This window comes from Lontra canadensis, unplaced genomic scaffold (genome assembly GCF_010015895.1).
Source record: "Lontra canadensis isolate GAN:19392208 unplaced genomic scaffold, GSC_riverotter_1.0 scaffold25, whole genome shotgun sequence".
NCBI classification, from domain to species: Eukaryota; Metazoa; Chordata; class Mammalia; order Carnivora; family Mustelidae; genus Lontra; species Lontra canadensis.
This window is the reverse complement of record NW_022631019.1, coordinates 227707-296423: the sequence shown is the minus strand read 5'-3', so window position 1 is coordinate 296423 and position 68717 is coordinate 227707. Positions and strand designations below refer to the sequence as shown.

Here is a 68717-nt window from a genome sequence, read left to right as displayed (position 1 = left end):
TCTATCCAGGCTCTGGGGGATGGAACTGTGGGTGAGCGATGGGGGGGAGCAGTGCCTGGGACAGTGGGGGAAGGGTGGGGGACTAGCGCTGAGGTAAGGGCTGCTGAGAGGCTCCTGTCCCCCTCCTACTCAGCCCAGCTTCCTGGAGTGGGGGCAGGTAGGTGCCCGGGCAGACCACCTGTCCTCCTGGGTCACTGATCCCAAGAGGGACCCCACCATAAGACTCTGCCCAGGCCAGCTCCTGGCCCCGCTCTGCTTCTCCTGAAAACCCCCACCGCCCAGGACCCACTCTCCAGCTGTTCCGGAAAACCACAGCTCCTCCCCCGGGGGTAGCAGTCCACGGTGTGTTCAACCTCAGATAAGGGCCTGAAGGCCGCCTTTGGTTCCCAGAAGAGCTTCCGGCCACGGCAGCTCCCACGCAGTCCCCAACCCTCACCTTGGTGGGAAAGGCTCCTGCCTCTCCCTTTACTAAGATCTGGACTCAGGCCATGTGGGACCCCCTCAGCAGGACAGAGGGTGGGGACAATGCGAGTTACAACTGCGACAGTCCTGGGGCAGCATCGGGGAGCCGTCCAGAGGCGGGTGGTCCCCGGCTAACCACCAGGCGCTGGGATGTGCACCCATTGGTAAAACATGTCAATGATGCCAGGCCTGGGCACGCAAGGGCTTTGACCAGGATGCGGGGCCATCACTCTTAGGCCCCCACCTCGTGGTTTCCAGAACATTCTGGAGCGAGCCACTCTTCCTCCAGTGGGGCTGAGCTCGGAGGTCTGAGAGGGACTGGCTCCTGGAGGTGCTAGGCCTGTGTTCCAGTAGGAGGCTGCACTGGGGCGGGCAGACAGCAGCCACGGCCTCCGCCCCCACCTGGCTCAGGGTTCCAGGAAGCTTTGGGAGCTGAGGTGCTTTCCAGAGATGCAGATTCAGGCCCGGGGTGCTCCAGACCCCTTTCTCAGACACACATTCTCTGCAGGAGACAGGCTTCGGGGGTGTTGTGGGGGGGATGTCCTCAGAGACCTTGGGACTCTGTGGGATCTTTGGCGGAAACAGCCCCACAGCTGCTGGGAGGTGGTCAGCTGACCCCGTGGTGTGTCTGCTAGGGGCTGAAGGAAGCCCCAGTGGGCGCCAGGGGTAGGGCCCGCGCTGGGCGGTCCTCTGGGTGGAGGATGCAGGGATGGTGGGGGTCATCTGAATGCTGGGATCTACTGCGCACCTCCAGACGCTCCTCCACAGCACCCCAAACTCCATCTCTGGCCTTCCTTTCCCCGGCGGTCCTTCTGGCTTTGGCTAGCGAGGGCCCTTTGGGGCCATGAGCGAGGTGGAGCTGGGAGGTCCAGACAGGGGGCAGGGGGGTGGCCATCCCCTCTGGGGCTTTGGATGAACAGCAGTGGTTCTTGGGAAACTTCGTTTATTGACATTTGGGCTCTCAAGGGGGTGCCAGGGACCCCAGAGCAGCAGACAGGCCTTTGAGGGAGCCCTAGGAGGGCCGGGCAGGCCATCCCACCACCGGACACTCCTCCCCACACTGCACCCACCCAGCAGGGAGAGCGAGCCTGTCACTGGGGCATCAGGCCGCTCTGTGAGCGCCAGCCACGTTGATGCTCTGGGGACGGCACCATTGGGCCACATCAGGAGCCATGACTGTGTGTGGGGCAGTGGCCCATGGGGCTTGCAGGGCTGATGGCATGTCAGGAAGGGGTGAGTGAGGCATGTGAGCTGGGACATGGGGCACAGAGGCCCCAGGGGGTGTGTCAGGAAATGAGGAGTGGCCTGGATGCCAGCAGAGAATGTAGCCTGGACCCCAAAGGTGCAGGTGTGCATTTCACAAGGGCCTGGGTGCCCTTGGCTTGCCCAGGAGGTCCCTGCACCCCCACCCCATGGAGGCTGGTCCTCTTCCCTCCCTGGCTTTCAGAGCACAGAGCCAACAGACCCAGCTGCACAGCGGCCCATGGCTGAACTCGGCCAGTCCCAAGGATTGACCACAAGACATGCTGGGAGGGAGCTTAGGGTTCCTGGACCCCAGGCCCATGGTGATGTGTGCTTCTTGACTTTGGTCTGGGGACCCCATATCCTAGGGTGCAACAAAGTGCATTGGTGTGGCAGGGGTCCGGCAGGTGGTCTGGGAGTGAGGGGAGAGGCCAGTCCCTGCTCCAGGCCTGCCTTCAGGACTTTCCTCTGCTGGGGTGGGGGAGGGGGGGAGCAGGCTCTGATACATGGTGGTGCACAGTGCCCCCTAGTGGTGCCCCCCAGCAGTGGCTGAACCGCAGACCCCTGCGGACCCCAGGTCCCACCAGCTGTCCAGGCAGAACAGAGAGCCGGTTCCAGCAGCCCCTGACCCAGTGGGTCAGGAGGAGGGCATCTGTGACTCGGTGGTAACCATCTGCTGGGGTGAGGGATGGGAGCATAAGACGGAGCGGAGGAGGAGGTGTACAAGCTGGTGGGAGTATGGGGTGGTGCCTGGGGGTTGGGCTGACTGGACCCCAGCATCTGGACTGGGAAGGTGTGGGTGGCTGGGGGGACAAGGGAGAGGGGATTATTGGTGGCTCCGGACATCTAGTGGTAGCAGGGGGCCTGGACACATCCGAGGCCCTAAATCTCCCTCAACTACAGGGCTGGGCCTATGAGGAACGGGAACACCGAAGCCATGCACGGCTTGGCCTGGGTGGGGCCAGTGCTGGCCCAGCACGTCCCTCAGGGCTGCCCTGCGGTCGCCATGTGCCCCTCACCAGCGGCCTAGATGCTCAGCCTCTGTCGCAGGGTCTGTGGGATCTTAGGGGCCATGGGAGGCAGAGGGGGTGCAGAGCCCGGTCCTGGGCTCTGAAGGCCCAGAAAGGGGCTGGGCCCGGGCAGGGTGAGGGCAGCCCCCTCTGCTGAGTGTGAGGGAGCCCTCCTTTCCATGGGGACCCCAGAGTCAGGCAGCAGGGGCCGCGTGGGTTGTGGGGCTGCGGGAGCTGTTCCTGTCAGTCCCAGAGGAACTCAGGGTGATAGGAGCCCAGGGCCTAGCGGGCTTCCCCCTGACGGAGGGCGCCGCAGGAGGGCAGGGGGGAAGGCTGTGGGGAGCTCCTCCCCTCCCAGTAGGACAGACTCCCCAGCCCGCTCCCCTATTCCCCCCACCCCAGCCCCCAAGGACAGATCCTAGCAGTGGACCAGGGGCCTGTGGGGCAGAGGCAAGGGCGTTGCGAAGGAGCGACAGGGGGGCACCCCGGGGCTGGGGCCGCCGGATCCGCAGCCGAGGCGTTTGTAACAAAGTAGCCTTTATAGGTCCCGCGGGGGCGCGGGCGGCCCGCCCGCTAGGAGCCGCGGAGCCCCGCGTTCTTGCGCTCCGTCGCCAGCCCCGGGGAGGACTCTCGCGCCGGGTCCCCAGCGCCCGCGCGCGGCCGTTCGGCCCCGGGCTCCCCGCTCTGGGCGCCGTCGGGGCCAGGGCCGGGCGGTCGGGGCCGCCTCTGCGCCGAGGGCGGCCGCCTGTGCGCGCCTCCGGGGCTCCGGGGCAGCGCGGGCCTGCGCGCGCCCGGCCTGTCGACGGCGCTGGGCTGAGGTGGCGCCGAGCAGTCGGCCTCGCCCGCTGGCCGTGGCGGCGGCGGGCGGAGGGCGCTGCGGGGGCCCCCCAGGCGCGGCCACAGGTCCGCCTCGCCGTTGTGCAGGAGCGCGAAGCGGCGCTGGGAGAGCAGAGGCAGCATCTTCTGGTTGCGCAAGCTCTTCTGAAAGGTCTCGATTGCCAGGTCTGGGGGCGGCGGGGGACGGGGTGAGAGAGGCGAGGGGCGGGACCCAGATGGGGACGGGAGGTGTGGCCGGCACCAAGGTGGTGGGGGGGGGGGGCAGGGACGCCCTTCTTCCGCGGGGCCTGAGCAGAGGGTGCGGTGTCCACGTAGGTGTTGGAGAACTAGGTTTGCAGGCGTGTGAATTTGGGGAGAGGGTGGACTGGCGCGCCCACAGCTGGGCAAGCAGGGAGGGGCCTGTTTGAGGGTCTGGGGGTTGCAAAGGGCCTCACCCAGCGTCTCCATGACCACGCCTGGTATCACCTCCTTCAGGACTTCACAGTTGGTGTGCAGGGCGGGGTTGGAGTTCATCTCCAGCAGCCATACCTGGGCCCAACACTGGTTAGCATCGTCCCCACACATCACTTGGCCCAGGGAAGGCTGAAGCCTTGGTCCCCATTAAGGCGAGTGATCCTGGGGAGCCCCTTTTCTGTGGCCTCACTCCTCCTATTTGCCCAAGGAGCCAAGGGTCTGAGGATCTGGCTCTGGGGGGGCACTGCTCCAGCTGCAGGAGCTCTGCATGGGTGGCGGAATCTGACTGCGACCCCCGCGCATGGGCTTGCCTGTGGGCTCAGGATAGGCACTGGTGGCCCCTGCGTACCAAACCCCACTGGTCCCAGGAAACTGCAGAAGTACCTTGAAGTTCTCATCGATCAAGAAGTCACAGCCGATGAGGTCAAAGTAGCCCAGCTTGCGGTGCAGCTTGGACTTGACAGCCTGGAAGCAGTGCGCCATGATCTGCTGCATCCGCTTCTGGGGGGCAGGGAGGGGTGACATCCAGTCACCCCCCTGGTTGCATCTCCCAGGCCTGAGCAGCTACAACCACAGCCCTCACCTGCACTCCCACCTGTGTCCTGCCCAGCTCTCTCCTGTGCCCTCACCTGTGCTCCCACCTGCTCGGCTACACACCTGCTCACACTCTCACACTGAGTCACAGGCTCACAGCAAGAAACTCATTCACTCTTGTTTTATTCTCTCAGCAAACATGTGGAGCTGCTCCTTCGCGGCAGGGACTGGGGTACCAGAGTGAAGAGAACTTTGAGCAGCTCACTCACAGCAGGAGAGAGAGAAAACAAAGGCGACATGTAAATACACAAATACGCATGTATATTTTGTGCAGCGGATCAAGAAGTGCTGATAAAGAAAACGAAGCCGGGTTGGGGGCTTCTAGGGTGGTGGTTGCAAAAAAGGGTGTGGGTGTTGGGCCTCAGTGAGGAAATAGTGAGCGGACTTTGGACTGAATGGAAGGTCTGTGGGATAGGGGTGGGGAGTTTGGGGAAAGGGCAGCAGCTGTAAGTGCGAGCGTGGAGGTGTTGGGGGAAGAGAGCGAGGCTGCCACTGGCTGCAGCAAGCCGGAGGGCAGCAGGAAGTGAGTGCCTCCTGGCTGCTCTGCTGAGAGAAATGGAGGGCGATGAGAGAGTTGCTGGGCAGGTGGAGGTACTAGGCTGGGTTCTGAATGTATTTTGATGTAGAGCTGACCTGACTGGTTTATGAATGGGTTATGAGTTGTGAAAGAGCTATCCCTAAGTCTTTGGTCTAAAACTCTGCAGGGATGAAGCCCCCATCACTGAGAAGAGGAGGAGAACAATGGAGTCTGAGATGTTTAAGAGCTTGCAGATGGGTGTTGATAAGCTCTGGGATATAAGGCATCTGGTCAGGGCCAGATGTTTAACTGTGAATCCAGGAGACTTTCATTACCAATGGTGCAGATAAAGAGCAGAGCCCTGGGACTCCAGAGAGCAGCAGTTGGGATGTGGGGGGCCCAGAACAGGGTGCCAAGAGGGAGTGGGCAAGGCCCTGGAAGCCAGAGGGAGAAAACACCAGGGAATGAACAGCTAGTCCAAACTGGCTGACAGATCAGGGAAAAAGGAGACTGGGAACCGACCCCTGGGTCTGGCAACAGGGAGGTCACTGGTGACCACAGCGAGTGTCTCAGTGGCAAAAGAAGCCCACTGGAGTGGGTCATGGATTCAGCACAGTGGCAGAGAGAGGACATCTGAAAATAAGTCACTCCATAAAAGCCACCAAACAAAACAACCTGGCAAAAATAATCAGAATCAACTTTCTCAGAACCCCGGAAACTAACCCAAGGCTTGCAGCAACTTGAGGAGTGTTTGTGAAAGAAAAATCTTGAATCTTGGTAAGAAGACCAAGCTTTGTAGCATTTTAACTTGCCTTGGTTTTATCCCTACTTCCCACCTTGGTGCCAGACTTGAAAAAAGTCTGCATTCTCAGTACTGGGGATAGCAGAATGGATTTGACTTGCAAAAAAGTCGTAAAAAATAGTAGCTACTTGTGATCTCTCTGCTGGCCTCCCCAGAAGACCTCACTTGAAAGGAACTAAAGGAAAATATGAGCATGATATCCTACCAAATAGAGAATATCAGTGAAGGGATGGGTGTTATAAAAGGAAACCACACAGAAATTCTGGATTTGAAAAGTATAGTAAATAAAAAATGAAATTCGAGGAGCTTAACAGTTGTTTGAAGATAGGTCAATCGAGATTATCCAGTCAGAGGAACATTAAAAAGGGAATGAAGAAAAAAGAAACAAAGCTACAGAGGCTGGTGAGACACCATCAAGCAGACCAACATATGTAATGGGAGTCCCAGAAGGAGAAGGGAGTAAGAGGCAGGAAGAATAGTTGAAGAAATAATGATACAAAACTTCCCAAATTTGATTAAAAAAAAAAGTCTACACACCCAAGAAGGTCACCAATTAGGATAAACTCAAAGAGATCCAGCGTATCATAAGCGAACTTTCAAAAGACAAAGAGAGAATGTTGAAATCAAGAGATAAGTGATGAGTCATAAGGGGTCCTTGATAGGATTCACAGCCAAATTCTCATCAGAAACCATGGATTCCAGAAGACAGTGGAATGACATATTCAAATGCTGAAAGGAAAAACTGTCAACCAAGAATTCTCTATCTGACAGGCACACAATGTATGCAGCTGTAATCTGTGAAAATAACAGCATAAAGGGAGGGAAAGAACTATCTAGGAACAAGGGTTTTTGTGTTTTTTTTTTAATACTATGGAAATCAACTTGGTATTGATCCAAACTAAATTGTTATAGATTAAGAGGTTAATGGTAATCCTCAGGGCAACAGCAAAGAAAATAATTCAAAAACATATAATAAAAGAAATGACACTAGATATGATACACTAGGAAGTATGTGTTTAATACAAAAGGAGGCAGTAATGGAGGAATTGAGAAGCAAAATAGATACGACATGTAGAAAACAAATAGAAAAGTAGAAGATGTAAGTCCTACCTACCAGTAACTGTATCAAATGTAAATGGATTAAACTTTATAATTACACAACAGAGATGGGCAGAATGCATTAAAAAACACAACCCTTGATATCCTGTCTATAAGAGACTCACTTTTGATTCAAAGACACAGGCTGAAAATGAAAGGACGGAAAGAGGGTATATCATGCAAACAGTATCAAAAGAGCCAGAATGACTATACTGATATAGATTTTAAGACAAAATAAGAAAATAAATTTTAAGACAAAAATTTTTTCTAGAGAAGGAAAAGGACTCTGTATAATAGATCCAGAAGATGTAATAATTTAAACACCTGTGCACCTAACAACAGATCCTCAACATATATGAAAGGAAAACAGAACTGAAGGGCAAAACAGACAATTTAACAGCAGCAGTTGGAGACTTCAATACCACACTTTCAACGTTGGGTAGAATAATTAGACCAAAGATCAACAAGGAAACAGAAGACTCAAACGACACTATAACGCAAGCAGACTCCAGACCTCCGCAAAGCAGAGTGTGCGCTGTGTGTGCTCTTCTCAAGTGAACATGGAACATTCTCCAGGGCAGACAAAATGTTAGGACAGAAAGCAAGTTTCCATAATTATGAAAAGGTTCAAAACATACAAAGTATGTTCTCCGACCACAGTGAAATGAAATTAAAAATCTGCGAGAAGGAAAATTGGAAAATTCACAAGTTTGTGGAAATTAAACAGCACACCCCTTAGCAACAAATGAAATGAAGGTAGAACATAGAGTCTTATGCACTGTGGTAAAATCAGTGCTTGGGGGAAATTTATGGTGGTAAACACCTATAAAAAAACAGGAAGAAAGACCTCAGATCGATAACCTAGACTTAAACCTTAATAAACTAGAAAAAGAAGAGAAAATCCAAAGGAAGAAAAATTATGGGTATAAATGGATGAGAGAATAGAGAACAATAAAGAAAATAAATGAAACCAAAAGCTGGTTCATTGAAAAGATTGACAAAATGGACAAACTCATAGCTAGATTGACTGAGAAAATGGAGAAAAGACTCAAGAAATAAAGGAAGACCTCACGTAGAGATGAAAATAATTATAAAAAGAACTAGGACTCATAGAACTCTATGAGCAGTTTTATTCCCAATCAAATTAGACAACTTGAAAGAAACGCACAAACTAACAGCTCGACCCAATAAGAAACAGAAAATCTGAATCACCTATGAAAAGCACAAGTCGAGTCGGTCACTAAACTAAAAACCTTCCCACAAAGAAAAGGCCAGGATCAGGTGGCTTCACTGGAGAAGTCTTCCAAATATTTAGAGAATTAACACAAACTCTTCACAAACTTTCCAAAAAAGAAGAGAAAGAAACACATCCCAAGCACGCAAGAGAGTGCTACAGACTAGTATGGCTGGTGTGTGTAGACACAGACACAATTGTTGAAGTGCCAGCAAACCACATCCAGCAGCGTGCTCGCACGTTAGCAGATCACATCTGAGTGTGATTTACGCCAAAATGCAGGAGCGATTCTGTGCATGAAAACCAGTCGGTGTAACACACCACACTCGCAGAGTGAAGGAAGTAGCAGCTGTCACAACAGCGTACCCTGGCTCGCACATCGATGGAATGGAATTGATAGAAATTCTAGAGAAGGGGCACCTGGGTGGCTCAGGGGGTTAAAGCCTCTGACTTCGGCTCAGGTCATGATCCCAGGGTCTTGGGATCGAGCCCTGCATTGGGCTCTCTGCTCAGCAGGGAGCCTGCTTCCTTCTCTCTCTGCCAGCCTCTCTGCCTACTTGTGATCTCTGTCTGTCAGATAAATAAATAAAATCTAAAAAAAAAAAAAAAGAAATTCTAGAGAAACCCAGACCTATCTGACCAGTGTCGGTTGTCAGCAGTGTGCCAAGAACAGTGTCCTTGACCACGGCGCTAAGAAAGCTGCACATCCACACACAGAAGAATGAGGGTGGACCCCTCCCATCGTACACAAAAATTAACTCAAAAGGGAGCAGTGGCCTCACTGTAAGAGCCAAGGTGATAAAACTGAGAAGAAAACACAGGTACAAATCTGTGACTTTGGATTTGGAAATGGATCCTTAGATATGACATTGAAGGCATGAGTAACAAAGAAAAAATAGATGAATTGGATTCCCTCAAAATCAAAAACTTTGGTGCAAGAAAGAGGACATTATCAAAAAAGTGAAAAGACAATTCACAGAACAGGGGAAAATACGCGCAAGTCACGTTATTTGATAAGGGTCTAGTATCCAGAACACGCAAAAACTCTTAGACCCACAGATGGCCAATAAGCGCGTGAGAGGATGCCCAACGTTACTCATCATTAAGGAAATGTAAATCAAAACCACAATGAGATACCACTTCACACCCACTGGATGACTTAAAAAAAAAAAAAAAAAAGAAAGAAAAGGAACAGTGTTTGTGAGAATATGGAGAAATTGGACCCTTCTGCATTGCTGGTGGGAGTGCGGAATGTTGCAGCCCCTGTGGAGCACAGTGGGCAGTTCCTCAACAAGTTCAACGTACGTTACCGCACGACGCACACGGCATTCCAACTGCACACCTGAGAGAACTGGAAATGTGTTCGTGCAGAACCTTGCGCATGAGTATTCACAGCAGCATTACTCATAACAGACAAAAAGTGGGAATAACCCACATCCATTGCTGACAAATGTTTATCCAAAGAAACTGTGTAACCCTACAGTGAGATCTTCCTGAGTCACAGACAGGAATGAGGGATGCCACATGCAGGAAAGGCCATATTGTAGGATTCCATTATTATGAAATGTTCAGAATTAGTAATCTGTGGGGACAGGCATGGTCACCAAGAGCCAGGGGACGTGATGAGGAGTGACTGTTGATGGGTGTGGCTGTTTCTGTTTGAAGAACCAGGTGGTGATCATTGCACAACTTTATGAATAAACTAAAACCCCCTGAACTGTACACCTTAAAGTGGAGAACTCTGTGTGAGGTGAACCATTAAAGAGTGAGAGAGGGAGGGAGAGACAGGGAGAGGGGGAGGGAGGGAGAGGGAAGGGGAGGGTAGGGAGAGAGGGAGAGAGAGAGGGAAGGGGAGGGAGGGAGGGAGAGAGAGAGAGAAGAGAGAGGGAAGGGAGGGAGAGGTGAGGGAAGGGAGGGAGGGAGGGAGAGGAAGGGAGAGGGCGTGAGGGAGAGATTGGGAGGAGAGAGGGAGAGGGAAGGGGAGGCAGAGAGGGAGGAGATAACTAGCCCCCCTCCCAGTGGCCAGCTGCCACACTCACTGCTTAGATGCACACGCACGTGACACACACTTTAGTGCGGACACACTCCCCAGGAACGTGTGAGCACCTTGCGCCCAGCGCCCCCCACCACTGTGAGGGGTCTTGACCCTTAGCCCCTGCCCCACAGGCTGGTGTCGGGAGGGGCGCACAGACCGTGAAGGTGGTGAAGACCCAGTCTCTGGGGAGCCCCTTGGTCTTCCTGAATCTGTCGTTGATGTGGCGGTTGAGCCGGTCCATGCTCCATACCGTGTCCTCCTTGAGCAGCACATACAGGGGGCTCTTCTTCTGCATGAACTGGGGGCAGTGCGGTACCTGCAGACCACCACTCCCGAACACCCCGAGGCTCTGCCCCCGCTGAGGGCCCCCACAGAGAGCCCCCCCACCGCCGCTACCCCAGCTACCCGGCAAGCCCTGCTGAGCCCCTCTCAACCGTCAAGTGTCCCCCGGATCCTCGTGGAAGGCCCCCACGCAGACCCTGTCACGGAGACCTCTGCGCACAGGGTCTCTCCACCGAGGTCCTCACGGAGACCCCTCCCCACGGATTTCCCGCGCCCGCCAGCCGTGGCCCCGCCCCTATCAGGCTCCGCCTCCACCTGTCGCCCTTGACCTTCCACCCTTCCCCTTTGTGGCCACGGGCCCACCTCGACCTCCCCAGGTCCAGCCCTGCCCTAATCGTGCCCAGGGCCGTGCTCCATCCATGAACCCATCTCCCCAGAGCGGGGCTGGCATCCAGTGGCCTCTCCCCATCAAAGCGAATGGGCCGCCTCCAGGCCTGAGTGTCAGTCCACAGCTGAACTCCCTTCTGTGTGCTGAGCAGCGATCTTATACCAAGGCTGCAGAGGGGACCCTCATCTGTGGGGTCCCCTTACCTGGTTGGTCAGGTGGCCGCTGAGGTCGCTGGAATGAGGGTCATACAGGCTGAGGGTGAGGCGGGCGTAGCCGTGGCCGAAGAAGACCATGTAGGGCATGGCACAGGCGATGAGCAGGTAGGAGCGCACGTCGAACTTCTTCCCATCGAGCAGCAGTGGGTTCTGGATGTACCTGGGGACACATGGGGGCTGAGGGCATGGCCCGCCTAGTCTGTGTCCCCTGGTCCCCTCCTGGGCCCAGACCAGTTCCTCAGCACCACTTGTCCCAGGTGTCTGTGGGCTCTCTCTTCTGTGGGGACATTTCTGAGCCTGGCCCCAACCCTCAGCCCACGCACGTGTCTGGGGTGCCCCGCCCCTCCCAAGGCAGTCCCCCCACCCCCCCGGGGCAGTTTTCACTAGGATCCCTGAGCGTGGCCCCTGTGGGCAGGGAAGACTTCCTGGAGGAGGGAGGGCCGACACTGGGCCTTCAAGGGCGGATGGCCCGGAGGAGACATCCCGAGTGGAAGGAACGGTAGGTCTAAAGGCCCCGAGGGCCGAAGGGGGGCGCGGACCGCAGCTGTGGCAGAGTCACACTGACATGTGGGGAGCTCCAAAGGGACCGTGGGAGGCCAGATTGCTGCTCCTCCACCTCCCGCGGTGAGGCTGAGGGTCTGGATCCCGTCCAGAGGCAGAGGAGCCAGGGAGGGGTGGTCAGCTCTGCTCCAGGCCTGAAGGCTGGGGCTGGCTGCGCTGGGGATGGGAGACTGGCCGGCCTTGCTGCAGGACAGGGCAGAGGGGCAGTGCCTAGGCTGGGCAACGAACAGACCAAGGCTTCCCTGTCTCTACCCCCACGTGCAGGAGCCTCCGTGTGTGGGGTTGGGGTGGAGGGCATCTCCTCTGCAGCCCAGACAAGCTGTGACCACCCCACCTCTGCCAGCTACACAGGGGCCCAGCTGAGGGCACCACAGCTTTCCATGACCGAGGACTCCTCTATGGGCCCCGGGAGCCCCACCACCTCTCCCAGGCCCCAGCGGGGCCCACAGCCAGCCCCACTGTGAACTATGCCCAACACCTCTGCACGACCCGCGCCTGAGGCGCCCTGAACGGCATCTTGCGGTAGATGGGGTCGTCCTCGATGCTCTGGGTCTTGACTTGCAGGGCAGCGACTTCCTCCTGGTTCCTGAGCAGGAAGATGCCTTTGCCCTGGTTGCAGGCAGTGGGCTTGCAGATCCAGATGTGATTTCCTGTGGGAAGAGCCCCGAACTCCGGGCTAGCCCCGCCCCGCCCCGCCCCGACCACGCCCAGTCAGGCCTGGCCGCGCCCAGGAGTGGCCACGCCCACGCCCCAACCGCCCGCCCGGCCATGGTCCCGCCCCTTACCAGGCTCCGCCTCCACAAGGCCCAGCCTTGACCCTCCACCCATCGCCCACCTGGCTCCACCCCTTCACCCCTCTATGGCCACGCCCCCCTCGCCTTTAAAGGCCCGGCCCTGCCCCAAGCGTGCCGGGTTCTTGGTCCATCCCTGAACCCATCTCCCAGAGCAGGCCGGGCGTCCGGTGGCCTCTCACCGTCAAAGAGAGTGAAGAAAGCCTCTCTCTCGTCCCTGATGTCCAGACGGTATGTCTCTGGGAAAAATTCTTCCATTTTCAGGACCCTGGGGGAGCAGGGAGGTGGGGAGGACACAGGGAGGGCTGTCCCCTCCCCCCAGGCTAGGCCAGCGAGCCTTTCTAGGGGACTGACCTGGGGGCAGCTGGAGGACAGTGTCCACTGGAAAGCTGGTTGCCTCTGTCCCCCAGCACCAGCTGTTCCTTCTGCACCTTCTGTCCCCTTGCCAGGAGCACTCTTTTCTGGGTCCTGGCACACCTGGCTTCTTTGCAGGCTGCGTCACCCATGCCCTGCTCCCTCTCCCACCGCACCACTGTGCGCCAACGGTTCTGAGCTGTGTCCCCAGGCATGCACTGAGTGGTCTGTACGGGTCCCTGGACACTCCGGCCTAGTCCACCCGTCTTCCCCTGGCTGGGGGCTGCCCTCTAACCCCTCTTTGTCAACCACCAGGCCTTCGATTTAGGGTGGAATGGCTCCTTCCAGCAGGGCTGCAGGAGGCCCCTGGGCTGGGCCTCGTGAGCTCCTCAAGGGCAGATGCTGTGACCTCTCTAGATCTGTACCCCAGAGGGAGGGCCTGGCCTGAGCGGCTGCCCAGTAGTGCGCGGAGAACGGATGGTGGGTGTTTGGAGAAGAGAAGAGGTGGGGTGTGGATCGGTATGTGGTTGCATAAACGGATTTTGGGTGGAAGTAGGTGCATGGGCAGGTGGCCCCGTGCAGAGACGGACACTGGAAGGGAGTGGATTAGAGTTGCTGACACGGGTAGGGTCGGGGTGGAAGGCTGGACACGCGGATGTGAAGGGGATGTCCCAGGTGAGCGGGTGGGCTGCCTGCCTGGTTGGGGGGGGGCGTGGGTGGGAAGGCAGATGGCGCACAGCTTGGGGGGCGGACGGGCAGGTGAGGGGAGGGCGGCAGGGTGAGTGCGCTGAGTGGCGCAGGCTCTGGGGCGCGGTGGGTGGGAGGGAGCAGATGGACAGCGGTGTGGGAGGGTCTGGGGAACGGGGTGTGGGTGGCTGGGTGGCGGTGGCGTGTGTGTAGATCGCTGGCTGGTCCATGAGGGTAGGTGCGTGGAGTGGGTGACGCGTGTGGGGGCGCATGGATTTAGGTCAACAGACGGAATGGTGAGGGGCCGGGCTCCAGGGAGGGCGGTCGGGACCGGCGATGGACACGCTGGGGGGGCGGGAGTGGGACCTGGGAGAGGGCAGCCGGTGGGATGGGGCATGCGGGTGGCGTCCCGCTCCCCTGAAGCACACACAGCCGTGCGCTGGGTTGACGGCGGGCGCCCGGGCGGGGGTGGGGTGGGCTTACTCGGCCTGGGCACACAGCGGGGTCTTGTGGGCCGTCTTCGCAGCCCTCGCGTACTCCCTCAGGGCACTGAGCAGCCCGATCTTGGTGGTGAGGAGCTTGTTGTTGGGAATCTGGTACAGTAGCTGCTCACCTGGGAGGGGCAGAGTCCCGGCTGGCACATGGGGCTGGGGGCCAGGGCTTCCCAGGCCGCCGCAGCCGCCCAGAGCGGAGGCCTGGGGCATCATGCCACCTCTGGCTCTGCACCGGGAGGCTCTTGCAGGCTGCAGGCCAGAGGCGGGGGGCCCTCCCCTGCTACCTTCTCGGAAGCTGTAGTAGTTGTCTCTGCACTTGACCTCACACCACTTCAGCTTGTAGTCCTCACGCCGGCTGTCCTGGATACGCTGCCAGCCCTTGCCCTTGCAGTAGGAGCTGATTCTGTGGGGGCACAGAGGCAGGGGTGACCCTGGGGGCCTTGGGGACCCAGGAGTGGGTGGGCACATGGGTGCGGGGGGACGTGGAGGCGGCAGGCAGCAGGGCCAAGCTTGAGCCCCCCACTCACATGGAGGCCCCATTGTTCCCTCCGATATAGAAGTAGGGCCCCTGCCCGCTGCTGTGCGGCTGCTTCTCCCCCTCCAGCAGGTGCTTTTCCAGGAGAGCCGCGCGAGGCCTGACACCGTCAGTGTCGTCTGAGAGGTCTGTGGGCAGGCGGGGGGTCAGAGGCTCTGGCCTGGCCAGGGCCTTTCCTGTCCCTTGGCCCTGCTCCAAGCGCACCTGCGTCTTGTTCCAGCTGGCTTAGCACGTGCAGAAGCTGCTCCTCTTGTTTGCTCCCCATTGGCCTCTCATGGGCCCAGCCTGTGGACAGGGTGGGGTCTGAGGGGTCCGGGGGAGGTGTCCATCCTGAATCTGGCCATCCTGCCCATTTCTAGCAGGCCCTGGGCTGTTCCCTCAGCCACCTGGGCCCATCGCAGCCCAGGCTGAGTCCTGACCGGTGGGCCTGAACCTATCTTGGGCAAGAGGGGAGAGTCATCACCATTTAGGGCCAGACTTGGAGCGGGCAGGGTCCCTGCTTACCGACAGGGCAGGGGCTCTGTGCAGAGGAGGGCTAGGGTGTGAAGCTGGAGCTGGGGGGAGACATGTGCAGGGATGTCCCCAGGAGAGAGGGGTCACAATGTCTATCGTGATGTCATGGGTGACCTGTATCAGGCAGGGGAGACAGCACCAGGGCTGTCCTGCACAGGGGCTGGGTTCTGGGACAGGCAGGGGCAGTGCCCAGACTGTGGAGAGCAGCTGTGTCCCCTCTCTGTGCCTTTTCAGACCCCGGCTCTGCTGTCCTCTGTACTGTTCCACTGGCCCGAACCCCACACCCTAGGCACGGCCTTCTCCTGGCCTCTCTCCTAGGGACTGGCTATGTGTGGTTGGCCCATGGGAATGCCTTCCTCAGGGTGGGATGCCCTCCCCAGGGAGGCACTGGCCTGGGCTGGGAGTAGAGCCGGTCCCAGGGCTGCATTCACCTGGCACCTGGGTGTGGCTCCCCCGGAGCCCGGCAGTCCTGGACCGCTTGCCTCTTTTGCCACTGATGTGGGTCCTGTTAGGTGGTCCCCGACGGTGGAGGAAGTGGGTGGGGCTGCGGGCTGTGGGTGCAGGAGCGCCAGGGCGGGGGCACCTCTGGGAAGACACCACCCCCAGCCCTCTGTGGGCCCTCTGGGCAGCCCATGGTCCTAGCCCCAGGGAGGGGCGCCTCCTGGGATCCTGGGCTTGGGCTTCTGCTTTCGGCTGGCTCCTGTCTCTGTGATGACCGTGGGGCCTGGAGCCCCGTGGACGCAGGGCCATCTGTGCATCCTGTTTATCCCTGGCGAGGCTTTCCCTGCGGGGACCGTCTGTCTGGCATTGCCATGCTTGGCCTTGGTGGTGCCGGCTGTAAGGAGGGTCGCTGTCAGGTCTCTGGGGGACTGGAGGGGCCCCCTGGCCCCAAGTGGGTGCCTCCTCGGAGTTGAGGGTGGCACTGTGACATGGGGCTCGGCAGGAAGATGTCTGGCAACGTCCCCTCTGCTGCTCCGGGCCCCGCCCCAAGGATCATGTCTCCTTTGGAGCATCCTTTCCCATGTGGTCAACTTGGGAACACTTCAGGGAATTTTAGCCATTCTCGGATGGGTCGCTCCCAATTTGGGAGCTGCTTGGGAGGTGAGGACTTTCTAGAGGTCTGGAAAAAGATAAGTGGCCAGCACTCTGTGGAGTTGGCAGGACAGAGAAAGACAAACCAGGTGTTGGCAGATCACTTTCCAGAGAGGACAGTTACTTTGCAGACAAACCAGCTGGTCACCCGAGAAACGCTTTAGTCCCCCCTTAGGCCAGAGGAGGAATAAACTGGGTAGTGGTCAGCATGAGTATGGGAGCTGGGCCGGTGGCTGGGGCAGGGCTGAGGGTGGGCAGAGTGTGGACCACCCAGGGGCCCTCACCCATGCCCTGTCCCACCCAGAATGGGAGGGTTCCTGTCCGGGCGCAGCTGGGGGATAGCAGCCTGCAGGAGACAGGGTGAAGGCCTGCCTGTGCATGCGTGGACTGGAAGACCTCGGTCCCCTCCCACTAGGTTCCCAGAACCCAGCAGCAAGTCCCAGGAGTCCTGCTGGGGTATGGACCGCCCCCAAGGTCCAGACCCTCAGAACCATTCCTCCGGACTCTTGAGTGGCCCCAAGGTCACCGACCCCCCCCCAGGTGTGAGTGAGATACCCCCCTACAGATGCGCACAGACACAGACACCGTCACACACATGTGCACAAGAAGTGGAAGACGGGGAGAGAGGAAGCCAGGCCCTAGAAGGTGCTGGCCTGAGAGTAGGAGACTGGTCGCTCCTGAGAGCAGGTGGGCTGCGGTCAGAGCAAGGGGACACGGAGTACGACAGGGCTACAGGTCCAGCGGGAGTTCAGAGAGACGGTGCAGGAAGGACACAAAGATGGGAGCAGGAAGGACCTGGAGTTCAGCGGGCAGCTGCTGGGGACCCTGGCACGGGGCTGGCCCGAGCCCTGAGAGCAGAGGGGCTGGTCAGGGTGCAGCCCAGCTAGTCCCTCTGTGCCTCAGTTTCTTTGCCTGTAACTCGAGCAGGAGCAGCATAAAGAGAATTAAATAAGAGAATTAAATAAGGTGTGAGTTCCCGCTTCTTGTCATTCAAGTAACAAAGATTAAGGGGAAAAAAAGAGGGCGCTGGGTGTGCCTGCGGGTAGTGACTGGCTGGCTGGCAGGAGGGGCGTGTGGCTGGGGTCAGGCCTCAGGGCCCTGGCCACCTTCTGATCTGGCGCCTGCGCGTTTTGGAGCTCCTCTGAGGGACGGAATTCTAACACGGAAACACAGCTTTCTGCTCACAGATGTTCATGGTACGCGCTCATTGCGGGGGTCACGGGATGGGCGCCCCTGACCATGAGGGACTGCCCCCAGACCTTCCAGAAGGGCTGTGGAAATGGGGACAGCATGGCCAGGGCAGGGGACAGCTCGAGTTTACAGTAAATTTTGAAATAAACATTTTACCTGGTCAGGTAGAAAGACCGGCAGGAAATGGCACCCCAGGCTGGTGAGAGGAAGACCCAGGTGAACCTGAAGAAAATGTCCAAGAGAAGGAGGAGATGTTGGTGTCCCGCTGTGCGTCTTCCCCAGAACACACGCTTGTCGTCTTGGGGTGCTGAGGAGATGCTGACATTGCTTGATGGGCTGGGGCCCCTGGCGGGGTTGGGGCTGTCTGGAAGGATGCCCTCTGTGGGGTGGGTCTGGGAGACAGACCTCGTCCTGGGCAAAGGGGCTTGTCCAGAGGAGCCGCCACCCCCAGGAGGCGCGTCCCTCTTGGCCTGGCCTGGGGGTCTATGACCCTCATGCTGTGGCACTGGGGATGTGGGCCCTCCACAGAGGGGGCTCATCTCAGCCACGATGCCCTTTTCCTGACCCTCCTTCGTCTCCCTTCTGCTCCTGGCGGAGTCCTGACAGAATGCACGGGGTCCCTGGTCTCCAGGCTGTGGGGGAGGCACAGGATGGTGGCCACAGCCCTCACATCCAGATAGGACTCACGCAGGCGGCCTGCCTGTCCCTCTTACCTGCCCAGCAAGGTGGTGTGAGCCCTCTGCCAGGGAAACAACAGTGGTGGCCTGGCAACCGTCTCTGGGCAACAGCAGCCCAGCAGCACGGCCGGGAGACCAGGAGGGGCAGGAGGCCAGGATCCTTGGGGAGCTGGGAGGAGGGGCTGGGGCTGGTGCTGGAGCAGGGGGACCCATGCATGGTTCCCATCAGGGCCCATCCTCTGAGTATCCCTGAGTCTTCTGAAGACCCCCAACCCATGCCAGGACCCCCAGGACCTGACCCTATCTCAGATTTCACGTCTCCTAAGCGTTATCTGCTCTAGTTCAACTCCCTGTACCACAGCCTCTCCCGTGGCGTCGCCTTCCAGTCCCGCGGCCTTGCTGCCCTCCAGAGTCTTGTGTGGGTCTCTCACTGAGGTGCCTTAATTTGCTTCTTGTTGGGCTGGACGGTGGCCCCCAAATGAACCCATGTCTGAAGCCCCAGAAGCTGCAGGTGCGACCTTACTTGGAAAAAGGGGATTTGCAGATGTGATTAAGGATCTTGAGATGAGATCCTCCCGGATTATCTGGGGGGGGCCCTAAATCCAGCGACCAGCGTCCTCCCAAGAGGGAGCAGAGAGAGGAGACCCCGGAGAAGCCCCATGAAGACAGGGCCAAGTGGCGTGGTCACCAGCCCAGGGACGCCTAGAGCCACTGGGGGCGGGAAGTTCCCTCCCCTAGAGACTCGGGAGGGAGTGCCCCCCCAGCCCCCACCTTGACTTCTGCCTTCTGGCCTCCTGGACTGTGAGAGAGTACATTTCTGTCGTTTCAAGCCCCAGCCTGTGATCATCGTTACGGGGGCCCTGGGGGACTGACGTAGCCCGTAAGTCACTCCTTCCTTCTGAGTGCCCTGTGGGTGACTTCACCATGGGGAGGCCTTCCTGACCCCACACAGAGGCTGACCTACTCCCAGGCTCCTTGCCTGCCTGTGCCGGAGCTGGGAGCTTCAGGGGTCAGTCTTGCTGGACTGTGGTCTCTGACTCTCTGCCCTGAAGTGGCCATGGGTCAGCCTGGAGGGCAGAGAGCTCCTCTAGCCAAGCCTTGGACTGAGCAACTGGGGCTGGTGACTGCCCGCCTCCACCCCCACCTCCCCGGCCTGGGCCTGCTAGGGCAGCAGCCAGTGTGGGAGGTGGGGCCCCTGATCTTCCCCTTGGTCTGAGCACAGGGCCCCCAATCCTGTCTTCCCTCAGGAACGTGTGCTCCCCTCCCTATATCCCTTCTGGGGGCCCAGAATCCTGGGAGGCGTCCAGGCTCCACTCTGGGTCCCTGTGGGTTCTGGGGAGGCGGCCCCGGCCTGGGCTGACACAAGAGCTCAAACTCCAAAACCCTGCATCGTAACCCGTCCGACTGGATGGTGTGGTGCCGCCCCAGCCTTTCCCACGGTGGAAATGGCCTGCGGCTGGGCGCGTCCCTGCGCATTGGCAGCCTGGGGTGAAGCAGGGGAGTCATTAACCTCCTGGGGGGCAGGTGGGCTGTGGAGGGCCTCCGAGCGGAGGTGTGCTGGGGCCGGGGCAGTGGGGGAAAGGCCCAGTACCCCTCCTGCGGCTTGGGGCCTTTGCTGAGACCCGGCCGTGCTGCCTAAACACGGGGCCGGATGTCCTGCCGTCCTGACGGCACGTAGACCCTGGCCTCTGCCGCCTCTGCTTGGCTCTGGCGGGTGTCCCATGGTCCCCACTTGGTTGTCTCCTCCCAGAGGTCTTCCTGGGCCACCCTTACCCCCTCCTCCCCCACCAACCCCCACGTTCTCGACTGCTCTGGCCTTCTCCACACGGCAGCTCTCCTGGTTCACGTGTTCTGCTCCCCTCATCACTACCTGCGCTCCTGCCAGGGACGGTCCTCTCCCTGATGTCTGGCACGGGGTGAGTTTGCAGGAGGGGCTCAGGAGAGACTTGGTAATGGAAGGAGGGAAGGTGGGGAGGAGCCCCCCAGAACTCCAGAGGTCCCCTTCTCCCTGACACAGGCCACAGAGCACCTGGGCGGAGGCAGAACCTAGGACCCACTTGGAATTCACAGGGAAGGAGGTGGGTTCTAGGGGGCAGCCAGGAGGCTGAAGGTGGCATCAGCATCCAGAAGTCTGGTTTGGGGACAGCTTGAGATAGAGGACATCTGCATGAAGTAGAGAAGAGGGGAGCAAGGAGGGAGCTGCAGGGTGGGGGCCTGAGGGCAGCCCAAGATTAAGGGCTCTCTGACTCTTAGTCCCCGTGGCGATGGTCTGGCACCTGGAGGGCCCTCCCTGACTGAGTGCCTAAGCCCTGGAGATGGGCCTGTGGGGAAGTGGGGGCCTGAGGCCCATGGAGGGGAAGCAAAGGCGGCCTGCACACACCCCCACCCCCTCCCCTGAGCTTTTTGCTCTAGGCTGAGGGCGGGGTCTCACCTATGATGGGGCCTGGTGTTGCCCGGGTCGGGGAGAGAGTGGCCCAGGGAGGTTTCTGGGTGCTCTGCTGGCCATGCCCTGGGTTGGAGGTTTGGGGGTGCGGGCGTGTAGGGGTGAGGGATGAGGTCGCTTCCCTGGAGAGGGTTCTAGGTGGGGCTTTCTTTTGGCTCCGTGGCAGGGCCAACAGCATGGTGTCCGCCTCAGATGCTTGCTGACCTCTGTGCCTGCCAGCCCTGTCAGCCATGCCCCTGCGAGGAACAGAAGCCAGCCCCTGAGGCATCTCTCACCCTTTATTGCGCAGATGGTCCATTAGGGCCCAGATAGGTCATGGGGGCTGGGGAGGTCCTGGCAGGCCCAGGACCCGTGGGCCTCGCCCTCCCCCCGGTGTCCCTCCAGGGACTCCTCGTCTGGCGGTGGTCAGGCCATGGATGAACGGCATTACCAGACAGTATTAGACAACAGAACCCAGATCTAACCGTGTCTGGTAAGACGCCCATCGGCAGGCGACGGTGCGGGCGGCCCCAAGTGGGGGGCACTCCTAGGACGGGGGGCACTGCCCGTCCTGCAGCTCGCTGAGGCAGTGGGAAGATCCCTGCAAGACCCTTGACCCTCCTGAGTCTGCAGGGTGGCCCCTGTCACCTGGTGTTGGTGCGGGGCGGCTCTGAGGAGGGCTCTGCTGCAGACCCTAACCCGGCACACAGGCCCCAGGCGCCTGTGCTGTGGGTGTAGCTGGGGAGTGGGCCATCCGGTTTCCCTGCACTTGACCCTGACTGTGTTCACCCGGGCACCCTTGCCGGTCTCCTGAACGGCTCTTGGCTGGTTAATGAGTAACAGGGAGGCCAGGGACAGACGCCCCCCCCCACCCGCCCAAGAGGCCAGCTGGGACCCAGGGCAGGGTGGGGTTCCGGGGGACCCAGAAAGGCCACCCCTGTGCAGGTCAGCTGGGCAGGTCTGGGACCGGCATCCTGGCTTCAGATCAAAAAGATAAAACAAAGGGCCATCCTGGCCTCACCGATTTAGGACAATGTTCCCATTCTTAACTGCGACACTGTGGGGGCTGGAGCGGGGAGAGGGAGACTCTGTCCTCACTGGGACACAGCACAGAATGTCTACTGCACTCGCCTGTGGGTTTGGGCCGGGGCACCCAGACACACCCTGTCCTTCCTGCGTCCCTGGCTGACCAGTGGAGTGAGTTCTCCTTTGTAGAGTAAGAGCCCTGGTGTGAGAAAAGGGGTCACTGCCCATGGCTGGCCCCACCGGACTGGGGTGTCTAAGGGCAGGGCCCGTTCCCAAAGGACCGGCCAGGGTGCCCTAGGACAGCCACGGTGGACATCTGAGGTTGGGTGGTGGACAGGAGGGGCTGAAAAGGGACAGTGGGGCTGCCTGCTGCCTGCTCCACACCAGCCAGGAAATGCATCTCCCCACGCGGGTGCTGAGCAGGGCCCGACATCCGTTTCTGCCCTCAGAGTCTGGCCACAGCAGACACTTTGGAGCCAAGCAGGTGGGGCTGGGGTGTGCGCTGGGGGGTGTGGGCCAGGCCCCCAGGATGGTGTCGACGGCCAGGACAGGACTGGTGGCCCTCTTCTGCCTAATGTCCTAATCCTGATGGTCTCTCCTGGGGATCAGAGCACCCTGAGAACGTCACTCGGGAGGGAGCCAGGGGCCCCCAGCCTGGGCTTGGTGGGGCAGCAGAGGGGCGCCCCCCTGCTGGTGGGGGCCGTCCTGATGGGTTGGGCTGCAGAGCCGAGACAGGCTGTCTGCCAATCCCTAAGTGAGCCCTGGGCCCTGGCCCGTCTTTGGCGTCCAGGAGTTCAGGACCGTGTGTCCTCGGGCCACTTCCTGGCAGGCAGGCGGTGGGTCACCTTTGAACATCGTTACCAGACAGTGTTAGAGTCAAGCCAAGAAATCCAGCACTGTCCGGTAAGATGCCCACAGAGGCCCAGGTGCAGCTCAGCCCGAGGACAGGGACAGATACCTGGTGCCCACCCCGGGCAGGCAGGGTCCAGTGGAAGTGAGTTAGGATCCCTGGGAGGGGAGGCCTGAGTGCTCCTCCCTGCTCTCCCCAGAGCAAGGAGACCTGGGGTTGAAGACCCAAGACCGAGGCTAGAGATGCTGCCAGTCTGCAAGGTGGTCTGCCCATCCTGGGGCCACCTGGAGGCCTAGGCTGGGCCTGACCACCCCCGGCTGGGCCTTTGCCCTCTGGAGCCCTTGTTGTCACCTGCTCAGCCCACACCTGCCAAGTGTGGTGGCAGCACCTGCTTGGGTGCTGTGGGCAGGGCCCAATACCTGAGTGTCCTAATCCAGGATCAGTCTGGGGAGGGGGGTGCTCAGTGCGGCTGCAAGATGGCTTCCATTCTGGGGGGCTGAGAAGGGGTACATCTGGGCCTGGGGGGAGGGGTCACATTTCTGCCCTAGAGCCCCCCTGGCAGGATGGGCTGATGCTGCAGGTATCTGCACGGGCCCTGTGTAGGGAAGGGAGGGGCCGGGGGCTGGCTTGGGGGAGGGCGGCCCCATCGCTGCACCTGGGGCCCCGCCGTCATCATTACCAGGCAGTATTAGAGACCTGACACCATCCAATGCTGCCCAGTAAGATGGCGATGGCCGCCCCCAATGGGGTCTGGGGGCCGCCCAGCTGGGGACTCCACGCGGTGATCAGCACGGAGAACCCTGTCCTCTCAGGGCACAGGGGTGGGGAGGGGTCCACGAGGGACAGAGCCTCAACTCTAGGGGCCCAGCCTGGAGAAGGCTGGACTGCGGCACCAGGATGCCCCCCAAAGGCCAGGACCACAAGGAGGCCTCCTGCCCAGCCAGCGCTGGCCAGCTCTGTGGGGCCATCAGCTCGGGGCCTGGGGTGGATGCCCAAGGAGGGCCAGGATGCCCTGCCCACAGGAGGCAAGGACAGAGTGGGATCCTCCCTCTGGGTGGTCCCAGGGAGAGGCTTGGACACGTGGCCCTGCCCCCTCGGGGCCAGGCTGCATGTGCATGTGAGTGTGTCCAAGACCAGAAGGGCTGCCTAGGCCGGACAATGAGCCTCTGTCTCCCGGACGCCGCCCCAACGGCTGTCTCCAGCCCAGCCCCCTCCTGCCCTTGTCAAGGGCGTGGAAGGGTGTTGGGACAAGGATGGAGTGGGACGTGGCTCTCCAGGCAGGACAGCACTGGGAGACCTCCTCAGCCCAGCCCCCCAACCCTCCCACCCCACCAAGCCCAGGCCCTCTACCTCGCTCACCAGCCAGGTCTCAGATAGATCTGTCTGCCTGCCCCTTGGCTCCGTGGCCCTTGGGTGCTGGCCGCTGTTGGCCGTGAGGTCCGAGGGTGAGCCGGTGCTGGGCCTGGAGGGGGTGTGAGAGGGCAGCCCTTCCCGCCTGTATCCGGCAGTCACTCCTGCCCCAGAGCAAAGAACACAGGAGGCCAACCAGCTCCCCCACCCCTGCCTGACTCCCCCACGCCTGTGGGGGCCAAGCAGGTCCTTGGACGTCAGAGCGGGGTCAAGGAAGTCGGCGGCTCTGTGCCCACACCTGGGGCCTGCATGGAGCCGAGCGACCCCGGCCCCTGTCCTTGGAAGATGGAGGGGTCCCGCCCTCCCTCTCATCTCTTCTCTGCCACACATGACCCCTGGACCTGGGGAATGGGCCAGGGCAGCTCCTCAAGCCTTCTGGCACCTTCTACCCACAGAGGCTGTAGGGAGAGGGTGTGGGCCCCGTGCCGATTCCCCCCCAGGCCACCTGACTGACCGCAACAAAGGCTGTGTCCATTTGTTTGGCCAAGTCTGGGTTCACCTGGTTCTGTAACTTTGTCCTCGGGAATGGCCGACATTTCTCAGAGGACCTGACCCTAACTTAGGCCCAGCGTAGGGGGGCAGGGGAGATGCCTGTCCATCATCTGGGAAGGAGGCTTCACAGGAGCCTGGACCCCCCAGGTGACTGTGTCCAGGCTCAAAGGGCAAATCCCACAGTCGTCACCACCTCCTGACCCTCCTGGCTCTGTAGCTCACCCTTCAAGGTCTGTCCCACAAGCCCTGCAGAATCAGAGTGCCTTAGGAACGCAGTCCCACCTCTCTCTGAGCTCAGTGAAGCTGTCTCATCTTTCTTTCTTAGCTGAGTTAAAGTTCAGCTCTGCTTTCAGCTGCCAGGCCATGGGGGAGGCAGCCGGGGCCTGGTGCCTGGTGTCTCTCCCTTGTAGCCAGCCCGCTGTGCATAGACTGGCTTCCCACTGTGTGGCCTCTGGAGCCCGAGCCCGGTGTCCCTAGTGTCCCTGGCCACTGAGGGCCAGCCCTACTTTGGAAGCTCTGAAGGCCCTGGAGACCCGGCAGGCCTGAGATGGCTGACAGGGAGCCGGGAGCCACCCCAGCTATGTGCAGCCCTCCTTGCCAGCCCTTCCCTTCTCCCCGAGGAGGTGAAGAGGTGTGGGGTCAGACACACGGACAGATGCGTGGACAGAGCCAGGGCCGACAGTGGGCAGCACAGTGCTCTCCCTCCTAAGGTCCAGGACAGAATCCCACCCTCTTCCTGAACTCAGAACAGGGCCTCGGCCCTGAGTGCCGCTCAGCGTGGGGTCAGGAGTCCGACACCAGGCGCCCAGGGCAGGGAGGAGGAGTGGCAGGGTTTGGGGGTTGATACGAAGAGTGAAAATATGGTGCTTTTCTCGGCCTTTTGTCGGCGGGGTGGGAGGCCAGCCTCACGGTGACAGCCAGATTGGGGTCTGGTTAATCATCACCTTCCCAAGCAGGCTCCTCTTGGGAAGAATGGAGGAACGGGTTGAGAGGCCCAGAACAGCACCTACAGGCTCCTCTTGGCAGAGCAAACGCCCTAGCTGCCCTTGTGGGTCCCACCTGCGCAGGCACGGGCGGGGTGGGGAACGCGATCCCAGCGGAACTTGCAGGCTAACCTGCCTGGCGGGCCTTAATCAATGTTGAGGCCGCAGAGAACAAAGCGTTGAAACCCAAGCCTTGCAGCACCGCGGGACCCACCAGCCTGGCCCAGAGGCTGCGGGCGGGGCGGCGGCGGAGGCCTGGCCTGTCCACACGCAGGGCACCTCCTGGGCCCCCGCGGAGGCCGGGCCGCCATTTCCCCCACGAGGCGGGCACAGCCTCTCGGCCCTTCCTCGGGGCATGCCCGCCCCTGAGAACCAGCTGGACTCCTCGGGCGGTGGGGGATCTCGGCTCTCGGGTTCACCAGGGACATTGTCACGCGCTGGTTTTGCATAGAGGGTATTTGCAAGATGACCAAAATGTCGGAACGTGGGCCGTGGCCGTGTCCCTGCTTTGCAGCCGTGGGCACTTTCGTAAGCGGGACGCCCCGCGCTCATTTTGGCCAATTTGATGTGCCGCCAGTCACTCTGGCCTGCAAGCATTTCATCCGGGCTACTAGAAAAAAGCCAAACCAAACCAAACCAACCTATTTTTTCAGATGTTCTGCCTAAAAAGGCTTGCAATGCTCCCACTGGATTCGTTAAAACATAGGATCCCTGTGCCCTGGAGGTCGCGGTCACCGGAGCAGTGACTCTGTTTTTTGCTGCAGAGCGAGTTTGCTTCAATTCACAGCAACGTCGTCCCCGCCCAGACGTAGGGCTGCCTGCAGCGCGGGGATTTGGGGAGAAAGTTGCCCGTGGGCGGCCGCGCGGCAAGTTCACGGCCGGCGGTGCACGGCCCAGCTGTGCGGGCCACACTGGCCAGAATGCAGAGTCCGCGTGCCGTGATCACCCCTTCTAAGCGCCTGCGACCTGACCCCGAGCCGCGGGGCTGGCGAGGGCCGGCCTACACCTCCCGCAAGGAGGTTCCGGCTTTGTTGGCGTCTTGGACACAGGCGGGTGAGGGAGAGCCCGAATCCAGGCCAGCCCGGCTCCGGGCCACGCTCCCACCGTCCCCACTGCCGCCTCTCGCGGGTCCGAGCCCTTGCCTTCCAGAGCAAACTCCGGAAACCCAGCACCCGGGCCGCGGGCACTTCCCCGCACCCAGCTCTGAGGGAGCAGGGTCCCCAGGAGCCGTCACGTCAGGGGCTGATGGGGGAGATTTCCAGAAGTGTTTGCTGCCAGGCAGGGGGGACGCGGGGACCCTCCCAGCTACTGACCCCGAGCTGGCCCCACCAGGGTGGCCTGGAGGACGCCCGCGGCCTGGCTGCTCCTGCCTGCTGACCCTCAGCGGCCCCGGCCGGCCCCGGCACCCAGCACCCTTGGCCTGCGGGACCCCGTCCTCTGAGGGCGAGGACCCCCAGCCCGCGTCGGAGCCCCCGTGCCGCTGTTGCTCTGTCCTCTCTGGGCAGCTCCTCCAGGGACTCTCCCCGCACAGCGGCCTGCTCAGCCCCTCCACCTCCCGCGCGTACCTGCCCAGACAGGTTCTGCGCCTGCAGGAGGAGGGTGGGAGGCCACTCCGACCCCAGCCCGGAGGCCGAACCGTGCAGCTCTGACCCCGCACCCAGGACCCCCCAGGCCTCAGAACAGACGTCAGAGAAGCTTTGGCACCAGTCGCCCCAAATACCTGTCAGCCCGCGGTGAGCAGCCCGGTGCCCGGGTTTCGCTTCCGCCCCACCTGCCCCCAACCAAGATCCGAACTTGGAGCCGCGTGGAGGCCAGCGAGGGCTGCCGCCTCCTGGAAGACACCACTTCCTGCCCCCTCGGCTGAGTCTCCTCACAAAGGAAGGCCTGAAGCTCGCACGCGAGCCAGTGGGCAGCGGGCCTGGTCCTTCAGGGAAGTGTGGAGATCGCTGGGGAACAATGGAGGCCCAGCGGGTCCTTGTGCAGCAGTGAGGGGCAGGGCAGGGAAGAGACGGTGGCCCCGGGCTCGCCTTACATGTAGGGCCTCACCCCGCCCCATGCAGGTGCCTGCTCACGGCCGACCAATCTCTGCTTCTGGCCTCCAACAGGTGTGTCCCCCGGGCTCCCATAGGCCAGGAGGGAGGCAGCGACGTGACGCAGGGCGGGCGGCAGGCCCCGCACACATTCCTGCCCCCGCCTCGCCCAGCTCGCCCGCCGCGCCCGCCGGCTGCTGGCGGGGCCCAGCTCGAACAAAAACCAGGGAGGAAAGCTTCTGCAGAGGCTGCTGTGGACCGTGCAAGCCAGCAGCTGGAATGGTCAGGCCGGCACCGCCTTGCCAATGAGGAGGGGGCCAGGTCACACCCTGCGCCCTCCGCTCTGCCCCAGGCCAGGCCCCAGCAGTGCCCCCTGCCCCCTGGGGCTGAGGTTCCCATTGGCAGAGGGCCGAGCCTGGACCTGCTCTCATCTCCAGCCCCCAGCCCCCAGCTGTGGCAGCCGTGGAGGGTCTCCTCTGCCCCAATCTGTCAGACTCCCTCCCTTGTGGGCCCCCAGTCACACCCCTAGGGCAGGAGGCCTCCAACAGGGCGGGCGTGTCACAGGGACCCACACGCGGTGGGGACGGGAAGGGGGGCACAGGCTGCCTGGAAGAAGGGCCCTCCTGCAGGGTAGGGGGCTGGTCTGGGGGCCGAGGCCATGGCAACCCCTGGAACACCCCCATTTTGGAACTGCTGGGCTAAGGGACAGAAGACGGCACACTGGGGTTTGGAAGGGTCTGGGAGCCATGGCTGCAGGGTGGGGAGGAACAGGGCCCCAGGCAAGACTGGGGAAGTGACTCGGGGACACTCCTGGTGGAAGGTCCCCTAATGAAACACAGCTATGCCGGTAATTAGTGCCACCAGCAGAGATCCCAAAGGGCCCAACTATTTTCCACTGTAAACTCCCAGTGACAAGGGCCTGTCCCCCTGGGCTGCTGGCTCTGGCTGGCTCCACCCCAGGACCCCAGCTGTGTGGAGCTGCATCTTTCCGTCCAGAGCCTGGTCTTCAGCCCAAGCTTGTCCTCTAGGGGTAGACGTGGCCAGAAGAGGCAGCGGCTGCCACGGAGGGCCCCCTGAGGGCTGCACCACTCCAGGGGGCACTGTCCCTCTGATGCCACTCTGTTGCCTCCTGTCCCCACTGCACAGGGGTTCCCAGAGGAGGGCACAGTACCCCCTACCCTCTGCCCAGGAGTACCTGTGGGCCTGATCACTGGGGTCCTGGTGGAGGACCCTGAAACCCTTTGGGGGGGGCTCTGAGTCCACTCCCCAGCCCAGCTCAGCCTGGCCTCCTGCCCCAAAGGGCTGTGGGGCTCCTCCCTCCCCTCCAGAAGGGGCAGCCGGGAGTTGGTCTGGTTCCCCTGGCCCCCAGCAGAGCATTTGGAAACCAGTCCTTGGGGTGTCAGTGACCTCTGACCCTCCAAACTTCCAGTCTCCAGCCCCTGGGGCATGCTGATGAGGGTGACCCACCAGGCACACCCCTCCTCAGGGTTGTCAGGACACCCACCCACTCCTGATGCTCACTCAAGGTGTCCGTGTTGGTGTGGGGGTGGGGTTGGGACGCACTTGGTCAGTGGTACCCGTGTTTTGGGGAGACTGAGGCTTTGCTCACTCACAAAGCCAGAGGTGTTGGCCTTCGGATGGGGGCAGGAGGAACGGCTGCTCGCTGCTGACCTGCGTCTCAGGCTCACTCCCTGTCCTCTGCTCGCGGGTGTGGTGATGCCAGACTCCAGGAGCACGAGGGGTGTCTGGAGGGGGCCCTGGCCAGTGTTCCCTAAGCCCCAAGCACCGGGATGTAGGGAGGACTAGGTGGGTCCCCACTGAGTTTTGGTGTCTGGGACTGCCAGGGAAGGAGCCTGGGCCAAGTTCGGGGACAGGGACAGCCACCTGCTGGGAAGAGGGCGCCCAGAGTGAGGCAGAAGTGAGCCTCCACCGAGTGGCAGGCCCAGGTGGTGGCTGCCTTTTGCCTCTCCAGCTACTTCGGCGGAGTCTGGCCAGGTCTGACTGCTCCCACCCTCCTGTCGGCTGGGCCAGGGGGTCCCTGCCCCCTTCCCACCCGTTCTAATGCTCACACACACTCAGAAACTCCTGGATCCCGGTGAGCTCTGACTCAAACCACCACACAGGTTTCTGCAGGAGGCTGGACAAAGAGCCAGACGGTGCTGTGACCGGCCCTCGACCTCGTGTGCACTCCTCTCCCACTCCGGGCAAGGGCGACGCGGACTCACTGTCCTGCTGACAGGCGACCCCCGCCGGCCGAAGCGGGGCTGCTGAGGGACGCTCCGTCCAGAGCCCAAAGGCCAGGGAGCAGCTGAGCTTTGCCGAGTGGAGGCTCCTCCCTCCCCTGAGCTGCAGGGGGGCCGAGGTGCGGGCGCTGGGCCTCCGTGGGTTCTGCTGCCGGACCAGGGGGCCCCTGGCTGACACAGTCTATGTCGACTGTCTCCAGGGCTCATCACTGTGAAGAGGGAGGTGGTTCTGGTTGGGCTGAGCACCTGCTCGTGGACCCCGCCCTGCCCTCTCACTCCCCTCCTTATTCCGTTCTGCTGGAGTCCCGAAGAGAGTAAAAATGACCCAAAGTCAGACGCTGGGACCCAAACTGTCTGCCCTCTTGTGCTGGCAAAGGGGGCCCACAAGCCGCATTCCCACTCTCTGTGTCCCTTGGCTTCAGACAAATGGTCAGTTGGGACGTCCCCTTTGCTCTTATGGTTGTCACACGCAGCCGCGACCCATTCTTTGTGCCGCAGGATCCCAGCTCCTGCCCCGTGCAGGGGCGCCTGGAGGGGTCTCTCTGGTGGGGGGGGCAGCACACCCCCGTCTCTCAAGGGTATATGTGAGCAGGCGGGGCTGGGCCCAGAGCTTCTGGCCTCCTACAGGGGGAGAACCATGGGGGCCATGCCAGCTGGTGTGAACCAGGTGTCCGAGCCCTGAATGATCAGCCTGGGGCCACCCCACACAGCACATCAGGCCCATGTCGTCCTGGCCCGGGGGGAGGCAGCTGCACTGGGTGCTAGGATCATTGGAGACCCCAGTGGCCGCCAGACAAAAGTTCCAGCCCGGCCCACCTGCTGGGTGTAGATGTTGCCATGGCAGCGTGAATGGGGTGGGACAGGAGAGCCAGGCTTCCCAGGGACAGGGTCCTGGGAGGGTGATGGAGGCCACCCCCAAGCTTGGGGACACAAGCTGGTGGCAGAGCTGACCTGAGGGGGGCCCGTCTCCAGCCTTCCAGACCTGGGTGCTGCCAGCGCCTGCCTGGGTGGGGCAGACAGGACAAAGGGCCACTGGGCTGTGGCTCCTGGCAACTTCCTGCCTGGCAGCCAGCCACAGAGGGCCTCAGGCTCTCTGCACCCCTATGGCCCAGCTTTGGCCTGGAAACTAGGCTGACGGGGAGGTCCCGCCTCAGTGCTGGGGGACTGCCATCCCACAAGGACTGTGCTGGGGCAGGGGGAGGGCCCTGGAGCCTCCAGAGCCTCGGACTCAGGGGACAGGGGGGCTCTCTGAGCATTTAGCAAGCTCTGGGCTCCAAGATGCCTGCGTGGGGCCCTCCATTTCTGGTTGGGGACAGGCCGTTGTCCTCTGCACAGGCTGGGTGTCTTCCCGCAGCTCCGGGCCCCTCGGTCTGACTCACCTCCTGGCCACAGGAGAGCAAACACCTGGGGCAGGTGTAGGTGGACGAGGAACGCCGCCTGCCAGCTCCCGCACGTTCCGCTTGGGCAGCTGTCCCTGCGGTCAGTGCCCCTGTGGGAGGAGAGGGGGCCAAGGCTGTCACCCACCTCTCTCTCAGGGGTGCCGCCCTCTCAAGCCCTGCCCTAGAACATGTGGAGAAACTGGGAAGGAGGCCAAGTGTCAGACCCAGCGCAGCTAGACCCTAGTGGTGGGGCTCACACTCGGAGGCTCTGCCTCCTCCTGGCCCCCCAGGGGTGTCTTTCCCAGCAACCTGGCCACCCCCTTCCCACTCGGAGCTGTCTGGTGCGGCAGAGATCCCTTCCCTACCCTGCCCCGGCAGAAGGCTCTTCGGGGGCCACTGTGCTCTGGCGAGGATGGGGCTGTGACAGCTGGGCCCCTAGACCTGCCCAGCAGCCCAGGTCCCTGCTCCGGAGCCAAGGGCTCTCTCCTGTCATGCTGACAGGGAAGCAGAGCCTGGTCTAAGCAGGTGGGCCCTGCCCTACTTAGATGCTACACGGAGGGGGGCCCTTCCTCACCTGCCTTTTGATCTACTTCCACCCCCTTAGTCGATGCAAGGGCCCAGAGACCTGCTTGCTACTCCGAGCTCAGAGGACAAGGGCTGCAGCCAGAAAGCTCCTCTCTCACCCTGCCCAGCCAAGCTGGAGGCCTGGTCATCACAGGAGGCCTCACACGAGCCCACAGATGGGGGAAGAGTTGCCTCCGCGCCGCTCCTAATCTCCTGAATGCGTCCCGGCCCTTCACCCCCGCCCCGTCCTGCTCCGAGCCACCGTCTCAGGCCCCAGTGTGCAGGCAGGGCCTTGCAGTGACACCCACAGTCCTCCCCAGCTCTGAAGCCTAGTCCAGCAATCTGACTCAGCCTTGACCTTGACCCCTTCTGCGTGAGACCCTGAAGCACCTGGTGTTGTCCCTGTGTCCATCTTCCTGAAGGCCACACTTGGTCAGGGCTTCTGGATAACATCACGAGTCTGAGAACCTGTGTCCACTGTTCCTGCACACAGCCTTCTGCCGGGTCGCCATTTTCCTCACCCCGATTGTCCCTTTACTTCTTGAGTGCTCATCACGAACCCATCCCAGTCCTCTACAGCCACTGTCACGGAGGTCCCTGCAGGCCTCTGGGGTGTCAAGTCCATGGGTCAGTCCTCAGACCCCTTTGACTCAGCCTGTCACTGTGTGTTCTCAGAGCCTCTGCTCCACGAGGCCACTAGAGTGCAAGGCACTCTGGGTCAGGGTGCTAGCGCCGTGGGAGGGGAGTGGGTGCAGGTGGAGGCCAGGAACCTGAGGACAGAGCTCTTGGCATCCCAACATCTGGAGGTTGGGGAGGACTCAGAACATTCTTCCCCAGTGCCCAGTGGTTTCAGCTCAGACACCCTGCTGTTTCTGATGGGGTGGGTGGAACTGAAGTGGGAGTTTTCCAAGTAGAGAGCCCATGCTGGCTGTTGGAAGTCATCTGAGAACCTGGGCAGGAGATACACCTGGTGTCTCCTGCTGATGGTGGGAATGGAGGCCACGGTCAGGGTCCACTGTGCTGGGAGGAGTCCCAGGATTCCTGGGAAGCAACTGACAGACCCACGGTGGAGACAGAGGAGCAAGAAGGAGTGTGAGGGCCCCCAAACCAAGGGAGAGAGAGCCCTGTGAAGGAGAATGTGGCCAGTACTGGGCTGCCTCTTGGCGATAGTGGAAGGCAGAGACTCTCAGGCCAAACCATTCACTGAAGACAATTAAAACACTAAGCTATCTTATTAAAGCTTTGGTGAGCCATGGGATTGGTAAGGGCATCTCAGGAAGCAATCAAAGGAAAACTGTCACCTTGAGAGGCAAATGTGCACAAAGACCACTGTTCTGTGGGGTCAGATGTGAGTTTTGTTCTCACGGTCTTGAGGAGCTGAGGGAAAGAAATGAAAGCTCAGGGTCTCCACTAAGTGAGGGTGTGGGTTTAACAGGACACCCTCCCCACAGAGAGCTGGGAGCTTTCCACTCCCAGGGTTTCCACTGAAGAAGAAGTGTAAGTATAGCCCAATTCCAGTGCTGGGATCTTTCTCAAGTCAAGGTGGTCCTAGAGCAGGCAGGGCCCCTGGCAGAAGAAAAGAGAATTGAGATGGCGCCTTCACCGAGGTATCAAATGATTCCTACAAATAATTGCTCGAGTACGATGACTGACATGTGGTCAAAGACAACCTGGTGTGCGAGAAGAGAAGACGCCGCGAGTGAGAGCCGGCTGAAACGACAGAAAGACTTGCAAGGACCTCGGATTTTGGAATTATCGGCACAGACTGAAAAAAAAATTACTGTATTGAAAAAGAAAAGTTTAGTATCTGCAGGCAGCTGGAACTTATAAAAATCATATAGCCAATTAAAAATGAACATTTAGAAATGAAAAGTTATAATAAGCACGATTTAAACTTCAATGGATAGGCGTAACATCAGGTTAAAATCAGCTGAAAAGAAGGGACGTCTAGCTGGCTCAGTCAGTGGCTCTTGTCTTTGGGGTTCCGAGTTCAAGCCCCACTTGTGGCATAGAGATTACTTAAAAATCTTTGAAAAAACTTTTTTTAAAAAAGGATTTATTTATTTCTTTGAGAGAGAGAGTGAGACCAGGGGGAGGGGCAGAGGGAAAGGGAGAGAGAGAGTCCTCCAGCAGACTCGCCACTGAGTGTGGGGTCTGAAGCGAGGCTCCGTCCCACCATCCTGACATCATGACATGAGCCAAAATCAGGAGTCAGCCCCTTTACCGACGGAATCACCCAGGTGCTCCCAAAATAAATAAGATCTTTTTTTAAAAAGTAGCTGAGGGGCGCCTGGGTGCCCCAGTTGGTTAATCATCATCTGCCTTCAGCCAGCTCAGGTCATGGTCCCAAGGTGCTGGGATCGAGTCCTGCATTGGCTCCTTGCTCAGCAGGGATCCTGCTTCTCCCTCTGCTGGCCCTCCCCCTGCTTGTGTGCACGCGCTCTCTCTCTTTCTCTCTTTCTGACAAGTAAATAAAATATTTTAAAAATTTAACAAAGTAGCTGAAAAAAATTGGGGATCGGAAGGTAGATAAGAAGAAATCCAGAGGCTGGAAATGGGAAAAAAAAAAAGACCCACAAAATACAGAAGGGAGGGCAAGATTTACAGGTGCACATAAAACATGCGGAATTAGAAGTGGAGAGAATGGAAGACATTAACAGTTGAAAGGATACTGTCTGCAAATTTTCTAGAACCGCTGAAGGACATCAAAACACAGATTCAAGGAGCCCACTGAACCTCCAGTGGGATAAAGAAACATAAACCCACACCTTGCCATTGACATGAACCCTCCAGAAAACCAGGACAGACGTTAAAAGCAGCCAGAGAAAAACAAGTTCAGGTCAGCAGTGGGAGTTCTTGCTGACGTCTGGACGGTGATGATGGGGACAGAGGACAGTGGAACGAGAGCTCAAGGGAGCCTCCAACCAGAATGTCTTTTCTCAGAACAAAGGCGGAAGATAGCAGGACAACCAAAGCCAAGAGAGAACTGGGAAGATTGGCCGCCAGCAGGCTTCTCTGAAGGACCCACGAAGCACACACATCCGCAGAAGGAGAAGGATTCTAGGTAGAAGGTGGGAGGTGTAAAAACTCACTCTGAATTAATTTTGACTTCACACAACAATGATAATAACAACGAGCTCAGAACTCAAAGGTCACTGAAGTTAAATGCAAGACAGTAAAAAAACGTCCCACTGGTGGGAAAACCTTAGTTGGGTAGATCAGAGTCACAGGCACCCCTGACCTGACCCCATGAGGGCACCGCACCTCTGTGGGGCTCCCCAAAACCTACAACCTGGTCTCCCACGAGAAAACATCGGAGCAGCCCAAACTGAGGCAGGTTCCACAAAACGCCTGGCCAGTACTCCTCAGAACTATCCAGGTCCATGAAAACAAGGGAGAGACCGTCACAGCCCAAAGGGACCCAAGGAGATGAGACAACGAAATGTCACGTGAGAACCTGAATCGGATCCTGGGACAGAAAGAGGATATTTCAGAAAAACAGGAAATCTGAATGAGGGGTGGAGTTTAGATACTAGTAACCAATCGACCCCGGCTCCTTGTGGCGGCTACTTCACGCTAAGGTAGGACACGAACCACGGGGGACACGGGGGTGAAGTCTACAGGAACTTGGTACTGTCTCTGCAACGTCTCTGGAGAGCTGAACATTTTGGAAGTAGAAAGCTTATTTAAATATACTTTGAGGGGGTGCCTGGGTGGCTCAGTGGGTTAAGCGTCAGGGTCCTGGGATTGAGCCCCGCATGGGGCTCTCTGTTCACTGGGGACCCTGCTTCCCCTCCCCTCTGCCTGCCTCTCTGCCTACTTGTGATCTCTCTCTCTCTCTGTCAAATAAATAAATGAAATCTTTAAAAAAACATAAAGATAAATAAATACACTTTGAGGAGTCCTGCCAGTGACCTTGGCAGATGTCCCATTTGTGGCACTGTGGTTGCTATGGCTGAGGCATCAGGGTGGGGGGAGGCGGTGCTGGGAAGAGACACAGGGACGTGAATGGTTGCCGAAAATGAGCTCTGGGCCCTAAGCCGGGACCTCACTCAGGATGGGGCTGGGGGCCTCTGGGTCTGAGGACACCTCTCGCCTTAAGTGGGGGCATGAGGGAGGGCTAGGGCCAAGGTCGCCCTGGCGTCAGCCTGGGGCTCTGGGGACCCTAACCATCTGGTCCGTCTTGACTGGAACACTCCTGGGATTCTGGCCCGACCCACGGACTGTCACGGTGCCCTCTGCATGGTGCCTTTTGGGGCTACCACGTGGCATTCTTGATATCAGGGTGCTGCTCGGGAGGGAAGGGCTTCTGGGTCCTGCACCTGAAGACTGAGGGGGCCCAGGAGATGAGCCCACACCTTGGACAGCTAAGGCCAGCAGTGTGAGAGGCAAACCCCGGGAGCACGCCCTGGAGGTGATGGACCCGGGGCCCCAGGTGTCAGGCTTCCGGGGCACGGGCATCTCCAGAGGGTAACGACGGCGCGCGCTGTCAGGGACCCACCCTGGTGCCGCCGGCTGGGTCCGCACGCGCATCGTGGACCGAGAGGTTCTGGACAAGGGCACCTCCAGACCACACACTTGGGACCAGACCAAGAGCCCTTCCAAGGACGCGCTAGGATCCTCGGAGCTGTGGGCACTGAGTAACCAACCGCCCTAGTCACCATTTGGGGGAATCGGCAGGTGCACAGATGGCAGGACCTGTGAGAACCAGACTTTGGGGAGGGGCCCAGGCAGCAGTAGAAGTGGACGTGTGGGCCCAGCAGGCGCCCGGCTCTCCCCACCCCCCACCCTCCTCGCCTCCTCTCTTCTAACCTCCAGAAGGGAGCTCTGGAGACTCAAGGCCTGACGGGGGCTGGTGTTCCTGGGGGCTCCCGAGGAGTCCGAGTGCCCTGCACCCCTAGAGGCCCTGAACAAAGCCTGGCCTGTGGTCTGAGTGGCCGGAGGGTGGCCCCTTTTGTCCTGGGGAAGGACTATGAGACCTGATCATAGGCCGGGAGCCTTAGTGTGGACCCCTGCAGGGGTGGCAAGGAAGGTCTGCACCCCATCTCCCTCATCACCGCTCAGCTCAGGACCCTTCCAAGCCTCCTTGCTGAAGAAGTCTGGGGAGAGGTGATGGCAGGGGAAGGCCAGCTCAGCCCGGCCCCAGCCCGACCTCCGCCAACGCACCCCTGCCCTGCTGACCCTTGCCCTCCCTCTCTGCTCGGCCCTCATTTCTAAGAGGCCAAGGCCCCGTCAGGGATGGCATTCCAGGCTGAGGAGGCCCCCCAGCCCCTGCCCCCAGTGCTGGCACCCAGACCTGTGAATCTCGGCCGTAACTGACAGGTGTCTTTGAGGAAGATGACAGGGGCCGGAGCTAGGAGGCCCTGGAGAGAACGGGGGACCCAGCATCCATGCAGAACAACTGCTGGGGACAGGCCGACAGGCAACCTTGGGTCCTGCCCTCCCCTGTGGGCGGCATGGGGGCCGCCAGAGCTGTGGCGGCGGCAGCTGCCTGCTCTCGACCATGCCCTGGCACACTGCGAGGTGTGGCTGACCTGATAGGACCTCCGCCTTCACCGGGAGGGGTCTCGAGGTGCTGGGTGCCCCAGGACTCTCAGGTCATGGTCTGAAGGCCTTGGGCATGGAGGGCCCCAAGTGGGGCCAGCCTGAGGGGCCGGCAGACCCTGTGTGACCCCTTCCTTTCAGCCTTTCTCATTCTGGTGGCCAAGGTGAGGCCAGAGCCTGGAGGCGGCTGGAGGTGCTCCGTGGGACTCCGCAGGACCCTGAATCCTGGCTCCTCCTGAGTCCATGGGCCCATGATGTTGGCTGAGCAGGGACCTGGGGATGGGGGTGCCTCTCCCTCTCAGCCATGGCTCCCGGCCTGCCCTGCTAGGCCTGAGCAGCTCCAGATTGGGGCTGGTGCTCCTGCCCTCGACCTGCTGGGAATCTGAGCTCCCCCTGCCCCTGAGGGCACTGGTGGTGCTGGGCAGGGGTTGGGGGGGTCCTCCTGTCCTCCCAGGCCCTGCAGGGCCCATGCCAGGCTAGGCCTGGCCTACGCCCTGGCGCTCTTAGGTGGGGCCAGGCCCTGTGACTCAGTGGCCTGTCAGGAAGAAACCAAGAGCTGAAGGCCCTGGGGGACCGTCCCCGACACATGGACCAGGACCTGGGCGTCTGTGATCATCGCACACATAGGGTGTGGCCGGGGCCCTGAGGTCACACGCTTGCCCGGGGAGACAGATGTCTGGGCCTCATCCCCCGCCCTTGGCCGGAGCTGGAGGTTCAGGAAAGTCGTGTCACCCCTGAGAGCCCTCCATGGGCGTCAGCCGCCCCCCCCGGCACTCAAGAAAGAAGGCCTGGTCTAGGAGGCCCCAGACTCCAAACACAAAGGGAGCCTTAGACTTGGGAACCAGCTGGGCTAGGGAGCCCCAGGAACCCCCAGCACCCTACGGCTGTGCGGGAACCCTCTGGAACAGGGCCCACACTCAGAGCAGACCCACGGAGGCCTTCAGTTCTCTGCCATACAGCTGGGGCTCAAGCAGCAGCCAGAACCCTCCAGTGGATATGTGGCCCCCAGGGGGTCTCACACCAGACCCCCCAGGTCTCCGCCTCATTCAGGGGGAGCACCCGATGCCCTTGTAGCCCCAAAACTCACCCCTTTGGGGTTCTGGATTCCCAGGCCCCTCTAAGCCTGACCCCATGTGGCAGCTGGGCCCCCCAAGCCCCCTCCTTTGGCGCTCCTCTCCCGTCATGGCCTCCTCACCCATCAGCTGCATCTCTAGATGTCTCTAGAGCCACGGGTCCTCATTCTTCAATGGTGTCAGTAACAGCCGGCCCCGACCCCAGTTCCCATCTCCTCTGCACTGCCGGCTTCCACAACGCCTCGGAACACAGGTCCTACCAGCTTCCCTCACTCCCTGAAGGCCCAGGCAGCAGTACAGGCCTCCTGAAGCCTGGGGAGGGCCCAGCCCTTGTCTTGCCTTTAGTCTTTCCTTCCTGGTATATTTTTCCTTTTTATTTTGAAATAATTTCAGACTTACAGAAAAATTTCAAGTACAGTACTGTCTCAGTGGTCTCGGGCTGCCCTGACAGACCGGGCAAAGCTGAGTAGCTCACACATTTGTTTCTCACAGTTCCCAGACCTTGACTCCCCGATCAAGGTGCCAGGAGACCTGACATCTGGCCAGACCCCTTCCTGGTTTGCCGACGGCACCTCATCTCAGCGTCCACACAGAAGGAAGGTCCCTCTGTGTCTCTCCTTATAAGGACGCCAATCCCACCGTGGGGCCCACCCTCATGGCCTTGTCTCAGCAGACCTCCTCCCACAGCCCCCTTCCTGCTACCAACACACTGAGGGACGAGGGCTTCCGCACGTGGATTTGGGCGCATGACCCCCTTCATGGCACATACTGGGACTTTCTGTCTTCTAGGACATTTGAGGGTGAGTTGCTGGCTGGCCCTCACCCCTGACCTACAAAGCCCTCCCGCCGGCCCAGCCAAAGCACCGCACAACCACCGAGTCTGGGGAATCCTGCCCCACCCCCGCCCCGCCGCCTCTGATGCCTTCCGGGCTGGTCTCATGCCCTGTTGACCTGTTGTCCCAGTGCTGTCCTCCCAAAGGATCTGACCCAGGACCACACGTTGCCCTGAGCTGTGGGTCCCCTAGTCTCGGCAGGTCCGGAACATTCCTCGGCCTCTCCCTGACGGCTGAGACCCCTTTGAAGCTACCAGGCCCGTCCTTCCGCACAAAGCCCCCCACATAGGTGTCGGAGACCCCTGCCTGTCTCACGTTTAACTGTGGCTCTGGCTTTGCTCACTGGTGTCGTGAGTGGCAATTTTCTCATTCATGGTTCTTCTCCTGGAAGGAAAAGCAGTTCCCTGTCCTCCCCCGACATTCGTATCTCGTTCCCTGGTTACCCTCTGTCACCATGTTTGTGACTGTTTCGGGGGGCTGGTTCCCCCCACCCCACACTTGTAGCATCAGAAGGCGGTCACCTGGCCCAGCCCTAACACCTGTTTCTCCAAGCTGCTGGGAGCTTCTAGGTGGAGAGTGAGCCCCGAGAGCTGCCCACCTCCCCACGGCATCCTCCTCCCCACACCTCATGCTAGGTTTTCAGCCATTGCCCTTGACCTTCTGACACCAGGGTCACCCTCTCCACCCTGGAGCTGTTCTCTTGTTGGGCTTCCTCTCCCATCCCTGGGCTCTTCTCCTGACCTTTGAACCTGGCCAGCCCCAGTCTGTCCATGTTCTCTGTTCCCCTGCCTCACACTCTCTCCGGACTCCAGACTGAACACTCTGCCTGCCAACAGTTCCCACTACCCACCCGCCACCCCAAGTGCAGGAGGCAGACCTGTCTGTCCCCATGTCCACCAGGGGCCTTCCATCCTTCTGTGCACTCTGTCTCTCCACCCTTCAGGAGAGCCGGCTGGACCTTTACAGTGTCCTCAGACCTGGAGGTCCTTTGGGCCTGTGTCACCGCCCGCTCTGACCACCACTGTCTTTCTTGGGTCCGTGCTGTGACCTCGCCTGGCCCCTGCAAATGACCTCAAAGTCTGTAGGCTCAGCTCCACTGGCAGCAAGTGGAGACACACTGTCCCCTGCTCTCCCCTCCCCACCCTGGACCGCATCCCCCTGCCCCAACCCCCGCCCCCTCTCCAGCCTCTCTCTGGGGTTCCTCGTGGCCCCCTTGCCCTGTCAGCTTCTTTGTGCATGTCCACCATGGGGAGGCCCACACCGCCTGCTACCTGGGAGCCTGGCCCACATGCCCCCCAGCACTGTCTGGCCAGCGGTGTGCACGCCAGCGGGCTGGAGTCTGTGCCACTCGGGATTAACTGGGAGACCAAGCACGGCCGCACACTTGGCACCATGGGCATTTGCAGAATGAACGAATGAATGAATGAATGAATGAAGATATGATGCTGGGGTGCCAGCTCCGTCTGGACCTTGAGGGGCACTTCAGGGGTGCTCACAACTGGGAAGGGGGTGCCCATGGCCCCAGGCCAGCACTTTGGGGTCAGAGGACAAGGGAGGGTCTTGGGTTCAGGACGCAACAGCGTCAGCTTCTGGGCAGGTGCCAGGCACCAGCGACGCTGCGGGAGCGGAACTGTGCGGGGGCAGAACTGACAGCCCGGTCGGTGCTCAGGGTGAGCTTGTGACCAGCTTTGGAGCTGAGCCTGGTGGTGGCCTCCCTGCTTCCCCGCGGGCTGGGGCGGCCCGCTAGGAGGAGCGGGAGCAGAAGGGAGCAGGAGGCCAGCGGCCGGCTGCTCTGAGGCCCGGGGCCCCATGGGTCAGCAGGGAGTGCCTTAGAAGGTGTTGGATGCTCCAGGCCTCCAATGACAGGTTTGGGGGGGCCTGGGGAGACCCTGCTCTGACCCCTGCCACCCAGCCCTGCCCCCAGGCCTCTGTGTGGTGGTTCAGATTTGCATTCCAAATCACCAGCTGTGGCCAGCTTAGCATCTAATTTGAGTGAAAATGCTCAGATTCAGGGGAGAGGGTGGGGCTTGCAGCCTGTGGGAAACTTGCCCACCAGCTCTCAGACCGCGCTGGGGGGACAATGGGCTTCCAGGGGATGTCCCCTTCCCTCCCACACTCGATGCTCTGAGTGGGGTCCTGGGTCAGCAGGGCCCTGCCAGGATGGAGGTCTGCGGCCCCTTTGTCCTCAGGCCAGCCCCCCACCCCCCCTGGTGTGGCTCAGCTGCAGTGGTTAGAGTGCCTTCTGGGCCTCCCTGACCCCTGAGCTGCCTCCTCCAGCCACGATCCCAGTCACGAGTGGCGAGGGCCCGCTGTCTGCAGCCCCAACCCCACTTGGCCTCCCCGAACATGGGCGGACGGGGCAGCCCCCACACAGCACCTGGCAGGGATAGGGAACGCTGCTGGCCGCTCCCGCCTGCTGTGGGTTCTTGGACGCGCTCCCATGCAATGTTCTCAGTGGCTCCTAGGGCCCGGGGCGGAGAGCGAAGATGGAAGTGGTCACTCTGCCCCATGGACTGCCCTGTCTGGCTCTAGCTGACCCTCACTCCCAGCCTTGCCCCCACCCCAGCCATAGCCCAGCCCATCCTGGTGGCTTCCCCGAGTGGAGACATGCTGCCTCTCTTCCGGTTAGCCCCTGGGACGTGGGACACCCCACCCCCAGCAGGCTGTAGGCCCCATGAGCCCCCAGGTGTCCCCAGTGCTGGCAGGAAGTGAGGGCTCAGGAAATCCCGGTCAGAGGAGGGAGGGGGAAAGGGTCAGATGGGGTCAGCAAAGAGGTCAGATGAGGCTAGTGAGAAGTCAAAAGGCCAAATGGGGTTAGCAAGAAAGTCAGGTGGGGCCAACAAGGTCCAATGAGGTAAGTGAGAGGGTCAGGAGGGGTCAGTCATGAGGTCAGGTGACATAAGTGAGGAGGTCAGGCAGGGTCAGTGAGGAGGTAGTGGGTAGTGGGTAGTGGGGCCCCTCCTCCATCCTTTCCCTGGGGTCCCACCGGGGGATGTTTCTGTCCTGTTCTCCCTGCAGGGGCTTGTCTGATGGGGCCTCCTCCCAGGTTCCAGCTGGGGAGAGGCCGGAACCACCGGTCTTGTCCTGTATCCTGAGTTAGATTCAGAAGTGACCACAGGGAGCAGGGCACTCAGGGGCCGGTCAACAGGATGTGGGGGGATCTCTGGGGAGAAGACTAGGGATGCTGGGGGCGAGGCTTCTCCTAACTGTCTGGGTGCCCTTCAGGGAACGGAGGCCCTGAGCTGGGGAAGGCTCCAGGAGCCGTAGCCGGCTCTCCCGACAGAGGCCTGTCTGCTGGCAAGCAGTAAGTAAGGCCTCGGGTTTTCCGCTTCGAGGTGAGCGGGGAGGCGGTTCCTCGGGCCTTCAGGAGAAGTACATGTTCCAGAAGAGGAACCATGGAGGCACTGGTTCAGGGGCTGGTGGGGGGTGAGGGGGCAGAGGCCCTGGGCTCCTCCTGCTCCCGTGGGGGTGGGCGAGGGGCCAGGTTAGGCCATGGATCTTGGCTCCTGCTCCAGGTTTCTCCGAGAGGCCTCCAGGGGGTCAGTGGCCTATCTGGGAAATTGTTCCGGAACCAGTCTCTGGTCTGGCCTTGCCCCAGTCAAGTCTGAGCAGACTGCCTTGCAGACCACGGAGACAGAATCATCCAGACTCCCTGTATCAGGTCAGGCGGCAGCCGGGGAGGGGGTTTTGGGGCAATCCTGGGGGGGCAGAGCCCAGCCTGCGCGGCGGGCTCAGCCTGGAGCGGGAGGCTGGGCATCCAGGGCAGGACACACTCCGCTCCTAAAGTGCTGCTAGGGCCCCCAGGGGGCCACCGGCCTGATGCAACCAGGGGCCCCAAGAAAGGGAGGCCTCGGCTGGGCTGTTGCCATGGCAGGGAAGGAGCTTGGCTGTCCTGCTCCACCGGGCACCCTGACCCCCCAGGGAGGGGCCCGCCCTTGGTTCCCACTGGCAGGGCCCTGACCCCATCTGGGGGCCCCGGCATGGCGAGGCTCCTTCTGCACCTCCAGGTCCTTGGGGTCCGGCCGAGGTGCCTGGGCTGTGGCCCAGCCGCCCTCATTGGGCTCCCACCGACGGAGAAAGCAAGCTAACGAGGCCGCTGGGCCCAGCTCTCCCCCTCCACCTCAGTAATTGGTCTCCAAAGGCAGAAGAGCGTCACGGAGACGCCTGAGGCTGCCACCAGGGATAGGGCTCAAGAAAATTGCCACCCTCTTTTTCCACTCGCTGGAGTCTGATTGTGCTCTGGGGCCGCCCTCCCGGCACCAAGCAGGCTTGTTTTTCAGATGCACACGGCAGGGCGGGGGATGGTGGTGGTGGTGGGGGAGGCCTGGCTCCCGTGTTTCCAGGGGCACAGATGCCTTCCCCAGCTGAGCCTTCCAGGCCTTTCTCAATCAGAAACGGTGGGGGGACAGCCGCAGGGCTGAGAGGGCCCAGTGGCCCCAAGCAACACCTGGGTCCTAGTCTAATGGGATCTGGTTTGATGGGGTAGATGTCTACCAAGGGATATTTTGTAACTGAGGTGAAATTCACATAACATAAAACGAAGCATTTTGGAGTGAACTCTGGGGCATTTGGTGCCCTTACCATGTTGGACAACCTCCGTCTGCCTCGGGTTCCAGAACATTTTATCCCCTGAAGGAAAACCCACTAGGAGCCCCCTGATCCCAGGAACCACCAGGGGTCTCGCCGGTCTGCACCCTTCCTACCAGTGATGCCCCACAGTGGCAGAGCTTGCTGTCTCCCGCCCCCGACACGGCCGACCCCAGCGCCCACACTCTGGGTCAGTCAGCAGGAAATGCACAGTCCACTCAGATGACTTGATCCCCGTGTGGGCCCGACAATGGTGGGCAGCAGAGGGCAAAGCCGGTGGGGCTGGGCCAGGGTTGCAGGGTCCCTGGGAGTGAGGGGTGGCAGGAGCCGGGCCAGTGGAGCTGGCAAGGTGGGGGGCAGTGGAAATCTGAGGCAGGGCAGGGCTGGAGGGGAGGAAACAGGCAGGGTATGGCCCTGGACAGGTAACTGTGACGTGAGGGCCACCCAAACCAAACCCTGGGGGTCGGTGACCCAGGCACCTGCTCCCACGCGAGAGAGATGAGAAGAGAATCGATGCCCTTTGACACTCTGACTTGGCACAAAGAGCACTGGAATCCTGGGTCCCCAAAATGTGAGGACAGCAGCTGGGAAGGAGTCTGAATTCTTTGCACAAGGCCCTGAGAGGTCGCCCCGGTCGCCCCAAGGAGAAGGGTCAGGGCTTTGCTGAACCTCCTGCCCTGGGTGTGAGGCTTTGCTCGGACTGTGGGTAGAGTGCTGTCACAGGGCCCAGCTCTGCTATGTCTCCGTTTGGCCCTTCCAAGACACTGAGAGACTCTAACCCAGGAAGCCCGCTTCCCTGGCTGGGCCCAGCGTCTGGTGAGTAGTCGCCTGGAAGGAAGGGCCCTGGGGACCGCCCTGGGCCTGCATGCCCGTGGGAGACAAGGGAGGTGGACATGACGCTGGTGGAGAGGTGGGGGGAACCCGGGGTCCCAGCAGCATCAAGCAAAGCATGAGGGGAGGGGACATGGAGGCCAGACCAGTGGGAGTAGGTCACTGTGACCTTGGCTGCAGGAGGGAGGAGCCAAGATGCGGGTTCCAGAGGGTGAAGGCTTTGTTTGCAGAGCTGCAGAGAAACAGGCGGGAACCAGAGGCTGTGGCCAAGGAGGGTTTTGTTTAAAGATGGGGGGCGGCACCCTAGGGAACCAAGGGGACTGGCGCAATGGGGACAGATGTGGACCCTGGAGGGTGGGGCCCCGGGGGCCCCGGAATAGGTCCAGTGGGGCTCCCCTTGGCCAGGAGCACAGCTTTGACCCTGAGGGAAGGCTCCGGCCTAACCCCAAGTCTGAGAGGCCACCCGACTGGGTGTTTCCCGAAGCCTTTCAGCAGGGAGCTGAGAAGGTGGCGGGGAGAGGACGCAGGCCGGGGCCCAGGAGCCAGGGGTGAACCCCAGCAGAAGCTGCCCAAGGAGGGGAGGAGTGGGGCTCATAGACCACACAGCGCCTCGCTGGGTCGGTCCCAGAGGCTGCCAGGAGTCTGTGCTACCAAGGCCAGGGAGGAGCAGTACAGACGGGCCCTGAGGGCCAGGGAGCCATGAGGGGTTGGGGGTCTCACGGGCTGCAGCCCAGGAGGCCGGACCTGGGGACAGTTCACGGAGGCTGGGTCCAGGGTCCAGCAGAGAGACCTGTGTGGGTACGGCAAGCAGTGCGAGGAAGCTGGATGGCCCGTTAGGACCAGCGGTGGACGGAGGACCCAGGGCGGGGGGACAGGAGTGGGTGTGTTGAGCACTGCTGCAGAAGCAGGCCTGTGTGGGTGGGGACAGAGGAAGTAGGAAGTGGGTGGTAGCATCTATGGGTGGGGCCCTGGGCGGGGACATGTGACGACATTGGCTCTGGACCTGGAGTGCAGGATGCTGGCGGGGGGGGGGCCTTGAGGAGAGGAAGTGGGGACAGTCTGAGGGAGAAGCTCACAGCTGCTTCGATGACAGTGACTTCAAGCCAATGCCCTGCCCAGCGAGACGGGGCAGGTCAAGGCTGGAAGAGGACCTCACTGGAAGAGGACCCTGCCCCCGGCCTGGGTCTGGGGGGCAAACAGGCCCCTTTGTGCCCACACCTGTTTCATGGGTGGGACTACCTCTCCTCCCCAATGCTATGGGCCTCTGGTCTAACTGAGGCCTGGGACATGACCTTATACAGTGCCTCGGGGACCCCAGCATCACACCAGAGGGTGTGGGCCTCCATGGCCCCACCCATTTCTGCCAGCAGCCACAGCACCCCCAGAATGGGGTGGGGGCTGGGCCAGGGTCCCAGGGATGTGGGAGCTTCGTGAAGACCCTCCATCCCATTTGATTGATTGATGGGTGTCCTGGCCTGCCAGGGGCTGCTCCTGGGCCAGGTGTCAGGAGACTGGGCAGACCGTGCCCCAGGGCTTCTGTCTGTGTGGGGTGAAGGCAGGATGCCCATGGCCTGTGCTGGGGACAGAGTTTGGCCACACAGCCACGTCGGCTTCTGGAACGAGCTAAGCAAAGTGCAGATGTGCCTCACTTTTGCCGAAGTAAAATGCTGCCCCAGGTAGTGCGGCCACGGACGCTGGAGAAACGGACCATCTGCATGGACCATGTGCACGGAAGTCAGTCCCGAGCAGCGGTCAAGGGCGGGGCAGGCACACGGTGTGGCTGACTTTGGGGGAGCGCCGCGTCCTAGCGGGGCAGTAAGTGCTCTGGGCTCCACTTCATGACGTATGCCAGAGCGGTCGGGGCTATCCCGTGCTCGTCGTCCCCTGTGGGCTGTTGTCCACCGTGGTCTGGGCCAAGCACAGCAGGACACGGAATGGGCTTCAGCTAATGAATGCCACCTCGGCATCAGGTCTTCCAAGGAAAAAAGTCTGTCCGGGGATTTTCGTGCCTCGGCCATGTGAGGAGGCTGAAGGCACCCATGGAGACTGTGTCCAGCAGATCTGGGACTTCGGGGTGAACTAGAAGGCACCAGGGGACCCAGGAGATGGTCCTGATGCCTGGATTGCTCCGAGGGGTCCCTCTTACCCTCACTCTGCTGCCTGAGGGGGGCGTGTATCCGAGGGTTCCCTAAGCTCATCACCCTGGCTGCTTTGCTGTCCCCAGTGGGCGCATGGTGGCTCCCTGGGCTTCTTCAGCTGAGGGTCAGACCTGCCCCTACAGGTGGCTGTCGACCTGATGGGCAGAGACCCCTGCCCCACAGCCACTCCTGGTTCACATCCCGCAGAGCTCCCCAGGCCCCAGCTACTCCCCATGGGGACACACATCCCTCTTGGGGGGTGTGTTCTGGGCTGGGATCTCTGAGCAGCATGCCTGTCTTGTTAAGGAGGTCCCTGTCCCAGTGAACCAGCAGGCCTGGGCCCATCCATGGCCCAGGAGGATCCCCTCACCTGCCCAAGGGGTGAGACCCTGGAGTTTACTTGCCCACCCAGGGCATCACCCCGGGACACAGCCTCCTGTCCCAACAGCTCCCCCACATGGATGTACCCCCCAAGGGGCTCCTCTCTTCCGACCTCACACTACAGACTCCCAGAGACCCACTCACGTGCCCCTTAGCTCTGCCTGGACACTGAGAGGCACAGGGATCACACCAGGGGCACCCCAGGTCTTGTTTCAGGGTAGAGCAGTAGAGAGGACATCTCCAACACCACTGTCACTCTGCTGTCACCCTGGGTCCGACTCTGGCTGCCTTTCCTTCTCTCTGTCATATACGGGGTCCTCCCTCCTCGGGGTCAGATACAGGGGTCCTCCATCTCAGGACAGTCTATCACCCCATGAGGAGGGAACCTGGCAGAAGGAAGGAGCCTACACCCTCCCTACAAAGTACATGACCCCGGAACATGGCCCACACCCCCATCATCCAATATCCGCGGAAGAGGTCCCATCCATCCCCTTGGGCTCCAGGTCATCTGTCCTGCTCTCCGAGGGCAAGGATCCCATCCAGGGTGCTGTCCCCAAGCACTCTGGTGGACTGGCCTCTTCCTCTGTCTGGACGCCAGGCTCTGGGCAGGCCCCAGGGGGGTTTGGGCTGCAGGCATGTGTCCACATGTGAGTGCCTGCAAGCGCTTGTGAACACCCAGGTCGGACTCCGGGAGCATCTGCAAGGGGCTTGTCTGGGGTCACAGGACCTGACCGGATGCCACGCTGACTGAGGTCAGGGCTGGGAGGTGGGCTGTGGGCAGGGCTCATGAGGACAGTCTCGCTCACGGTGGACACTGTGTGCGTAGAAATGCCAGCGTGTGGACAGGCGTGTACGTACAGCTGGGTGACCCAGGCACACGTGCAGGGTGCACATGCGCGTGCACACTCAGTGTCCTGGGCCTCTCCCCTCCTCGGGACGTCAGCTGGTACAAGAGGAGGAGAAACTGCATTGGCTTTTGGGGTCATAGCCTTGCTGTGGCCCCTCAGAGGAGTAGTGCAGAGGGGGTTCCCCCGGCAAGGGCCTCCGTGTTTCTGTCTGTTTGCAAAGTGAGGCTTTCTGTGTTCTTGTCCTGAGGGACCCCTGGAGAAGACCAGCTCGGACCCTGGGCCTTGGACAGGAAGTCTGGGGCGGCTGGGAGGGGCATGGGCGCTGGCCTTGGCCGTCAGGTGGGGCAGTCATGAGATGCTTCCCAGAGGGGGCTCTGCAGGGCCAGAGTGGACCGGGAGGCAGCCAGGGGTGGGGTGAGAGCTGGGTGTACGGCAGCTCACCCCAGGCAGCTGTGGCCCCAGTGGTCGAACACCTGCTCCCCCAAGTCTCTCGCACCCCAGTGTCATCCCAGCTCTGCTCACTCCAACATCCGTCAGGAAAGGAAAATGGGTAAAACCCACGGAGACAAACCTGCAAGGGACACTGGCCCTAACAGGGTCCAACGGGGGGGGGCAGTCCTTGAGTCCAGCAGATCTGGGAGATCTGGGTGCGGACCAGACAGACAGACTCACAGATGAGGGGCTCCGTGCAAGAAAAGGAGGAGCCAAGAGCACCCCGAGATGGGGCAGGGATCCAGACACAGAGAAGCTTCCCCTCTGAGGGCATTCGCGAAAGAGGACACAGAGACCTCAGTGTCACAGAGAAGACTGCGGAGCGTGTTTCACGACCTTGACATAGAGAAGTCATTAGAACACAATACAAACCCGCAACAGGAAAACCCTCCAAAGAGCCCTCGCGAGGAAAGACACGGGGAACAAAGTGAAAATTCAAGGACAGGCTGATGGAAGAGTTTCATCGCGTCTTACAGGATCAGGGTTAACCCAGAGCCCCTCCCCTCCCACCATCCCGTCCCCCCTTCAGGGGCACCTCTAGGTGCAGGTGCCCTAGAGAAGCCTGAAGGCAGGAGGGCCCCGGGGCTCTACCACCTTTCCTTCCCGAGGAGCCTCCCTTTGTGAGGGACACCCCCCTTCTCTGCTTTTTGTCTTTTCCAAAATGAATCCCAAAGAAGGGCCTGAAGCCTGAGCAGCTGCAAGTGGTGGCCACAGCTGGTGGTGGCCACAGCGGGTGGTGGCCGCAGCATGTGGCCAAGAAGAGGTCCCGGGAGGGGGCTGGGAGCCGCAGCTTCGAGAAATGCTGCTTTGCTTTCCGGACTACGGCCCTGCACTGTCACACAGGCTGGAAACAGAAATGGAGTCCCTCTGTGTGTAAAACATCGAACTTTTCATTTGCAGGTCCTGCCGGCTTAGAGCCCACGTTCTCCTGAGGGCCTGGGCCAGCAGCCCCCACACAGGGTGCCCCGCCGAGCTCCAGAAGCCGGAATCTGGGGAGCCAGGGCAGGGCCGCTGGTGACCTCCTGGGGGGCTGCCTGCACCCCGTCTGGGGCGGACCCCAAGGAGGGGAGAGCTGTGAGGCCAGCCTGACCATGAGCGGGCTCCTGACCCACAGACTCCTCGTGTAGGGGCAAAACGGAGTCTCGGTGTCAGGCAGGAGCCCGTGTCGAGCAAGGAGCCCAGCGGCGAAGGGCACCGAGGCTGTCGACAGGACCAGCACTACCCCAGGGCACCCCAGGATACCCAGGTCCCCCCCAAGACTGGCAACCGGCAGGAGCAGAGGGGAGCTGCGGGGCGAAGACCAAGTCATTCCGTCGAAGGGGAGGATTTTTGCAGCAAACTGTCAGGTTCCTCAGACACCGACCCCTGGAAAGGCGGCTGCTGTGGAAGGCCTGAACAGCACGGAGACCCCGGGGGCCCTTCCCTGCTCCAATGTCAGCCGCAGGACGGACCCCTGAGGGCTGACCTGCGCCCGACCCAGCCCCGTCTCCACTGCGCGCCCACACACAGACTGCACACTTGCTTTGTTAACGTCCTGCCCCTGTTACTGGGTTTGCTGTGTACGGTTTGTCTTCGGTCCTGCCCTGCGTGCCGAGTAAGGAGCCAGGTTTAATCACACGGTGAAACGTCATGGAGTTTGGGATCCCTGCTCTGCTTGACAATTGTGATTAACTTTGCTTTGCAGTTGAATAAAGCTGACATTTGGAAAGACACGACGCCTGTGTGCCCTCACCACACCGAGGCGGGAGGCCCCTCCGTCCCCCAAACGTCCAGAGGCCACCACGTAATGTCCCTCCCCTCAGAAGACACAGGTCTGGCCCCACCGTCCAGGACGCTGGGGACTAGCATGTGTCTGATCCAAAGGTCATTCAGAAATGCTCCCAGCCAGCACCTGTCATCTTAGCGGGCAGACCAGGCTGTGGCACCAGTCGGCGGGGAGGACACCGTCCTGGGGTGAAGGGTGCTTCCTTGAAATTGCACGCGTTTAAACCCAGCTTTCTGGAACATTCACCGCTTTCACAGACTAGCAAAGCCATGGCCACCCCCCTGGTGGGGAGGGAGCTGTCTCAGTCGGGATGGGCCCTCCTGCATGCCCCTGTGGCCTGGGCTCCCCCCCTTCCTGTGTCTCCCAGATTCCCTCACGGCCTGTCCAGAGAACAAGGCTGCTAACATCCAGAGTGTGATGGAAGCTCCCGGAAGCAGTCAGACCCGGGTGGGGGTGGGGGAGAGGAAGGGCCACGTCCTGTTCCTGGAGCAGGTGGAAAGCAGGAAGCCGCTGTTGGCATGTAGCCAGGTGGAGCCTGTGTGGGTGAGCCCAGCCTGGCCTGGCTGGCCGGGGGGTTGGCAGCGGGTCAAGACTGCTCCAGTCCTGATGGGGCTCAGGAGAGCAGAGCCTGCGGCCTCAAGCGTCTCTGTGGGGCTGATCCAGGCCGCCCGCCCCTCCCAGGGCGCCTGAGCTGAGCCAGAGGTGGGAAGGCCACAGGGGCACACACGTCTGGAAGTGAGCTGAACGGGACTCGGGGTGGCCCACCCCTGAGGATGGGGCCAGAGGACAGCCCGCGACGCTGACCACCAGCGCCAGGGCCCTCCTCCCTGTGTGTGTGCATGCGCGTGTGCGCGTTTGCGTGTGAGCATGGGTGATGCGGGAGTGTGGGACTGTGTGCACGTGTTACTGAACACACATGTGTGCGGGCACGAGTGTGTGTCGCCCAGAGAAAGGCGTCGGAGGGGCTCCAGGAGAGCAGGGGCTGCAGTTGGCGCGGGCTCCTGACCCTGGGAAGGTGGGCTGTGCCTGAGAGGCCAGGGAGACCCCAGCCCTCTTCCCACGGCTGCTTGCTGTGCCCACCCCAAAGGCCTCTGTCAGCTCCTGTGACAGAAGGCCCTGAACACTTCCCCAAGGTCACAGGGATCTGAACCCAGGCCCGGAGGCTGTGCCGCAGCCCTGAGGCGGGCCAGTGGGGGCTGGAGCAGTCCTTTCTCCAAGAAACCCCCAAAGCCTCCAGGGGTTTGCTCCTGCAGTCAGGCTCGGGGGTCCCAGAGCCCCCCCACAAAGAGGCCCCAGAAGGACCCACAGCAACAGACACTGTAGAGGGCTGGCGAGGGGAGGACCACAGGCCCCAGGTCCTGAGGTGGGGGCCCGAGGACCCAACACAAGGCTGTGGAAGGGGTAGCAGGAGGCGGAGGTAGAGCTCAGACGCTTGGCTTCTGGCAGGCACCTGCCCTCTTCTGGGAAACCGACTCCAAGGATTGATTTGGTGATGGGGACACAGAGATGTGCTGTGACCAGCAAGCTTGCCTGTCCTGTTCCAAGCTCCCCTTCAGTCCACAGACACCGCCTGCCGCTGGGAAGGGGCCCACCCAGAGGTCGGGCAGGAAGCTGGGGCAACCTGGGGTTTTAGACCCCTTCATTCACGTCCTGCCCAGCTGTGCGGGCTCCCCAGGCAGACGCGGCCCAGTCCCTGCCCTTCCCCTCCCCCCATGGGTGCACAGGCCCCAGGAAAGGAGAGAGCGTGCGGAGACCCCCGGCTTGGAGGATCCGCCCCCCCCCCCCCCCCCCCGCAGAGCCGCGGGCGGGGCGGGGGGCTGGGACGGGCCTCAGCCTTTGTCTCCCGCACCTGGCGGGGCTCGGGTTTCCTTATGCAAAGCTAAGCTTCCCACCCACCCGCACCCTCCCACCTTCCCAGGATGAGCGCTGTCCCCAGGGTGAGGCCGCCACAAAGCGCCCTGCCCGCATTGTTAGCTGGAAAAGCCAAGGAGAGGCGGGGCTGCAGGGTCGCGGACAGGTGCGCGCGGGCTCCAGAGGCCCTGGTATGAGCGAGCTTGCAGAGGGAGTGGGCTGGGGCCGCCTGGGTCCCCTCCGAGGCTGGACTGGACCCAGCCGGCCGGCAGGAGTGAGGTCCGCTATCCCTACAGAGGGGCTTGAGGCCAAGGACCCAGGACTCACTGACCTCGGGGCAGGCCGGGCCTCTGGCCCTTCCACCCCCACGGGTCTGCTACCCCGCCCCCAGAGTGCCGAGCAGAACAGCGGCGAAAGGGTTAAGCCCGCCTGGGCGGTGCCTTTGTTTGCTGGAGATCTGCACCTGCTTTTGAATTAACCCAGACAAATGAAGGGGGGGAAGGCTCCAGTCCTAACAGAAAAAGTGTCCGCCCTCCTGTCTGTCTCACAAGACCTTGCCTGGGCAGAGACACCACCCCCCACTCCAGGGGACCAGAGCCCACCCCAACCCCTTCCAGCCCTCAGCAGAAGGCAGGTGTCTGCTCACATCCGACAAGCTTCAAGTTCTGCACTTGGACTCCTCCACCAAGCAAGCTGCCTCAGCCCTGTGCCCCACACCCTCCCCCCGGGAGCGGCTGTCCAGGCCTGCACCCCAAAAGCTGAGACCCCCCCACCCCAGGCTCTGTGCTCCCCTTTGCTGTCTGGCAGTGATCAGAGCCACTGCTCAGGGCGGAAGTTCTAGCAGCCCCAGGACCATTGCATCAGCCGCACCCCCGAGACTGTTTGGGGATCAGGCATTTTTCCTGTGGCTTGCCAGCTGACACCCCGCAGGCCACCAGCAGCCCCTCGCCCCTGCAGCCCCCTCTGACCCCACCCGCTCTGCTACAGGGTGGCCACAGCTGTCCCCCACGGGCCAGCCCAGCCTGTCTACCTGGTGTGGACCCCATAGCACCCTCCCCAGGGCACGGGGCTCCCCAGTTCTCCACTCACCGCCCCCCAAACGCTTGTGTCCTGCAGCCTCTGCTCAGCTCAGAGACATCCAGGGCTGCCTCCTCCGCCCCCACCATCCCTAGCCCCCAGCTGCCCTCCCCCCCGGGCCCCCCCAGGGCACAGAGAGCCAGGGAATAAATGTCTGTCTTGGCCTCAGAGGGTGTGTGTGGACTCAAAGCTACGGGTCTGGACACTTTCCCTTATTTCCCTCTGCAGGTGCACGTGCTCTTAGAAGGGGACCATGGAAGGCCCCTCAGCCCAGGCTCGGACATACACCACCACCCCTGGGCCACAGACCCCTGGAACCCCGAGGCCCTGCTCTCTGACCTGGGCACCCATCCCACACAGGACTGACCACGCGAGGGGACAGGAGCGTGTTTGGGAAGTGCTCCCACTGTAGACCATTCACGTCTCTCCCCAGCTCCGTGTTCACTGGCTGCACCCTGCACGCTGGAGAGCTGTGGTGGGGGTGTACACCGTGGAAAGGGACAAATGCCACAGCTAGGTACCCACCCCAACCCCCGCTCCCCCAGACCCAGGCCCCGGCCAGCTGTTAAACATTTACTAGCTTGCCATGGCCTGGGACAACCCCATTTCCTGGGGACAGAGGTGGCAAGACCCTCCAGTCCCTGCCCAGGGAGCTGTGGAGGGGGTGTAAGGGCGCAGGTCTCATGACCCAAATGTCCCGGGCAGCCTTGGGCCCTCTCAACAGGGCGGCCAGAGCGGACAGCGGCCCTGGGGCCTGGCTTCCTACAGGGGCCTGGGGGACGGTCAGAGGCTGTAGGCAGCACACCTGCCTTGGGAAGTGGGTTCACGGGGGCGGGGGAGGGAGGCTTTCCCAGGCTTCCAGCACATCTTTGACATTAAAACCCTCTGGAGCCACAGGTATATGTTGGTGCAGGCTCAGGCCGGAGCAGCCCCCTAGGGATGCTGCTGGAGACAACTGTGGTTAGGGTCAAACAGCCCACTCACCCCTTCCACACCACTCCCTTCTGGCCCGGAGGGAACCGCACACCCACCCTGCGGTGGCACTAGGGAGGCTTGGGTTTGGACCAGGGTCCATGTCAGCCACAGCCCTGGCCCCCAGCCTCCATGTGTCCTCCTCCCCAGGCCTTGGTGGTCAGTTGAGCTCTCCAACAGGACCCCATCATCCACAAGTCCTTCCTTGGGTCTTCACCTCTACCGCCAAACTCCACGCTCTCCCTCTGAAGGCTATTTCTGGGGGACCAGCCCGAAAGCGGGCCTGTGACCTGGATGCCTTTTCCAGGGTGCTTGTGTGGCCACATTCTGGGCACCTGTTTGCAGAATGCCAGAAAGAGTTGGCACCTATCCTCTCAGGGGTCCAGGAAGCCCTGCAGACGCCACCTGCTCCCAAGGCCAGGAGAAGCTCTCAGAGATGCCCAGGGTGTGATGACAGCTCCAGGACCCCAGGACCTTCAGGCTGGCCTGCGCAGGGACCTTTGCTCCCTTGAGGCCACCTCATCTGCTGAAGTGGCACATGGTGACGTCCTGGGAGGCAAGGACAGCCCATCTCGGATGTTGTTTTTGGTGTTAGCAGGACGCGAGGAATGGGTTTATGGAGAGAAGTGACTGATACGTTCAGTTCTCAGAGTGGGATGGGGAGGTGTGGAGAGGGCCGGAGAAAGATCTGTGCAGGGAGAGGGCGAGCCCGGACTTGGGATTTCCCAGCGAGCTGATGTTCAACTGCGCTATTACATTAGGCATCTGTTTCTTAGGAGAGAGAGAGCCCTAAGTGTCTTCCCAAGCACTAGCTTTCCTAGGCACCAAGTAAGGCGACTCACAGCAAAGATGTGTGAATTAATCAAACTGTTCTTTTTCGGGGAAACCAAACACAGAATCTATATTCCAGGACATTTCCTTCTCCCCAGACCAATGACCTACTGGACCAAATTCCAGAAAACTCTGTGCTTGTCCACACAGTCCCGGGAACCCTGGCCTCGCCTGTCAACCCATGTCACGGATAGACAGACATTGTGGGTGTCCCCAAAGTTCCTTCTGCTGACACTGGCACAAACCTGACAGGTTAGAGGGAGAGGCAATTGTTCGGTCCCTGGGGGGCCCAGGAGGCAGGTTTCTGCAGAAACAGTTAAAGGCCCACCCAGGGTTAATCAAGCGGGGTAGGACGTGAGACATTCTAGTACAAGGCTGGTTGTCCCCACTGGCTGCCTGGGAGTAGAGACTTTGAATCCAACATAGGAGTTCGTGCCAGGAGCGCTCAGCTTGACAACTGGGGGCTGCTGAGGTCCTGGGCTCGAGGGGAGGATGCCAGGTGCAGCCCGCTCCCAGCCTGTCTCTCTCTGGCCTCCCTGAGCAGTAGCGCAGATGACATACGTGCACACGGGAGCATCGCGCTCACCATCACCCCTTTGGGAAGGGCACAGCAGGAGCCAAGGACAGGAGACCCCGGCCCACCACCAGGGATGCTGCAGACTGGCCAGGACACCCAGCAGCACACTGCGGACAGACCACACACATTCAGCACACCTCATGGGGGGCTCGCCCTGCCTCCCGTCATGTGTGGTGGGGGGGCCTCAGGATGCCTCCTTGCAGGCACCTTACAGATGTTCCTGATTCTGGTGACCTGAACAGACCACTGTCTCCGAAGACCCAAGTGCCAAGAGCCGCCCACCCCTACAGCTGTGAGGGTTTCACTTTTCAGGTTTGCAAAGGTGTCCCCCACTCCAAGTGACACCTCACCTCCAGTGAAGACAGGTGCCCACCCAGACCCCTGCCAGCAGGTGCACAGCCCCCACTGCCCAGCGCTCTTATCCGTCTCCTGGGGAAGGTTACCCTCAAAATCACGACTGATACTCAGTAGGGAAGCTTGGCCTGATCTCCAAGGCCAGAAGCTCCTTGCTTCCTTGTTCCCTGAGGTCCCCCTTACCCCAGTACTCCCTACACAGGGTCCCCTGCCCTGAGCTCTGCTCCCAGAAAATGGGCCTGTGTCTGATTCTTGCCTTCCTGACAAACAGTGAATCTGAACCTTTCTCCAGCCTAATTGCTCACTGGTCTGGTCGTTGGCTCACCAGGGCAGAGCCCATACCCACCTTCTGTAGAGCTCCTTGTGTTTTTCTTGACAATTTATGAGTTCTTAACTCTGATTCAACTCTGATTTAACTTTGATACTATTTAAGTGTGACTGTAAGGAAATATGGGGAAAAATACATTTACTGTGTTTCTCCAGAGTCTGTATGAGAGGAAAACTTAAAAAAAAAAAATCATTAATATCCTCAAAGAGATAAAATATTCTGATCACAGTAAAAGATCAGAGAGTTGTAGAAATAAATATGCAGAGAACCAAATGAATTCTTGGAAATTAATATTTCAGAATAAGTGAAAAGCTCACTAAGGGAGTTGGAACACAGAATTAAAGAATTTCCTTGAAAGTAAAGCCAGAAGACCAGGAAAAGGAATTAAGAAAGGTCATTAGAGACCAGTATAAGAGGTCCGGGATCCCAATATTTACCACAGAAAGAGGGAACAGAGAAAGCAGAGGGAAGAAAGAATTAAAAATTAATAATTCAAGAAAATTTCTTAGAACTGAAGGACAGGAGTTCCCAGACCAAAAGAGTCACTGGGCATTTAGGAAAAGAGATGGAAATGAATCCACACAAAGGTCATTTTCATGAACTGTCAGAACACTGGGGACAAAAAGGAGGCCCAAAACCCTTCCAGCAAGGGAAAAAAGTGGTTTTCATACCACAGATCAGGAGTTAAACAACATCACATTTGCCCACAGCAGCATCAGAAACTGGGAGGCACTGGGATAACGGACTCACAGTTTAGAGGAAAAACAGAGTCGCGTACACAGCCAGACTATCACGTAAGCAAGCAACAGCGGATTAAAGTCGTTTTAAAGCCACGGGTCTGCCATGTGCCCTTTTCCAAGGAGCTGCTGAAGGACGTGTTCCACCACAACCAGGACTAACTGAGAGAGAGGAAGACATGAGGTCCAGGAAATCCAGCCAAGGGAGAAGCAAAAGGAATCTTTAGGTTGAAAACAAGGGAGATTTTGAGGTGCCAGCCCTGCCACCGACCCAGGAGGACTGACCAGGACTGGAGCAGGGCATTTGCCTCCGACATACCCCCATGTGTTCAAATTTAAGCCACTGGCAAGAATCTGAGGATGAATTAGTAATGAGTTCAGAGAAAACAGCAAGCGCGAAGGAAGAAAGACGATTATTAACTCCAGGGAAAACAACACATGTGTGGGCTGGGACGATAGCCATGGCCTGCCCTTGGCCCGGAGGGAACACACATCTAACCCTGGATTATGACGTAGCCCGACTGGGAACACTGGGGACGCGAGTGTGGGGGGCAGGGAGAGGTGGGAGAAGTAAGTGCTGTCTTCTGCAGGATGAATTCAGCAGATAATACCTAAAACTGAGACACCAGGAAGCCGTTTAATGACGTTGTCGCACAGATGCAGGCAAACAGCGCAGGAATCGTCTGGAATATGGAAGGGGTTGTCTCCTGGGATGGCATGGGGTGACTCGGAGCTGTGTTTGTCTTATAGGAATGCTGCATACTTACACTACACACAAATATAGCTATGATCAAGAAATGAAATAAAAATTCAGTGGGATACCCTCCACCCCGCGAAGCCCGGGAGTCGCTTCAGCAGTGCCCGAGTGACTCGTGATGCCTGTGATGACTGCTCACTAACCCTGGCTGCGAACTTACCTGCTCCCCTACCGCAGCCGTCCTGCTCTCCAGCTCCTCCTCTGACAGACAGCAGGGACAACATCCATCTCCTGTGCCGAGGACATACTTGGTCTGACACCCCGACCCCGAGCCCACCCTCTTGGGCAGGCCTGGTCTCCACCATATTCTGACGTTTTGCCATGGGACCGCTCGCGGCCCAGCCCCGCGGTCGGAGCCGCCCTGTGTTTTAGGTCGCGTGTCACCGACAAAACACGCTGCATCGACACCCTGGGCTCCAAATCTCGGCGGGTTCAAGTTCAGCTTTGATGGAGGAAGCGGCCCTACCCCAGCCACTCGGAATTCCGTACCTTTAGGGCAGGGCACGGTATACATCTGGCTCGTGAAATGGAATAAATTCGGCTCCCTTGCGAGTGCTTTCTGCCATCGTCATGTCTAGGAATGTGAAGGAGTTCAGTCTTGCTCCCTCCCTCCCTGGGCCCCCAGGATTCTGGCTGTCACCTTCGGAGATCGCTGGGTCATAACGAACGGTCTAGGGACTTAACAGTCACCCTTCTCCAGAGGACGCTCAAAGCCCCACACCCGTTATAGAGGTCCAAGACCCCCATTCTGCCGGGAAGCCCATGGGTCATCCTGTGGCCTTTTTGTGCAGCCACTGGGGCTGGATTTAAAACAGGTCACCATGCTGTGGGGCCTCAGGCCTCCTGCCTGGCCGGCACTGGCCCACGGGCCCCCTCCAGCTTTCCCAGATATTTTCCAACACTCCCAAAGGTGTGCCTGGGCCACAATCCCTCCCCACCCCCAACAAACAGCAGAAGCACCACCAGGTTTCTGTAAGACCCTTCACCTGACGCAGCCCCTTCCAAAGACCCCCACTTTCTCTCACAGGGTCATGGCCTGGGGACCTCCCCACGGGCCCTAAGGCCTCAGCGTCCCTGGCAACACCAAGACATCCCGGAGACCGTGGGCTGGACCACAGCTTGGCAAGAAAGGCGGCAGCGTTGGTGGGAGCTTTCCAGCCAGCCCTGGTCAGAGGCAGAGGTGGTCAGCACAGACCCCACAAGACCAACTCCTCCCTGGTGCTTTCCCGGAAGCCGCAGTCCTACCTGGTCCCTGGGAGGATGGCGGGGTGGCGGAGAATCGTCGGCAGGCGCGGCTTCCCGGGGCTGCCTTATCGTGGCCTGGCTGGGCGGAATGCGGTGGAAACCTTTGCCTGGTACAGCCGGCCTCTGCAACACAGCCCAGGAATTTTGCGTTGAATAATTTTTAACTTCTGCTGAGAGAAAACCAGGGTTGTATATAGTGTCTGTCTACATAGGAATGCCAAGGGCTTTTACTTAAAAATAAATACCTCAATAATCACAAGGAAACCTGCTTTGGGAGAAAAGAGAGAAAAGAACAGGAAAAAGAACAGAGAAAGATAGCGGTCGGGGGGAGTTAGGGGCCTCGCTGGCCGTCACGCTGGGCTGCATGCCAGGTCTGGCCACCCCCACTGCAGTGAAGCGGAGGGTGGGCATCCCGGCTGGGGCCCCGGGGGGTGCGGGCTGGAACCCTTTTTGACACTCCTCTGGGTGTAAAGCTGGCTGGCCACCCCTCCCCCACCTACCAGTCCCCCAACCCCCCTAGCCCTGGAACCCCATGCCCAGGACTGCGGTTTTTCTCAACAGTCTCATACTGGAGACCTCTGCGGCCCGCAGACCCTGCGTGCCATTCTCCTGGCCGTCATTCCTGTCCTCAGCCAAGGCTCAGGCCTGTCACCCTGTGGCTGGACTAGACAGAGGCCACACGGAGCTCTTGGGAGCCTGTGGACGACGGGAGAGGGGACCGCCCAGCAGGCCCTGTGCGGAAGAACCATTACACAGTGAGCCAGGAAGCTCACAGCCTGAAACCGAAGCTCCCCTTGACCTCAACTTTCTCCAGCTCTGGGACGGGCCCCACTGACACTTGCCAGGGCCGTTGCAGAGGCCTGCAGCCTGGTGTGGGCTGGGAGGGGCGTCACCATCTGCTGCAGAGGACAGGGGCCCAGGCAGCCCGGCTCTGTCATGGGCTCGGGTCCCCGAGAATCGCCCTAGGGAATCTTGTGCGTGGAGGGACTGAGCTGGGGAGGGCTTTTGTGCAGCACTTTTGTCCAGGGTCCTGGGTGGGTGGGTCAGGAGGGACTACCACCAGGCTCCCACCCAGGGTCCCCAGCCTCCTCATGAAGCATAAAGCATTGCGTGATCCCTGAGCAGCCCATCCCTGGTCAGCTCCCAGACACGGCCAGGGACCGTGGAGCTGTCTGATAGCAGGCCCTCTGTCCAAGCAGGGCAGGTACCACTACAGGCCAGGGCTGGGAATAAATCTCAGGAACCCGTGTGGGAGCCAGGGGCTTCCTCAGGACCCACCCTGTGACACGGCGGACGCCAAGCTGTCGGGAAGAGGGGACGAAGCAAGCCAAGGCAGGGCCGCAGGCCAGGGCCCCTGGTAGCCACGGGGACACCTGCTGGGGCACGGGCCTGGGCCGCAGGGAGCCGGGGCTCCTTGGACACGAGGGCCCTAGTCCTTCTCACCTGGGTGGGGGGAGCAGGTCACACGCTCACCTCCGCGCCCCTCCCCGCGGAACCAGGCCGTTGCTCTGGGGTGGGCGTTGTCAGCCCTCCTGTGCACGGAGCCGTTTGTTCACCCTGCGTCGGGTCTCGGGACGCATGGGGTCGCTCCAGAAGCGCTCCCAGCGCCGGGTCTGTGCTCTGCAGCCACCGGCCCGCACGCTGGATGCCCGGGGCTTCCCGACGGCTCTGTGGGGCGCCCCACCCGCTGGCCACATCCAGCCAGGCTGCCTGTGCACACCTAGGCGCCCCGTCTGGACTCGCGGCCACATCCGTGCGCACACTGGCGCTCCGTGTCGGACAGTCCCAGGCAAATTCTTGTGATTCATTGGCGCGTCTGCCACGGCCCTCGTGCTTGGCCGCGTTTCTGTGTGAGGTCTTCAGACTCGCAGCCGTGTCCTCTGGGATAGGCTCGTTCATAGCCTTTGCTCCTTTTCTCACGTTTTTGGATGGGATTTCTATCTTTTCCCTGCTAAACTGCCCAGTTCCTTTTGTAACCTTGATAATGGTCTCTATGGATTTGCTCAGCGAGCTCAGGGTCTATCTGGTCTGAATCCCCCACTTGGATGGAACCAGATGTGCCTGCTGGCGACCTGATGGCTGGCACGCCCGAGGTGTTGGGTCGGGTCTCCCTCCCTGACCCCGGGCGCCAGGCAGCAGCGGGTTCTCCAGCCTCTCCTGCCCCTGCTGTGGGGGGATCCAGCCGTTTTTGCTCCATATCGTGATCCTGTCTCCCTACCTCCCCCACCGCAGCTGGCTTGTCCAGGTGCAGCCCCTGCTCGTCCATCCCTGGGCTCTGCAGCTCTCTCCAGTCCATGTCTCACTTTGCCTGAACCAGCTGGTTTGTAAAACTGTCCCTTTGCTCTGTGCCCACAGCCCGGAAGAGCTGGCCCCCTCCACTCTCTGTTTGTGATACCTACTGAGTTATTCATGCCCTTTCCTCTCACAAATTTTAGGGTAAATGTATCTGGTTCTCGAAAAATCTCCCGCTGTCATTTGGAGCAGGACTGCACGGGCTTTGCAGGTGTGTGTGGAGGGACGGGCTGTGGGGGAAGCTCAGTCCACCCAGGAGCTCAGTGCCCTCTCAGCGCCTCCGCCGCACCCGCGGGCCTGCCTGAGGCTGGCGGTTCTTCCCACAGATGCTGTGTGTACTTGGTCAGCTCCCAGACACGCTATCATTTCCTCAAGATTGTGAACCGCCTTTTCTTGCTGGTGGTTAGTGCTGGTGTATACCATACGATGGGTGGTTTTCATCACTGAAAATGAGGTGAGGGGTGCCGGGGCGGCTCCGCAGGCTACGTGACTGACTTCATTTCAGCTCTGGCCTTGACCGAAGCTTCTGAGTTCAGGCCCAACTTTGGGCTCCACACTGGGCAAGGAGCCTACCTAAAAAATTTTTATGTTATGTAAAATTCACCTCTTTTTTTTTTTTCTAAGGTAAGCTCTACACCCAACATGGGTCTTGAACTCACAACCCCAGTATCAAGAGTCAGATGCTCTACCGGCCGAGCCAGCCAGGCACCCCTAAAATTTGCCACTTGGAAGTGTGTGTTCCAGCGGCACTGAGCATGTTTCCGTGAAGCGGAGCCATGGCCGCGTCTGCCCGCCTCCAGAGCACTTTCGTTGTCCCAGAGAGACTGTCGGCTACTGCACCACCATCCTGCTCTACCCCTGGATTTGCCTGTCCTGGGCATTTCGTAGTAAAAGAATCATGCAACACGTGACGCTCTGTGTCTGGCTTCTTTACTATTCTTTATTGTGATGTTGATCTTTTGATTGTGATGAAATATACTTCACATAAAATTTACCATTTTAACTTTTTCTGGGTACACAGCTCGGGGGCATGGACACACTCACACTGTGGGACCACCATCCCCACTGTCCATCTCCAGAACTTTCCATGTTCCCAAGCTGACCCTCTGTCCCATGAGACACACTCCCCACCCAGCCCCTGGTGCCACCATCTGCTGCCTGTATGAACTCAATCAGTCCAGTTTCCTGGCGAAGTGAAGCCATACAGTGTTTGTCCTTTCGTGACTGGCTGATCCCACTCAGCACAATGTCCTTGAGATAATGGTTCCTGTAGGTCAGTCTCTTACTGGGCTCTTATTCTAATAGTTTATCCATCAGTTCTGTTAGTTTTTCCAGATGGGTGATCATATCTTCTGCAAATAACATCCATTGTTATCTCTTCTCTTATATCTGGGTGCTAGGCCTCTCGCGGATTTTCCTTCCTCGTCCCGTTGAGCAGGTCTCCAGAACCATGTGGAGCTGGGGCCGTGCCATGGGGCACCCTGACCTGACCCAGGTCTTAAAGAGAATGGGTGGGAGGCCTGCCGGGGGCCCGTGATGCCTGGGGTGAGGTTTCAGGGTGTGGGTCTCCTCATGTTCCTGAGCTTCTAGGAACACTTCCCTAAGAGGTATCTTTAAAATCACAATAGATTAGGGGCGCCTGGGTGGCTCAGTGGGTTAAGTCTCTGCCTTTGGCTCGGGTCGTGATCCCAGGACCCCCGTGTCGGGCTCTCTGCTCAGCGGGGAGCCTGCTTCCTCCTCTCTCTCTCTGCCTCTCTGCCTCCCTGTGATCTCTGTCTGTCAAATAAATAAACAAAATCTTTAAAAAAAAATCACAGTTGGGTCGGTTCTAAGATTTATTAAAAACCTTTCCTGCATCAGGTGAGGTGATCACTCTCTTCTCCTTGTGTCACTCTAGCAAACCATGCTTGCATTTTGTGAGGAAACTTTCAGTCGTCGTGTGTTATTTTTAATGCACCACCCCATGGGCACGGTTACAGAGAAGATCTCCATGTTGAGAGCCCAAACCCCCATCCCCATGCCCACAGGCCAGCAGGGCCCCCCTCCCCACAGTGTACTCAACTCCTCTGCCCCGGCCTCCCCTGGGCCAGTCCTCGTCCTGGGAGGAGCGACGATGCCCCTGGAATCAGGGCAGGCTCCCGACAGGAGACACTGAGCGCCAGGCTTCCAGACACATCGGGGGGCCTCCCAGCGGGCTCCCTGCTGCCTGTGTATCCCGTGCTGGGTGCTGGGGAGTGAGCAGAGTGGAAGGTCCCTCCCCTCCCATCCTGGGGACATCACAAGGCCTCCTGGAACTGGGGGACCATCCGAGGCGTCCAGGGCAGATGGCGACCTCAGGTGCCGTGTTAGGGTGTTGTAAGATGCGGATTCTAACGACAGCTGGCTCTTTCTGTAGGTCTCAGAGAGTCCAGCAAAGGAACAGAGACAACATTTCAGAAAACAGACGGTCACATGACGGAACATATCTCACCCTTTCCAAGGGAAGACACAACAGAAAGAGCTTCGTGTCCAATGCACAAGCCATTTAAGGAACCGACAGGTCAGACTCCTCGGGCTCTCAGGATAAGTCCTTTTCACAAGGGAAGTGCTTGCGGGGGGCTGCACTTAGGAAAATAACCGGCCCCGAGAGTTGCAGAAACATGGGACCATCAAGCACCCCTGAGCCAAGTTTGTTCAAATACGAAAATCGAGATGGGCGCCAGGGCAGCCTAAGGGACCAGAGAAAAGCACGAGCCAGACGGGCCGAAGCCTGGGGTGTGTGCTTGCCGCTACCAAACCCGGGAGCCTCATGCCTGAGTCTGTGGGAAGCCCAGCAATGCTGCAGCAGGGACACCTCCCAGGCGACAGAGGTGGGGAGAGGGACACTCCAGCCACCACCTGGACGGTGCCCGCGAGCTCTGACAGGGAGCAGGTGGGTCCTAGGCACTGAGGCTGTGTCAGTGAGGGACACGAACCAGGTCTTGGGAGACTGGGGGTTTTAGTCCCGGGGCAACCTGTAGACTGAGCAGTGGAAGGGAGGCAGGGGGTGAGGGTCTCGGGAAGGGTTCCCAGCAAGGGAAATGGCCTGGGAGGGAAAGTGGACAGAGTGGACAGGGTGAGGGAAGAATGCAGGCAGGTGCAACCCAGGGGCGCAGGTGCAGCGTTGGGGGGAGGCTTATGGCCAGGGAAGGCAAGTGTGGCCAAGGGGCAGGCACAGCTGGCAAAACAGCTGGGTATGTCTGGGGGACAGGTGTTGCCAGGGTGGGCCCTAGCTGACTCGCTAGGGTTAGTGGTTGGGTCTGTGGGGAAACCACAAATGTACAGGGTTGGCAAGGGACGAGATATCCCCAGCCCTGGCAGGAGTGACGAGTGTGGACAGCAAACAGGCCAGGGTCAACCATGCTTTCCTGGGAGCAGGTCTGACAATGAGGGTGACCAGCAGGCCCAGTCAAGAGGGTCAGAGAGAAGTTGTGCTGGAACCCCACATGTCCCCAGACAGCCGAGAGGCCCAAGAGGTTGTGTGTGCCCTAAGCACCAAAGTGGGGGGCACTGGGCCTGCCCTGAGGCCTGGGAACAGGATCTGGTGTTGGAGCCAGCGCTGACATGAGTCTCCACCTTGTGGCCCACACCAGCTTTCTGTCCTGCGCCTCTGGGACCATCCCCTCTGCTACGCGGACCTCTCGAATGTCCAGGGCAGGGCAGGGCAGGGCAGCTGTGAGGGTGGGTGATGTTCAGGGACACTTGGGGGCTAGACCTGCCAACATCTACCAGCACATATGTGGTGGAGACGCGGCCTGGAGAGTTCTGCGTGTGTGTATACATGTGTGTCCCCTCCCCCCACACACAGTGTCAGGGCGGGTGGGGGAGGACAGGGTCCAACCCTTGGCTGGGAAGTCTGCCCAGGTCCAAGGCAGTCTGGAGTCTGGGGAGCCTGGGCTTGGACACAGGGTCAGAACTGTGAGAACCCACAGGCTGGGGGCAGCTGCACGGCCCAGAGCAGCCAGGCAGAACCTGGGGTTCTGGGCAGAGCAGCTCCTGACTCTGGTGCTGGAGAAGGCCTTCCCCGCCGAGCTTGGGTGTGCCGGGTTTCTGCACCCTCGAAAGGCCAAAGGCTCACAGCAGATGGCCATCTACGCTCCCGGGATGGGAGGGATGTCTGTGATGCGCTGGGAGCCAATGAAGGAGCCTTTCGCTCTGGATGAAGTGTGGCTTCCGGGAGCCAGGGTGCTGGAATGGCCCTCATCTGGCCAGACTCCACTGAAGAAATAAGAAGGCGCCTGAGGCCCACGGCCCACGTGGGAGACTCAGGTGAGTGCGACGCTTGCCGCCCTTGGGCCCCGGGGGCATCTCCTGGAGGCCTCAGCAACAAGGTGGTTGGCCGTGGGAGCCCGGAAGGGAACAAGCTGCTCCCAGCCGTTAGCCGCCTCCAGAGCCAGACAGATGGCACGACAGGAGAGGTTCACCGTGAGCCTCCTCGGAGCCTGTGCAGCCCGGACCCCTGACCGCAGCCGGCCCTGCAGGAGGGGACTGGCAGGTCCCCAGGCAGGCAGCACCAGCTCCTGCAAGTGGCTGGTGAGTCCCATGGTTACCAAAGGGGCCCCGGGGGTGTGAGCCAGGCGGTGGGCGCGATCGCGGGCCACCCCCGGGTCTCCCACTAGCACGCGTTGCTGGAAGCCTCAGCGCGGGCGCGTGTGCCGGGAGCGCCCGCCGTCCCACGCCAGCCCACGGGCGGCTCTGCCCTGATGACGGAGTCGCTGCTCAGGAAAACACATAGAACTGTTCGAAGGAGGCCGCCGGCACGGGTCCGCGCCCAACAGGTGCCCTCACTGCCGTCTGGGGGCATTTCCTTATAATCATTTTTTTCCCCTTATAATCTTTTCTACACAGTGATGCAAATATACGGCTAAAAACCAATTCTGCTTTTCCCATTCAAGGTCACACTGTCTTTTCTCCCCTTTCGTTTTCACGCACTCACCGGACACGGCTTAGTGGCCGCAGGTCATGACATTACCTGCCCACGATGGGGTTTGCACACGATGGTTTCTGCGGGGTCAGGCGAGCACCTCGTCTCTCGTTTCTGCTGAGAATTCTCAGGAGCCACCCAGATGGCTAGTGCCCAGGGCGGCCAGTGTGCTGGTTTGTAGAGGAGACATGGGGAAGCTGAGTCGCTCACCCGGGGCCCGGCCAGGAGCAGGGACTGAGAACCCGGCCCCACGATCTTCAGGTCAGCCACGTCCTGGGATCCCCACCGAGGGGCAGGCCACACACCTCCCTTGGCGCTGCTCCTTGGGGACACTGGGACCACCCCGCAGGCCAACACTCAGGGGTGGCTGAGGGCCCCTGCTCTTAGGCAGAGTTGTGCGGCCTCCCTTGGCCCTTCGTCTGCCTCCCTAGCGAGAGGTAGTGCTGCACCCTTCTCACTACCTGGACAGCCGTAAGGGTGCCTTGGGAGGTAAGGGATGCTATGGGGTCTGCAGTGGGCTTTTGCTAATTTAAAGGCGGCTGTGTGCCTCATGTTTGCACCAGGGAACTTGGGGACTGTCAGCAGGGGCGTGGCCCTCAGCTGGGACCAGGCTTCTCAGTCCCTGGATGGCCCAGCTCCCTAGAAGCGTGCGAGTCAGGCTTCTAAGTGCTGTGTCACCTGTGTGCCCACACAGCAGAGGGAACGAGCCCCAGGAGGTCCCCAGGGGGTCAGGGAGAGCACAGGGGCTGTTCTGCATCCTTGTGGCCGGGTTCCTAGAGGACACGCCTCAGCCACAACAGCCCCTCCCAAGAGGAGCAAGGCCTGGGGGTGGTGCCACCTGGGGAGGTCGGCACCATCCCCAGGGGCTCCGACCAGATAAGCCTACCAGCCCCTTCTCGCCATTCCTGAGCTCTGGGGAGGGGGCGGCCATCCCTTCACGGAGTGCAGGCCTCAGGTGACTCTCCGGACCACAAACCCCGTGCCGTGAAGGCGTTCGGGGCTCTGGGTCCCCTTAGTCCCCTTTGCCTCCACTATCATCTCATCGGCACACGGACACTCAGCACCAGGACACGTCCCGGGCCCTACGGGCCGCCGGCCAGCTCCTGGCACCATGATGCCCCCGCGCGTCCTGCACAGGAGGAAGGTGTCCAAGCGCTCCTCACCGTAGCCTCCTGCCAGGGAGGACAGCTTTAGCTTTACACTCCGTGGAGCCCCGAATCCTCCAGACACAGCCCAGCTGCTCTCCAGGGGCCTGCGGCTCCCCACCCCTCCTCTGTCCCTTGCTGACCACCTTTCTGCTGCGGTTTGCTCTTGCACCTGCACTGTGGCTCCGAGACGCTTCTCTGGCCTCTGTTCTGCTGAGCCCTTAACAGCCAAATAAATATTTGTGCAGGGTGGTGCTCAGGGTTATGTATGAAATGGGCCTAAAGTCAGAAGATCTGGTGGTGGCCCTATAAGGGCCTGGGTGTCCAGGGGAGCACGGGGACGACAGGCCCATTGTCGTGCTGCATTCTAGGCCTCCCTACCCAGACGGGAAGGCAGAGCTCCCTGGTCGGCCGCCTCTGCGTCAGGCAAAGGCCAGCAAAGAGCTGGGCAGAACGAGGTGGTAGGAGCCCTGGGGAATGCGAGGTGCATGGAATGTCCTTAGCAGAGATTGGTCAGAATGTGGCAGGGTCCTGGAGGCAAGCAGAGTGCAGGGCGAGGGGCTCCCACGGCAGCCACTCGCCCCTGAGCTCCCACGGCGTTTCCCACAGTGGCTGTATCGGTTATCCACTGCTCCAGGGCCAGGGACCCCACTTCTGTGGGTGGGAACGCCAGGCATTTGTCCTCTCTTTCGGTGGCCCAGGGACTCAGAGCCGCTGACGGGGCAGAAGGCTGTCCCTGCTGTACAGGGCGGGGCTGCACCAGCCCAGAGCTTGGCCGGAGGACCCCACGGGGCTGCCCACGAGGGCTGGCGTCCCCCCGGGCGGGCAGCCCTGGACGGAGCCCCGTGACCAGCTGTGGCCTTTTTAAAACCAGTCTGGAAAGTGTTGCTCTCTGAGTTCTGTTGCATTGTGTGTACCAGGAGGCGAGTCCAGGGGCAGGGAGGGGATGGGTGCCCAGCGGACAAGTACCTCACAGTGGGATGCCTGCGGCTCTCAGAGTTGGCCGGCCACAGGGGCTTCAATTTCGACCAGCCACTGGTCAGGGTCGCTGCCCAATTGGTTTTGTTTGGTTTCGCTTTTTCCCCGGAAGCTTTCAGCCCATTTATGGGTTTGCTTGTTCGTGCGGACTGATGGACTGTGGCTGGTTGCTGAAGAGCATAAAGTGGGAGGAGTTTGGAGAAGACGCACATTTAATTCATACAAATTCTTGGGTGCACATGACCTTCATGGGACAGGCCTTCTCTCCAGAGACCCCCGGAACAAACCTGCCTGCTGAGGTCCCTGGTCCCCGAGGTCCGACAGCGTCCTGCTCTACGGAAGTGTTGCCACGTGCTGTCCTTAGCTGGCCTTTTCAAGCAGCAAACCTAACTTTCATGAGAACAGCCCTGTTTCTGTGGTCGGTCACTCAGGTGGCTCTGCGGCACCTTGGACTTGGCCATGAGTCTCCAACACAAGTCAGCGTCTGCGCTGACTTTGTGTCAACTTGGCTGTGCCACAAGGGCCTCAGATGCGTGGTCAAACATTATTCCTGGTGTTTCTGCGAGGGTGATTCTGGGTGAGACGAACGAGCAAACTGGGGTAAAGCAGGTGGTCTTTCCGGCGGCGGCCCCCACTGGTCTCCTGCCTCTGCCCCTGGCCTGGGGCCGCACTGCAG

At 60.3% G+C, this 68717-nt stretch overlaps 1 protein-coding gene and 1 pseudogene across 1 annotated transcript; one reads left to right on the top strand and one right to left on the bottom strand.

Moving 5' to 3' along the window:
- Window positions 1–3287: 3287 nt before the first annotated feature.
- Window positions 3288–16079, bottom strand: TTLL10 (tubulin tyrosine ligase like 10). The gene is made up of 12 exons (XM_032864024.1): window positions 15536–16079; window positions 14796–14876; window positions 14584–14719; window positions 14341–14459; window positions 14046–14175; window positions 12704–12789; window positions 12209–12380; window positions 11158–11329; window positions 10442–10582; window positions 4389–4505; window positions 3986–4079; window positions 3288–3718 (listed from the first exon to the last, which is right to left on the bottom strand). Exons 1-12 carry the CDS (start codon window positions 15852–15854, stop codon window positions 3288–3290), a joined length of 1998 nt encoding a protein of 665 aa, XP_032719915.1. The 5' UTR covers window positions 15855–16079.
- Window positions 16080–60262: 44183 nt separating this feature from the next.
- LOC116871330 lies at window positions 60263–65566 on the top strand (annotated as a pseudogene).
- The last annotated feature ends 3151 nt before the right edge of the window (window positions 65567–68717 follow it).

Coding starts and splice junctions, on each gene's coding strand:
- TTLL10 (XM_032864024.1), bottom strand. CDS start 15,854: ATGGCCCTGCGTCCACGGGGCTCCAGGCCCCACGGTCATCACAGAGAC. Junction 14,720..14,795: donor CCAGCTGGAACAAGACGCAG/GTGCGCTTGGAG, acceptor GCCTGCCCACAG/ACCTCTCAGACGACACTGAC. Junction 12,790..14,045: donor CCGCTGTGTGCCCAGGCCGA/GTAAGCCCACCC, acceptor CTGCTCCCCCAG/GGTCCTGAAAATGGAAGAAT.